This window comes from Coregonus lavaretus (assembly GCF_964263955.1).
Source record: "Coregonus lavaretus genome assembly, chromosome: 39".
Classification (NCBI taxonomy): domain Eukaryota; kingdom Metazoa; phylum Chordata; class Actinopteri; order Salmoniformes; family Salmonidae; genus Coregonus; species Coregonus lavaretus.
Window position 1 is genome coordinate 9955602 of NC_140026.1, and position 67421 is coordinate 10023022.

Sequence of the window (67421 nt, forward strand, 5' to 3'; positions counted from 1 at the left end):
ATTTAAAGTTTGTTATAACTAACTAACATCCACCAAATATATTGTAGATTTATAGTCTTTTATAATTAACACCCACTAAATATAGTGTAGATTTAAAGTATTTTATAACTGACGCCCACTAAATATAGTGTAGATTTATAGTCTGTTATAACTAACACCCACTAAATATAGTGTAGATTTAAAGTTTGTTATAACTAACACATTCTAAATATAGTGTAGATGTATAGTCTATTATAACTAACACCCACTAAATATAGTATAGATTTAAAGTCTGTTATAACTAAAACCCACTAAATATAGTGTAGATTTATAGTCTGTTATAACTAACACACTCTAAATATAGTGTAGATGTATAGTCTATTATAACTAACGCCCACTAAATATAGTGTAGATTTAAAGTCTGTTATAACTAACACCCACTAAATATAGTGTAGATTTATAGTCTGTTATAACTAACAAACACTAAATATAGTGTAGATTTAAAGTCTGTTATGACTAAAACCCACTAAATATAGTGTAGATTTAAAGTATGTTATAACTAACACCCACTAAATATAGTGTAGATGTATAGTCTGTTATAACTAACACCCACTAAATATAGTGTAGATTCAGTCTGTTATAGCTAACACCCACTAAATATAGTGTAGATTCAAAGTCTGTTATAGCTAACATCCACTAAATATAGTGTAGATTTAAAGTCTGTTATAACTAATACCCACTAAATATAGTGTAGATTTATAATCTGTTATAACTAACACCCACTAAATATAGTGTAGATTTAAAGTCTGTTATAACTAACACCCACAAAATATTGTGTAGATTTAAAGTCTGTTATAACTAACACCCACTAAATATAGTGTAGATTTATAATCTGTTATAACTAACACCCACTAAATATAGTGTAGATTTAAAGTATTTTATAACTAACACCCCCTAAATATAGTGTAGATTTAAAGTCTGTTATAACTAACACCTACTAAATATAGTGTAGATTTAAAGTTTGTTATAACTAACACATTCTAAATATAGTGTAGATGTATAGTCTATTATAACTAACACCCACTAAATATAGTATAGATTTAAAGTCTGTTATAACTAAAACCCACTAAATATAGTGTAGATTTATAGTCTGTTATAACTAACACACTCTAAATATAGTGTAGATGTATAGTCTATTATAACTAACGCCCACTAAATATAGTGTAGATTTAAAGTCTGTTATAACTAACACCCACTAAATATAGTGTAGATGTATAGTCTGTTATAACTAACAAACACTAAATATAGTGTAGATTTAAAGTCTGTTATGACTAAAACCCACTAAATGTAGTGTAGATTTAAAGTATGTTATAACTAACACCCACTAAATATAGTGTAGATGTATAGTCTGTTATAACTAACACCCACTAAATATAGTGTAGATTCAGTCTGTTATAGCTAACACCCACTAAATATAGTGTAGATTCAAAGTCTGTTATAGCTAACATCCACTAAATATAGTGTAGATTTAAAGTCTGTTATAACTAATACCCACTAAATATAGTGTAGATTTATAATCTGTTATAACTAACACCCACTATATATAGTGTAGATTTAAAGTCTGTTATAACTAACACCCACAAAATAGTGTGTAGATTTAAAGCCTGTTATAACTAACGCCCACTAAATATAGTGTAGATTTATAGTCTGTTATAACTAACACCCACTAAATATAGTGTAGATTTATAGTCTGTTATAACTAACACCCCCTAAATATAGTGTAGATTTAAAGTCTGTTATAACTAACACCTACTAAATATAGTGTAGATTTAAAGTCTGTTATAACTAACACCTACTAAATATAGTGTAGATTTATAGTCTGTTATAACTAACACCCCCTAAATATAGTGTAGATTTAAAGTCTGTTATAACTAACACCTACTAAATATAGTGTAGATTTAAAGTGTGGTATAACTAACACCCACTAAATATAGCGTAGATTTAAAGTATGTTATAACTAATGTCCACAAAATATATTGTAGATTTATAGTCTGTTATAATTAACACCCACTAAATATAGTAAAGATTTAAAGTGTGGTATAACTAACACCCACTAAATATAGTGTAGATTTAAAGTCTGTTATAACTAACGTCCACAAAATATATTGTAGATTTATAGTCTGTTATAATTAACACCCACTAAATATAGTAAAGATTTAAAGTATTTTATAACTAACGCCCACTAAATATAGTGTCGATTTTAAGTCTGTTATAACTAACACCCACTAAATATAGTGTAGATTTAAAGTATGGTATAACTAACACCCACTAAATATAGTGTAGATTCAGTCTGTTATAGCTAACACCCACTAAATATAGTGTAGATTTATAGTCTGTTATAACTAACACCCCCTAAATATAGTGTAGATTTAAAGTCTGTTATAACTAACACCTACCTACTAAATAATGTGTATATTTAAAGTCTGTTATAACTAACACCTACTAAATATAGTGTAGATTTAAAGTGTGGTATAACTAACACCCACTAAATATAGTGTAGATTTAAAGTCTGTTATAACTAACACCTACTAAATATAGTGTAGATTTAAAATGTGGTATAACTAACACCCACTAAATATAGTGTAGATTTAAAGTCTGTTATAACTAACGTCCACAAAATATATTGTAGATTTATAGTCTGTTATAATTAACACCCACTAAATATAGTAAAGATTTAAAGTATTTTATAACTAAAGCCCACTAAATATAGTGTCGATTTTAAGTCTGTTATAACTAACACCCACTAAATATAGTGTAGATTTAAAGTATGGTATAACTAACACCCACTAAATATAGTGTAGATTCAGTCTGTTATAGCTAACACCCACTAAATATAGTGTAGATGTATAGTCTGTTATAACTAACACCCACTAAATATAGTGTAGATTTAAAGTATGGTATAACTAACACCCACTAAATATAGTGTAGATTCAGTCTGTTATAGCTAACACCCACTAAATATAGTGTAGATGTATAGTCTGTTATAACTAACACCCCCTAAATATAGTGTAGATTTAAAGTCTGTTATAACTAACACCTACTAAATATAGTGTAGATTTAAAGTATTTTATAACTAACGCCCACTAAATATAGTGTAGATTTAAAGTCTGTTATAACTAACACCCACTAAATATAGTGTAGATTTAAAGTCTGTTATAACTAACACCCACAAAATATTGTGTAGATTTAAAGTCTGTTATAACTAACGCCCACTAAATATAGTGTAGATTTATAGTCTGTTATAACTAACACCCACTAAATATAGTGTAGATTTATAGTCTGTTATAACTAACACCCCCTAAATATAGTGTAGATTTAAAGTTGTTATAACTAACACCTACTAAATATAGTGTAGATTTAAAGTCTGTTATAACTAACACCTGCTAAATATAGTGTAGATTTAAAGTGTGGTATAACTAACCCCCACTAAATATAGTGTAGATTTAAAGTCTGTTATAACTAACGTCCACTAAATATAGTGTAGATTTAAAGTCTGTTATAACTAATACCCACTAAATATAGTGTAGATTTATAATCTGTTATAACTAACACCCACTAAATATAGTGTAGATTTAAAGTCTGTTATAACTAACACCCACAAAATATTGTGTAGATTTAAAGTCTGTTATAACTAACACCCACTAAATATAGTGTAGATTTATAATCTGTTATAACTAACACCCACTAAATATAGTGTAGATTTAAAGTATTTTATAACTAACACCCCCTAAATATAGTGTAGATTTAAAGTCTGTTATAACTAACACCTACTAAATATAGTGTAGATTTAAAGTTTGTTATAACTAACACATTCTAAATATAGTGTAGATGTATAGTCTATTATAACTAACACCCACTAAATATAGTATAGATTTAAAGTCTGTTATAACTAAAACCCACTAAATATAGTGTAGATTTATAGTCTGTTATAACTAACACACTCTAAATATAGTGTAGATGTATAGTCTATTATAACTAACGCCCACTAAATATAGTGTAGATTTAAAGTCTGTTATAACTAACACCCACTAAATATAGTGTAGATGTATAGTCTGTTATAACTAACAAACACTAAATATAGTGTAGATTTAAAGTCTGTTATGACTAAAACCCACTAAATGTAGTGTAGATTTAAAGTATGTTATAACTAACACCCACTAAATATAGTGTAGATGTATAGTCTGTTATAACTAACACCCACTAAATATAGTGTAGATTCAGTCTGTTATAGCTAACACCCACTAAATATAGTGTAGATTCAAAGTCTGTTATAGCTAACATCCACTAAATATAGTGTAGATTTAAAGTCTGTTATAACTAATACCCACTAAATATAGTGTAGATTTATAATCTGTTATAACTAACACCCACTATATATAGTGTAGATTTAAAGTCTGTTATAACTAACACCCACAAAATAGTGTGTAGATTTAAAGCCTGTTATAACTAACGCCCACTAAATATAGTGTAGATTTATAGTCTGTTATAACTAACACCCACTAAATATAGTGTAGATTTATAGTCTGTTATAACTAACACCCCCTAAATATAGTGTAGATTTAAAGTCTGTTATAACTAACACCTACTAAATATAGTGTAGATTTAAAGTCTGTTATAACTAACACCTACTAAATATAGTGTAGATTTATAGTCTGTTATAACTAACACCCCCTAAATATAGTGTAGATTTAAAGTCTGTTATAACTAACACCTACTAAATATAGTGTAGATTTAAAGTGTGGTATAACTAACACCCACTAAATATAGCGTAGATTTAAAGTATGTTATAACTAATGTCCACAAAATATATTGTAGATTTATAGTCTGTTATAATTAACACCCACTAAATATAGTAAAGATTTAAAGTGTGGTATAACTAACACCCACTAAATATAGTGTAGATTTAAAGTCTGTTATAACTAACGTCCACAAAATATATTGTAGATTTATAGTCTGTTATAATTAACACCCACTAAATATAGTAAAGATTTAAAGTATTTTATAACTAACGCCCACTAAATATAGTGTCGATTTTAAGTCTGTTATAACTAACACCCACTAAATATAGTGTAGATTTAAAGTATGGTATAACTAACACCCACTAAATATAGTGTAGATTCAGTCTGTTATAGCTAACACCCACTAAATATAGTGTAGATTTATAGTCTGTTATAACTAACACCCCCTAAATATAGTGTAGATTTAAAGTCTGTTATAACTAACACCTACCTACTAAATAATGTGTATATTTAAAGTCTGTTATAACTAACACCTACTAAATATAGTGTAGATTTAAAGTGTGGTATAACTAACACCCACTAAATATAGTGTAGATTTAAAGTCTGTTATAACTAACACCTACTAAATATAGTGTAGATTTAAAATGTGGTATAACTAACACCCACTAAATATAGTGTAGATTTAAAGTCTGTTATAACTAACGTCCACAAAATATATTGTAGATTTATAGTCTGTTATAATTAACACCCACTAAATATAGTAAAGATTTAAAGTATTTTATAACTAAAGCCCACTAAATATAGTGTCGATTTTAAGTCTGTTATAACTAACACCCACTAAATATAGTGTAGATTTAAAGTATGGTATAACTAACACCCACTAAATATAGTGTAGATTCAGTCTGTTATAGCTAACACCCACTAAATATAGTGTAGATGTATAGTCTGTTATAACTAACACCCACTAAATATAGTGTAGATTTAAAGTATGGTATAACTAACACCCACTAAATATAGTGTAGATTCAGTCTGTTATAGCTAACACCCACTAAATATAGTGTAGATGTATAGTCTGTTATAACTAACACCCCCTAAATATAGTGTAGATTTAAAGTCTGTTATAACTAACACCTACTAAATATAGTGTAGATTTAAAGTATTTTATAACTAACGCCCACTAAATATAGTGTAGATTTAAAGTCTGTTATAACTAACACCCACTAAATATAGTGTAGATTTAAAGTCTGTTATAACTAACACCCACAAAATATTGTGTAGATTTAAAGTCTGTTATAACTAACGCCCACTAAATATAGTGTAGATTTATAGTCTGTTATAACTAACACCCACTAAATATAGTGTAGATTTATAGTCTGTTATAACTAACACCCCCTAAATATAGTGTAGATTTAAAGTTGTTATAACTAACACCTACTAAATATAGTGTAGATTTAAAGTCTGTTATAACTAACACCTGCTAAATATAGTGTAGATTTAAAGTGTGGTATAACTAACCCCCACTAAATATAGTGTAGATTTAAAGTCTGTTATAACTAACGTCCACAAAATATATTGTAGATTTATAGTCTGTTATAATTAACACCCACTAAATATAGTGTAGAGTTTAAGTCTGTTATATCTAACACCCACAAAATATAGTGTAGATTTATAGACTGTTATAACTAAAATCCACTAAATATAGTAAAGATTTAAAGTATTTTATAATTAACACCCACTAAATAAAGTGTAGATTTTAAGTCTGGTATAACTCACACCCACTAAATATAGTGTACATTTAAAGTTTGTTATAACTAACTAACATCCACCAAATATATTGTAGATTTATAGTCTTTTATAATTAACACCCACTAAATATAGTGTAGATTTAAAGTATTTTATAACTGACGCCCACTAAATATAGTGTAGATTTATAGTCTGTTATAACTAACACCCACTAAATATAGTGTAGATTTAAAGTTTGTTATAACTAACACATTCTAAATATAGTGTAGATGTATAGTCTATTATAACTAACACCCACTAAATATAGTATAGATTTAAAGTCTGTTATAACTAAAACCCACTAAATATAGTGTAGATTTATAGTCTTTTATAACTAACACACTCTAAATATAGTGTAGATGTATAGTCTATTATAACTAACGCCCACTAAATATAGTGTAGATTTAAAGTCTGTTATAACTAACACCCACTAAATATAGTGTAGATTTTAGTCTGTTATAACTAACAAACACTAAATATAGTGTAGATTTAAAGTCTGTTATGACTAAAACCCACTAAATATAGTGTAGATTTAAAGTATGTTACAACTAACACCCACTAAATATAGTGTAGATGTATAGTCTGTTATAACTAACACCCACTAAATATAGTGTAGATTCAGTCTGTTATAGCTAACACCCACTAAATATAGTGTAGATTCAAAGTCTGTTATAGCTAACATCCACTAAATATAGTGTAGATTTAAAGTCTGTTATAACTAATACCCACTAAATATAGTGTAGATTTATAATCTGTTATAACTAACACCCACTAAATATAGTGTAGATTTAAAGTCTGTTATAACTAACACCCACAAAATATTGTGTAGATTTAAAGTCTGTTATAACTAACACCCACTAAATATAGTGTAGATTTATAATCTGTTATAACTAACACCCACTAAATATAGTGTAGATTTAAAGTATTTTATAACTGACGCCCACTAAATATAGTGTAGATTTAAAGTCTGTTATAACTAACACCCACAAAATAGTGTGTAGATTTAAAGCCTGTTATAACTAACGCCCACTAAATATAGTGTAGATTTATAGTCTGTTATAACTAACACCCACTAAATATAGTGTAGATTTATAGTCTGTTATAACTAACACCCCCTAAATATAGTGTAGATTTAAAGTCTGTTATAACTAACACCTACTAAATATAGTGTAGATTTAAAGTCTGTTATAACTAACACCTACTAAATATAGTGTAGATTTATAGTCTGTTATAACTAACACCCCCTAAATATAGTGTAGATTTAAAGTCTGTTATAACTAACACCTACTAAATATAGTGTAGATTTAAAGTGTGGTATAACTAACACCCACTAAATATAGCGTAGATTTAAAGTATGTTATAACTAATGTCCACAAAATATATTGTAGATTTATAGTCTGTTATAATTAACACCCACTAAATATAGTAAAGATTTAAAGTGTGGTATAACTAACACCCACTAAATATAGTGTAGATTTAAAGTCTGTTATAACTAACGTCCACAAAATATATTGTAGATTTATAGTCTGTTATAATTAACACCCACTAAATATAGTAAAGATTTAAAGTATTTTATAACTAACGCCCACTAAATATAGTGTCGATTTTAAGTCTGTTATAACTAACACCCACTAAATATAGTGTAGATTTAAAGTATGGTATAACTAACACCCACTAAATATAGTGTAGATTCAGTCTGTTATAGCTAACACCCACTAAATATAGTGTAGATTTATAGTCTGTTATAACTAACACCCACTAAATATAGTGTAGATTTATAGTCTGTTATAACTAACACCCCCTAAATATAGTGTAGATTTAAAGTCTGTTATAACTAACACCTACCTACTAAATAATGTGTATATTTAAAGTCTGTTATAACTAACACCTACTAAATATAGTGTAGATTTAAAGTGTGGTATAACTAACACCCACTAAATATAGTGTAGATTTAAAGTCTGTTATAAATAACACCTACTAAATATAGTGTAGATTTAAAGTGTGGTATAACTAACACCCACTAAATATAGTGTAGATTTAAAGTCTGTTATAACTAACGTCCACAAAATATATTGTAGATTTATAGTCTGTTATAATTAACACCCACTAAATATAGTAAAGATTTAAAGTATTTTATAACTAAAGCCCACTAAATATAGTGTCGATTTTAAGTCTGTTATAACTAACACCCACTAAATATAGTGTAGATTTAAAGTATGGTATAACTAACACCCACTAAATATAGTGTAGATTCAGTCTGTTATAGCTAACACCCACTAAATATAGTGTAGATGTATAGTCTGTTATAACTAACACCCACTAAATATAGTGTAGATTTAAAGTATGGTATAACTAACACCCACTAAATATAGTGTAGATTCAGTCTGTTATAGCTAACACCCACTAAATATAGTGTAGATGTATAGTCTGTTATAACTAACACCCCGTAAATATAGTGTAGATTTAAAGTCTGTTATAACTAACACCTACTAAATATAGTGTAGATTTAAAGTCTGTTATAACTAACACCTACTAAATATAGTGTAGATTTAAAGTTTTGTACAACTAACACCCACTAAATATAGTGTAGATGTATAGTCTGTTATAACTAACACCCACTAAATATAGTGTAGATTTAAAGTATGGTATAACTAACACCCACTAAATATAGTGTAGATTCAGTCTGTTATAGCTAACACCCACTAAATATAGTGTAGATGTATAGTCTGTTATAACTAACACCCCCTAAATATAGTGTAGTTTTAAAGTCTGTTATAACTAACACCTACTAAATATAGTGTAGATTTAAAGTGTGGTATAACTAACACCCACTAAATATAGTGTAGATTTAAAGTCTGTTATAACTAACGTCCACAAAATATATTGTAGATTTATAGTCTGTTATAACTAACACCCACTAAATATAGTGTAGATTTAAAGTATGGTATAACTAACACCCACTAAATATAGTGTAGATTCAGTCTGTTATAGCTAACACCCACTAAATATAGTGTAGATTTATAGTCTGTTATAACTAACACCCCCTAAATATAGTGTAGATTTAAAGTCTGTTATAACTAACACCTACCTACTAAATAATGTGTATATTTAAAGTCTGTTATAACTAACACCTACTAAATATAGTGTAGATTTAAAGTGTGGTATAACTAACACCCACTAAATATAGTGTAGATTTAAAGTCTGTTATAACTAACACCTACTAAATATAGTGTAGATTTAAAATGTGGTATAACTAACACCCACTAAATATAGTGTAGATTTAAAGTCTGTTATAACTAACGTCCACAAAATATATTGTAGATTTATAGTCTGTTATAATTAACACCCACTAAATATAGTAAAGATTTAAAGTATTTTATAACTAAAGCCCACTAAATATAGTGTCGATTTTAAGTCTGTTATAACTAACACCCACTAAATATAGTGTAGATTTAAAGTATGGTATAACTAACACCCACTAAATATAGTGTAGATTCAGTCTGTTATAGCTAACACCCACTAAATATAGTGTAGATGTATAGTCTGTTATAACTAACACCCACTAAATATAGTGTAGATTTAAAGTATGGTATAACTAACACCCACTAAATATAGTGTAGATTCAGTCTGTTATAGCTAACACCCACTAAATATAGTGTAGATGTATAGTCTGTTATAACTAACACCCCCTAAATATAGTGTAGATTTAAAGTCTGTTATAACTAACACCTACTAAATATAGTGTAGATTTAAAGTCTGTTATAACTAACGCCCACTAAATATAGTGTAGATTTAAAGTCTGTTATAACTAACACCCACTAAATATAGTGTAGATTTAAAGTCTGTTATAACTAACACCCACAAAATATTGTGTAGATTTAAAGTCTGTTATAACTAACGCCCACTAAATATAGTGTAGATTTATAGTCTGTTATAACTAACACCCACTAAATATAGTGTAGATTTATAGTCTGTTATAACTAACACCCCCTAAATATAGTGTAGATTTAAAGTTGTTATAACTAACACCTACTAAATATAGTGTAGATTTAAAGTCTGTTATAACTAACACCTGCTAAATATAGTGTAGATTTAAAGTGTGGTATAACTAACCCCCACTAAATATAGTGTAGATTTAAAGTCTGTTATAACTAACGTCCACAAAATATATTGTAGATTTATAGTCTGTTATAATTAACACCCACTAAATATAGTGTAGAGTTTAAGTCTGTTATATCTAACACCCACAAAATATAGTGTAGATTTATAGACTGTTATAACTAAAATCCACTAAATATAGTAAAGATTTAAAGTATTTTATAATTAACACCCACTAAATAAAGTGTAGATTTTAAGTCTGGTATAACTCACACCCACTAAATATAGTGTACATTTAAAGTTTGTTATAACTAACTAACATCCACCAAATATATTGTAGATTTATAGTCTTTTATAATTAACACCCACTAAATATAGTGTAGATTTAAAGTATTTTATAACTGACGCCCACTAAATATAGTGTAGATTTATAGTCTGTTATAACTAACACCCACTAAATATAGTGTAGATTTAAAGTTTGTTATAACTAACACACTCTAAATATAGTGTAGATGTATAGTCTATTATAACTAACACCCACTAAATATAGTATAGATTTAAAGTCTGTTATAACTAAAACCCACTAAATATAGTGTAGATTTATAGTCTGTTATAACTAACACACTCTAAATATAGTGTAGATGTATAGTCTATTATAACTAACGCCCACTAAATATAGTGTAGATTTAAAGTCTGTTATAACTAACACCCACTAAATATAGTGTAGATTTTAGTCTGTTATAACTAACAAACACTAAATATAGTGTAGATTTAAAGTCTGTTATGACTAAAACCCACTAAATATAGTGTAGATTTAAAGTATGTTACAACTAACACCCACTAAATATAGTGTAGATGTATAGTCTGTTATAACTAACACCCACTAAATATAGTGTAGATTCAGTCTGTTATAGCTAACACCCACTAAATATAGTGTAGATTCAAAGTCTGTTATAGCTAACATCCACTAAATATAGTGTAGATTTAAAGTCTGTTATAACTAATACCCACTAAATATAGTGTAGATTTATAATCTGTTATAACTAACACCCACTAAATATAGTGTAGATTTAAAGTCTGTTATAACTAACACCCACAAAATATTGTGTAGATTTAAAGTCTGTTATAACTAACACCCACTAAATATAGTGTAGATTTATAATCTGTTATAACTAACACCCACTAAATATAGTGTAGATTTAAAGTATTTTATAACTGACGCCCACTAAATATAGTGTAGATTTAAAGTCTGTTATAACTAACACCCACAAAATAGTGTGTAGATTTAAAGCCTGTTATAACTAACGCCCACTAAATATAGTGTAGATTTATAGTCTGTTATAACTAACACCCACTAAATATAGTGTAGATTTATAGTCTGTTATAACTAACACCCCCTAAATATAGTGTAGATTTAAAGTCTGTTATAACTAACACCTACTAAATATAGTGTAGATTTAAAGTCTGTTATAACTAACACCTACTAAATATAGTGTAGATTTATAGTCTGTTATAACTAACACCCCCTAAATATAGTGTAGATTTAAAGTCTGTTATAACTAACACCTACTAAATATAGTGTAGATTTAAAGTGTGGTATAACTAACACCCACTAAATATAGCGTAGATTTAAAGTATGTTATAACTAATGTCCACAAAATATATTGTAGATTTATAGTCTGTTATAATTAACACCCACTAAATATAGTAAAGATTTAAAGTGTGGTATAACTAACACCCACTAAATATAGTGTAGATTTAAAGTCTGTTATAACTAACGTCCACAAAATATATTGTAGATTTATAGTCTGTTATAATTAACACCCACTAAATATAGTAAAGATTTAAAGTATTTTATAACTAACGCCCACTAAATATAGTGTCGATTTTAAGTCTGTTATAACTAACACCCACTAAATATAGTGTAGATTTAAAGTATGGTATAACTAACACCCACTAAATATAGTGTAGATTCAGTCTGTTATAGCTAACACCCACTAAATATAGTGTAGATTTATAGTCTGTTATAACTAACACCCACTAAATATAGTGTAGATTTATAGTCTGTTATAACTAACACCCCCTAAATATAGTGTAGATTTAAAGTCTGTTATAACTAACACCTACCTACTAAATAATGTGTATATTTAAAGTCTGTTATAACTAACACCTACTAAATATAGTGTAGATTTAAAGTGTGGTATAACTAACACCCACTAAATATAGTGTAGATTTAAAGTCTGTTATAACTAACACCTACTAAATATAGTGTAGATTTAAAGTGTGGTATAACTAACACCCACTAAATATAGTGTAGATTTAAAGTCTGTTATAACTAACGTCCACAAAATATATTGTAGATTTATAGTCTGTTATAATTAACACCCACTAAATATAGTAAAGATTTAAAGTATTTTATAACTAACGCCCACTAAATATAGTGTCGATTTTAAGTCTGTTATAACTAACACCCACTAAATATAGTGTAGATTTAAAGTATGGTATAACTAACACCCACTAAATATAGTGTAGATTCAGTCTGTTATAGCTAACACCCACTAAATATAGTGTAGATTTATAGTCTGTTATAACTAACACCCCCTAAATATAGTGTAGATTTAAAGTCTGTTATAACTAACACCTACCTACTAAATAATGTGTATATTTAAAGTCTGTTATAACTAACACCTACTAAATATAGTGTAGATTTAAAGTGTGGTATAACTAACACCCACTAAATATAGTGTAGATTTAAAGTCTGTTATAACTAACACCTACTAAATATAGTGTAGATTTAAAATGTGGTATAACTAACACCCACTAAATATAGTGTAGATTTAAAGTCTGTTATAACTAACGTCCACAAAATATATTGTAGATTTATAGTCTGTTATAATTAACACCCACTAAATATAGTAAAGATTTAAAGTATTTTATAACTAAAGCCCACTAAATATAGTGTCGATTTTAAGTCTGTTATAACTAACACCCACTAAATATAGTGTAGATTTAAAGTATGGTATAACTAACACCCACTAAATATAGTGTAGATTCAGTCTGTTATAGCTAACACCCACTAAATATAGTGTAGATGTATAGTCTGTTATAACTAACACCCACTAAATATAGTGTAGATTTAAAGTATGGTATAACTAACACCCACTAAATATAGTGTAGATTCAGTCTGTTATAGCTAACACCCACTAAATATAGTGTAGATGTATAGTCTGTTATAACTAACACCCCCTAAATATAGTGTAGATTTAAAGTCTGTTATAACTAACACCTACTAAATATAGTGTAGATTTAAAGTATTTTATAACTAACGCCCACTAAATATAGTGTAGATTTAAAGTCTGTTATAACTAACACCCACTAAATATAGTGTAGATTTAAAGTCTGTTATAACTAACACCCACAAAATATTGTGTAGATTTAAAGTCTGTTATAACTAACGCCCACTAAATATAGTGTAGATTTATAGTCTGTTATAACTAACACCCACTAAATATAGTGTAGATTTATAGTCTGTTATAACTAACACCCCCTAAATATAGTGTAGATTTAAAGTTGTTATAACTAACACCTACTAAATATAGTGTAGATTTAAAGTCTGTTATAACTAACACCTGCTAAATATAGTGTAGATTTAAAGTGTGGTATAACTAACCCCCACTAAATATAGTGTAGATTTAAAGTCTGTTATAACTAACGTCCACAAAATATATTGTAGATTTATAGTCTGTTATAATTAACACCCACTAAATATAGTGTAGAGTTTAAGTCTGTTATATCTAACACCCACAAAATATAGTGTAGATTTATAGACTGTTATAACTAAAATCCACTAAATATAGTAAAGATTTAAAGTATTTTATAATTAACACCCACTAAATAAAGTGTAGATTTTAAGTCTGGTATAACTCACACCCACTAAATATAGTGTACATTTAAAGTTTGTTATAACTAACTAACATCCACCAAATATATTGTAGATTTATAGTCTTTTATAATTAACACCCACTAAATATAGTGTAGATTTAAAGTATTTTATAACTGACGCCCACTAAATATAGTGTAGATTTATAGTCTGTTATAACTAACACCCACTAAATATAGTGTAGATTTAAAGTTTGTTATAACTAACACATTCTAAATATAGTGTAGATGTATAGTCTATTATAACTAACACCCACTAAATATAGTATAGATTTAAAGTCTGTTATAACTAAAACCCACTAAATATAGTGTAGATTTATAGTCTTTTATAACTAACACACTCTAAATATAGTGTAGATGTATAGTCTATTATAACTAACGCCCACTAAATATAGTGTAGATTTAAAGTCTGTTATAACTAACACCCACTAAATATAGTGTAGATTTTAGTCTGTTATAACTAACAAACACTAAATATAGTGTAGATTTAAAGTCTGTTATGACTAAAACCCACTAAATATAGTGTAGATTTAAAGTATGTTACAACTAACACCCACTAAATATAGTGTAGATGTATAGTCTGTTATAACTAACACCCACTAAATATAGTGTAGATTCAGTCTGTTATAGCTAACACCCACTAAATATAGTGTAGATTCAAAGTCTGTTATAGCTAACATCCACTAAATATAGTGTAGATTTAAAGTCTGTTATAACTAATACCCACTAAATATAGTGTAGATTTATAATCTGTTATAACTAACACCCACTAAATATAGTGTAGATTTAAAGTCTGTTATAACTAACACCCACAAAATATTGTGTAGATTTAAAGTCTGTTATAACTAACACCCACTAAATATAGTGTAGATTTATAATCTGTTATAACTAACACCCACTAAATATAGTGTAGATTTAAAGTATTTTATAACTGACGCCCACTAAATATAGTGTAGATTTAAAGTCTGTTATAACTAACACCCACAAAATAGTGTGTAGATTTAAAGCCTGTTATAACTAACGCCCACTAAATATAGTGTAGATTTATAGTCTGTTATAACTAACACCCACTAAATATAGTGTAGATTTATAGTCTGTTATAACTAACACCCCCTAAATATAGTGTAGATTTAAAGTCTGTTATAACTAACACCTACTAAATATAGTGTAGATTTAAAGTCTGTTATAACTAACACCTACTAAATATAGTGTAGATTTATAGTCTGTTATAACTAACACCCCCTAAATATAGTGTAGATTTAAAGTCTGTTATAACTAACACCTACTAAATATAGTGTAGATTTAAAGTGTGGTATAACTAACACCCACTAAATATAGCGTAGATTTAAAGTATGTTATAACTAATGTCCACAAAATATATTGTAGATTTATAGTCTGTTATAATTAACACCCACTAAATATAGTAAAGATTTAAAGTGTGGTATAACTAACACCCACTAAATATAGTGTAGATTTAAAGTCTGTTATAACTAACGTCCACAAAATATATTGTAGATTTATAGTCTGTTATAATTAACACCCACTAAATATAGTAAAGATTTAAAGTATTTTATAACTAACGCCCACTAAATATAGTGTCGATTTTAAGTCTGTTATAACTAACACCCACTAAATATAGTGTAGATTTAAAGTATGGTATAACTAACACCCACTAAATATAGTGTAGATTCAGTCTGTTATAGCTAACACCCACTAAATATAGTGTAGATTTATAGTCTGTTATAACTAACACCCACTAAATATAGTGTAGATTTATAGTCTGTTATAACTAACACCCCCTAAATATAGTGTAGATTTAAAGTCTGTTATAACTAACACCTACCTACTAAATAATGTGTATATTTAAAGTCTGTTATAACTAACACCTACTAAATATAGTGTAGATTTAAAGTGTGGTATAACTAACACCCACTAAATATAGTGTAGATTTAAAGTCTGTTATAAATAACACCTACTAAATATAGTGTAGATTTAAAGTGTGGTATAACTAACACCCACTAAATATAGTGTAGATTTAAAGTCTGTTATAACTAACGTCCACAAAATATATTGTAGATTTATAGTCTGTTATAATTAACACCCACTAAATATAGTAAAGATTTAAAGTATTTTATAACTAAAGCCCACTAAATATAGTGTCGATTTTAAGTCTGTTATAACTAACACCCACTAAATATAGTGTAGATTTAAAGTATGGTATAACTAACACCCACTAAATATAGTGTAGATTCAGTCTGTTATAGCTAACACCCACTAAATATAGTGTAGATGTATAGTCTGTTATAACTAACACCCACTAAATATAGTGTAGATTTAAAGTATGGTATAACTAACACCCACTAAATATAGTGTAGATTCAGTCTGTTATAGCTAACACCCACTAAATATAGTGTAGATGTATAGTCTGTTATAACTAACACCCCCTAAATATAGTGTAGATTTAAAGTCTGTTATAACTAACACCTACTAAATATAGTGTAGATTTAAAGTCTGTTATAACTAACACCTACTAAATATAGTGTAGATTTAAAGTTTTGTACAACTAACACCCACTAAATATAGTGTAGATGTATAGTCTGTTATAACTAACACCCACTAAATATAGTGTAGATTTAAAGTATGGTATAACTAACACCCACTAAATATAGTGTAGATTCAGTCTGTTATAGCTAACACCCACTAAATATAGTGTAGATGTATAGTCTGTTATAACTAACACCCCCTAAATATAGTGTAGTTTTAAAGTCTGTTATAACTAACACCTACTAAATATAGTGTAGATTTAAAGTGTGGTATAACTAACACCCACTAAATATAGTGTAGATTTAAAGTCTGTTATAACTAACGTCCACAAAATATATTGTAGATTTATAGTCTGTTATAACTAACACCCACTAAATATAGTGTAGATTTAAAGTATGGTATAACTAACACCCACTAAATATAGTGTAGATTCAGTCTGTTATAGCTAACACCCACTAAATATAGTGTAGATTTATAGTCTGTTATAACTAACACCCCCTAAATATAGTGTAGATTTAAAGTCTGTTATAACTAACACCTACCTACTAAATAATGTGTATATTTAAAGTCTGTTATAACTAACACCTACTAAATATAGTGTAGATTTAAAGTGTGGTATAACTAACACCCACTAAATATAGTGTAGATTTAAAGTCTGTTATAACTAACGTCCACAAAATATATTGTAGATTTATAGTCTGTTATAATTAACACCCACTAAATATAGTAAAGATTTAAAGTATTTTATAACTAACGCCCACTAAATATAGTGTCGATTTTAAGTCTGTTATAACTAACACCCACTAAATATAGTGTAGATTTAAAGTATGGTATAACTAACACCCACTAAATATAGTGTAGATTCAGTCTGTTATAGCTAACACCCACTAAATATAGTGTAGATTTATAGTCTGTTATAACTAACACCCCCTAAATATAGTGTAGATTTAAAGTCTGTTATAACTAACACCTACCTACTAAATAATGTGTATATTTAAAGTCTGTTATAACTAACACCTACTAAATATAGTGTAGATTTAAAGTGTGGTATAACTAACACCCACTAAATATAGTGTAGATTTAAAGTCTGTTATAACTAACACCTACTAAATATAGTGTAGATTTAAAATGTGGTATAACTAACACCCACTAAATATAGTGTAGATTTAAAGTCTGTTATAACTAACGTCCACAAAATATATTGTAGATTTATAGTCTGTTATAATTAACACCCACTAAATATAGTAAAGATTTAAAGTATTTTATAACTAAAGCCCACTAAATATAGTGTCGATTTTAAGTCTGTTATAACTAACACCCACTAAATATAGTGTAGATTTAAAGTATGGTATAACTAACACCCACTAAATATAGTGTAGATTCAGTCTGTTATAGCTAACACCCACTAAATATAGTGTAGATGTATAGTCTGTTATAACTAACACCCACTAAATATAGTGTAGATTTAAAGTATGGTATAACTAACACCCACTAAATATAGTGTAGATTCAGTCTGTTATAGCTAACACCCACTAAATATAGTGTAGATGTATAGTCTGTTATAACTAACACCCCCTAAATATAGTGTAGATTTAAAGTCTGTTATAACTAACACCTACTAAATATAGTGTAGATTTAAAGTATTTTATAACTAACGCCCACTAAATATAGTGTAGATTTAAAGTCTGTTATAACTAACACCCACTAAATATAGTGTAGATTTAAAGTCTGTTATAACTAACACCCACAAAATATTGTGTAGATTTAAAGTCTGTTATAACTAACGCCCACTAAATATAGTGTAGATTTATAGTCTGTTATAACTAACACCCACTAAATATAGTGTAGATTTATAGTCTGTTATAACTAACACCCCCTAAATATAGTGTAGATTTAAAGTTGTTATAACTAACACCTACTAAATATAGTGTAGATTTAAAGTCTGTTATAACTAACACCTGCTAAATATAGTGTAGATTTAAAGTGTGGTATAACTAACCCCCACTAAATATAGTGTAGATTTAAAGTCTGTTATAACTAACGTCCACAAAATATATTGTAGATTTATAGTCTGTTATAATTAACACCCACTAAATATAGTGTAGAGTTTAAGTCTGTTATATCTAACACCCACAAAATATAGTGTAGATTTATAGACTGTTATAACTAAAATCCACTAAATATAGTAAAGATTTAAAGTATTTTATAATTAACACCCACTAAATAAAGTGTAGATTTTAAGTCTGGTATAACTCACACCCACTAAATATAGTGTACATTTAAAGTTTGTTATAACTAACTAACATCCACCAAATATATTGTAGATTTATAGTCTTTTATAATTAACACCCACTAAATATAGTGTAGATTTAAAGTATTTTATAACTGACGCCCACTAAATATAGTGTAGATTTATAGTCTGTTATAACTAACACCCACTAAATATAGTGTAGATTTAAAGTTTGTTATAACTAACACATTCTAAATATAGTGTAGATGTATAGTCTATTATAACTAACACCCACTAAATATAGTATAGATTTAAAGTCTGTTATAACTAAAACCCACTAAATATAGTGTAGATTTATAGTCTTTTATAACTAACACACTCTAAATATAGTGTAGATGTATAGTCTATTATAACTAACGCCCACTAAATATAGTGTAGATTTAAAGTCTGTTATAACTAACACCCACTAAATATAGTGTAGATTTTAGTCTGTTATAACTAACAAACACTAAATATAGTGTAGATTTAAAGTCTGTTATGACTAAAACCCACTAAATATAGTGTAGATTTAAAGTATGTTACAACTAACACCCACTAAATATAGTGTAGATGTATAGTCTGTTATAACTAACACCCACTAAATATAGTGTAGATTCAGTCTGTTATAGCTAACACCCACTAAATATAGTGTAGATTCAAAGTCTGTTATAGCTAACATCCACTAAATATAGTGTAGATTTAAAGTCTGTTATAACTAATACCCACTAAATATAGTGTAGATTTATAATCTGTTATAACTAACACCCACTAAATATAGTGTAGATTTAAAGTCTGTTATAACTAACACCCACAAAATATTGTGTAGATTTAAAGTCTGTTATAACTAACACCCACTAAATATAGTGTAGATTTATAATCTGTTATAACTAACACCCACTAAATATAGTGTAGATTTAAAGTATTTTATAACTGACGCCCACTAAATATAGTGTAGATTTAAAGTCTGTTATAACTAACACCCACAAAATAGTGTGTAGATTTAAAGCCTGTTATAACTAACGCCCACTAAATATAGTGTAGATTTATAGTCTGTTATAACTAACACCCACTAAATATAGTGTAGATTTATAGTCTGTTATAACTAACACCCCCTAAATATAGTGTAGATTTAAAGTCTGTTATAACTAACACCTACTAAATATAGTGTAGATTTAAAGTCTGTTATAACTAACACCTACTAAATATAGTGTAGATTTATAGTCTGTTATAACTAACACCCCCTAAATATAGTGTAGATTTAAAGTCTGTTATAACTAACACCTACTAAATATAGTGTAGATTTAAAGTGTGGTATAACTAACACCCACTAAATATAGCGTAGATTTAAAGTATGTTATAACTAATGTCCACAAAATATATTGTAGATTTATAGTCTGTTATAATTAACACCCACTAAATATAGTAAAGATTTAAAGTGTGGTATAACTAACACCCACTAAATATAGTGTAGATTTAAAGTCTGTTATAACTAACGTCCACAAAATATATTGTAGATTTATAGTCTGTTATAATTAACACCCACTAAATATAGTAAAGATTTAAAGTATTTTATAACTAACGCCCACTAAATATAGTGTCGATTTTAAGTCTGTTATAACTAACACCCACTAAATATAGTGTAGATTTAAAGTATGGTATAACTAACACCCACTAAATATAGTGTAGATTCAGTCTGTTATAGCTAACACCCACTAAATATAGTGTAGATTTATAGTCTGTTATAACTAACACCCACTAAATATAGTGTAGATTTATAGTCTGTTATAACTAACACCCCCTAAATATAGTGTAGATTTAAAGTCTGTTATAACTAACACCTACCTACTAAATAATGTGTATATTTAAAGTCTGTTATAACTAACACCTACTAAATATAGTGTAGATTTAAAGTGTGGTATAACTAACACCCACTAAATATAGTGTAGATTTAAAGTCTGTTATAAATAACACCTACTAAATATAGTGTAGATTTAAAGTGTGGTATAACTAACACCCACTAAATATAGTGTAGATTTAAAGTCTGTTATAACTAACGTCCACAAAATATATTGTAGATTTATAGTCTGTTATAATTAACACCCACTAAATATAGTAAAGATTTAAAGTATTTTATAACTAAAGCCCACTAAATATAGTGTCGATTTTAAGTCTGTTATAACTAACACCCACTAAATATAGTGTAGATTTAAAGTATGGTATAACTAACACCCACTAAATATAGTGTAGATTCAGTCTGTTATAGCTAACACCCACTAAATATAGTGTAGATGTATAGTCTGTTATAACTAACACCCACTAAATATAGTGTAGATTTAAAGTATGGTATAACTAACACCCACTAAATATAGTGTAGATTCAGTCTGTTATAGCTAACACCCACTAAATATAGTGTAGATGTATAGTCTGTTATAACTAACACCCCCTAAATATAGTGTAGATTTAAAGTCTGTTATAACTAACACCTACTAAATATAGTGTAGATTTAAAGTCTGTTATAACTAACACCTACTAAATATAGTGTAGATTTAAAGTTTTGTACAACTAACACCCACTAAATATAGTGTAGATGTATAGTCTGTTATAACTAACACCCACTAAATATAGTGTAGATTTAAAGTATGGTATAACTAACACCCACTAAATATAGTGTAGATTCAGTCTGTTATAGCTAACACCCACTAAATATAGTGTAGATGTATAGTCTGTTATAACTAACACCCCCTAAATATAGTGTAGTTTTAAAGTCTGTTATAACTAACACCTACTAAATATAGTGTAGATTTAAAGTGTGGTATAACTAACACCCACTAAATATAGTGTAGATTTAAAGTCTGTTATAACTAACGTCCACAAAATATATTGTAGATTTATAGTCTGTTATAACTAACACCCACTAAATATAGTGTAGATTTAAAGTATGGTATAACTAACACCCACTAAATATAGTGTAGATTCAGTCTGTTATAGCTAACACCCACTAAATATAGTGTAGATTTATAGTCTGTTATAACTAACACCCCCTAAATATAGTGTAGATTTAAAGTCTGTTATAACTAACACCTACCTACTAAATAATGTGTATATTTAAAGTCTGTTATAACTAACACCTACTAAATATAGTGTAGATTTAAAGTGTGGTATAACTAACACCCACTAAATATAGTGTAGATTTAAAGTCTGTTATAACTAACACCTACTAAATATAGTGTAGATTTAAAATGTGGTATAACTAACACCCACTAAATATAGTGTAGATTTAAAGTCTGTTATAACTAACGTCCACAAAATATATTGTAGATTTATAGTCTGTTATAATTAACACCCACTAAATATAGTAAAGATTTAAAGTATTTTATAACTAAAGCCCACTAAATATAGTGTCGATTTTAAGTCTGTTATAACTAACACCCACTAAATATAGTGTAGATTTAAAGTATGGTATAACTAACACCCACTAAATATAGTGTAGATTCAGTCTGTTATAGCTAACACCCACTAAATATAGTGTAGATGTATAGTCTGTTATAACTAACACCCACTAAATATAGTGTAGATTTAAAGTATGGTATAACTAACACCCACTAAATATAGTGTAGATTCAGTCTGTTATAGCTAACACCCACTAAATATAGTGTAGATGTATAGTCTGTTATAACTAACACCCCCTAAATATAGTGTAGATTTAAAGTCTGTTATAACTAACACCTACTAAATATAGTGTAGATTTAAAGTCTGTTATAACTAACGCCCACTAAATATAGTGTAGATTTAAAGTCTGTTATAACTAACACCCACTAAATATAGTGTAGATTTAAAGTCTGTTATAACTAACACCCACAAAATATTGTGTAGATTTAAAGTCTGTTATAACTAACGCCCACTAAATATAGTGTAGATTTATAGTCTGTTATAACTAACACCCACTAAATATAGTGTAGATTTATAGTCTGTTATAACTAACACCCCCTAAATATAGTGTAGATTTAAAGTTGTTATAACTAACACCTACTAAATATAGTGTAGATTTAAAGTCTGTTATAACTAACACCTGCTAAATATAGTGTAGATTTAAAGTGTGGTATAACTAACCCCCACTAAATATAGTGTAGATTTAAAGTCTGTTATAACTAACGTCCACAAAATATATTGTAGATTTATAGTCTGTTATAATTAACACCCACTAAATATAGTGTAGAGTTTAAGTCTGTTATATCTAACACCCACAAAATATAGTGTAGATTTATAGACTGTTATAACTAAAATCCACTAAATATAGTAAAGATTTAAAGTATTTTATAATTAACACCCACTAAATAAAGTGTAGATTTTAAGTCTGGTATAACTCACACCCACTAAATATAGTGTACATTTAAAGTTTGTTATAACTAACTAACATCCACCAAATATATTGTAGATTTATAGTCTTTTATAATTAACACCCACTAAATATAGTGTAGATTTAAAGTATTTTATAACTGACGCCCACTAAATATAGTGTAGATTTATAGTCTGTTATAACTAACACCCACTAAATATAGTGTAGATTTAAAGTTTGTTATAACTAACACACTCTAAATATAGTGTAGATGTATAGTCTATTATAACTAACACCCACTAAATATAGTATAGATTTAAAGTCTGTTATAACTAAAACCCACTAAATATAGTGTAGATTTATAGTCTGTTATAACTAACACACTCTAAATATAGTGTAGATGTATAGTCTATTATAACTAACGCCCACTAAATATAGTGTAGATTTAAAGTCTGTTATAACTAACACCCACTAAATATAGTGTAGATTTTAGTCTGTTATAACTAACAAACACTAAATATAGTGTAGATTTAAAGTCTGTTATGACTAAAACCCACTAAATATAGTGTAGATTTAAAGTATGTTACAACTAACACCCACTAAATATAGTGTAGATGTATAGTCTGTTATAACTAACACCCACTAAATATAGTGTAGATTCAGTCTGTTATAGCTAACACCCACTAAATATAGTGTAGATTCAAAGTCTGTTATAGCTAACATCCACTAAATATAGTGTAGATTTAAAGTCTGTTATAACTAATACCCACTAAATATAGTGTAGATTTATAATCTGTTATAACTAACACCCACTAAATATAGTGTAGATTTAAAGTCTGTTATAACTAACACCCACAAAATATTGTGTAGATTTAAAGTCTGTTATAACTAACACCCACTAAATATAGTGTAGATTTATAATCTGTTATAACTAACACCCACTAAATATAGTGTAGATTTAAAGTATTTTATAACTGACGCCCACTAAATATAGTGTAGATTTAAAGTCTGTTATAACTAACACCCACAAAATAGTGTGTAGATTTAAAGCCTGTTATAACTAACGCCCACTAAATATAGTGTAGATTTATAGTCTGTTATAACTAACACCCACTAAATATAGTGTAGATTTATAGTCTGTTATAACTAACACCCCCTAAATATAGTGTAGATTTAAAGTCTGTTATAACTAACACCTACTAAATATAGTGTAGATTTAAAGTCTGTTATAACTAACACCTACTAAATATAGTGTAGATTTATAGTCTGTTATAACTAACACCCCCTAAATATAGTGTAGATTTAAAGTCTGTTATAACTAACACCTACTAAATATAGTGTAGATTTAAAGTGTGGTATAACTAACACCCACTAAATATAGCGTAGATTTAAAGTATGTTATAACTAATGTCCACAAAATATATTGTAGATTTATAGTCTGTTATAATTAACACCCACTAAATATAGTAAAGATTTAAAGTGTGGTATAACTAACACCCACTAAATATAGTGTAGATTTAAAGTCTGTTATAACTAACGTCCACAAAATATATTGTAGATTTATAGTCTGTTATAATTAACACCCACTAAATATAGTAAAGATTTAAAGTATTTTATAACTAACGCCCACTAAATATAGTGTCGATTTTAAGTCTGTTATAACTAACACCCACTAAATATAGTGTAGATTTAAAGTATGGTATAACTAACACCCACTAAATATAGTGTAGATTCAGTCTGTTATAGCTAACACCCACTAAATATAGTGTAGATTTATAGTCTGTTATAACTAACACCCACTAAATATAGTGTAGATTTATAGTCTGTTATAACTAACACCCCCTAAATATAGTGTAGATTTAAAGTCTGTTATAACTAACACCTACCTACTAAATAATGTGTATATTTAAAGTCTGTTATAACTAACACCTACTAAATATAGTGTAGATTTAAAGTGTGGTATAACTAACACCCACTAAATATAGTGTAGATTTAAAGTCTGTTATAACTAACACCTACTAAATATAGTGTAGATTTAAAGTGTGGTATAACTAACACCCACTAAATATAGTGTAGATTTAAAGTCTGTTATAACTAACGTCCACAAAATATATTGTAGATTTATAGTCTGTTATAATTAACACCCACTAAATATAGTAAAGATTTAAAGTATTTTATAACTAAAGCCCACTAAATATAGTGTCGATTTTAAGTCTGTTATAACTAACACCCACTAAATATAGTGTAGATTTAAAGTATGGTATAACTAACACCCACTAAATATAGTGTAGATTCAGTCTGTTATAGCTAACACCCACTAAATATAGTGTAGATGTATAGTCTGTTATAACTAACACCCACTAAATATAGTGTAGATTTAAAGTATGGTATAACTAACACCCACTAAATATAGTGTAGATTCAGTCTGTTATAGCTAACACCCACTAAATATAGTGTAGATGTATAGTCTGTTATAACTAACACCCCCTAAATATAGTGTAGATTTAAAGTCTGTTATAACTAACACCTACTAAATATAGTGTAGATTTAAAGTCTGTTATAACTAACACCTACTAAATATAGTGTAGATTTAAAGTTTTGTACAACTAACACCCACTAAATATAGTGTAGATGTATAGTCTGTTATAACTAACACCCACTAAATATAGTGTAGATTTAAAGTATGGTATAACTAACACCCACTAAATATAGTGTAGATTCAGTCTGTTATAGCTAACACCCACTAAATATAGTGTAGATGTATAGTCTGTTATAACTAACACCCCCTAAATATAGTGTAGTTTTAAAGTCTGTTATAACTAACACCTACTAAATATAGTGTAGATTTAAAGTGTGGTATAACTAACACCCACTAAATATAGTGTAGATTTAAAGTCTGTTATAACTAACGTCCACAAAATATATTGTAGATTTATAGTCTGTTATAACTAACACCCACTAAATATAGTAAAGATTTAAAGTATTTTATAACTAACGCCCACTAAATATAGTGTCGATTTTAAGTCTGTTATAACTAACACCCACTAAATATAGTGTAGATTTAAAGTGTGGTATAACTAACACCCACTAAATATAGTGTAGATTCAGTCTGTTATAGCTAACACCCACTAAATACAGTGGGGAAAAAAATTATTTAGTCAGCCACCAATTGTGCAAGTTCTCCCACTTAAAAAGATGAGAGAGGCCTGTAATTTTCATCATAGGAACACGTCAACTATGACAGACAAAATGAGAAAATAAAATCCAGAAAATCACATTGTAGGATTTTTTATGAATTTATTTGCAAATTATGGTGGAAAATAAGTATTTGGTCAATAACAAAAGTTTCTCAATACTTCTCAAAGTTTCTGTCATATACCCTTTGTTGGCAATGACACAGGTCAAACGTTTTCTGTAATTCTTCACAAGGTTTTCACACACTGTTGCTGGTATTTTGGCCCATTCCTCCATGCAGATCTCCTCTAGAGCAGTGATGTTTTGGGGCTGTCGCTGGGCAACACAGACTTTCAACTCCCTCCAAATAATGTCTATGGGGTTGAGATCTGGAGACTGGCTAGGCTAATCCAGGACCTTGATATGCTTCTTACGAAGCCACTCCTTCGTTGCCCGGGCGGTGTGTTTGGGATCATTGTCATGCTGAAAGACCCAGCCACGTTTCATCTTCAATGCCCTTGCTGATGGAAGGAGGTTTTCACTCAAAATCTCACGATACATGGCCCCATTCATTCTTTCCTTTACACGGATCAGTCGACCTGGTCCCTTTGCAGAAAAACAGCCCCAAAGCATGATGTTTCCACCCCCATGCTTCACAGTAGGTATGGTGTTCTTTGGATGCAACTCAGCATTCTTTGTCCTCCAAACACGACGAGTTGAGTTTTGGTTTCATCTGACCATATGACATTCTCCCAATCTTCTTCTGGATCATCCAAATGCACTCTAGCAAACTTCAGATGGGCCTGGACATGTACTGGCTTAAGCAGGGGGACACGTCTGGCAATGCAGGATTTGAGTCCCTGGCGGCGTAGTGTGTTACTGATGGTAGGCTTTGTTACTTTAATCCCAGCTCTCTGCAGGTCATTCACTAGGTCCCCCTGTGTGGTTCTAGGATTTTTGCTCACCGCTCTTGTGATCATTTTGACCCCACGGGGTGAGATCTTGCGTGGAGCCCCAGATCGAGGGAGATTATCAGTGGTATTGTATGTCTTCCATTTCCTAATAATTGCTCCCACAGTTGGTTTCTTCAAACCAAGCTGCTTACCTATTGCAGATTCAGTCTTCCCAGCCTGGTGCAGGTCTACAATGTTGTTTCTGGTGTCCTTTGACAGCTCTTTGGTCTTGGCCATAGTGGATTTGGAGTGTGACTGTTTGAGGTTGTGGACAGGTGTCTTTTATACTGATAACAAGTTCAAACAGGTGCCATTAATACAGGTAACGAGTGGAGGACAGAGGAGCCTCTTAAAGAAGAAGTTACAGGTCTGTGACAGCCAGGAATCTTTCTTGTTTGTAGGTGACCAAAGACTTATTTTCCACCATAATTTGCAAATAAATTCATAAAAAATCCTACAATGTAATTTTCTGGATTTTTTTTCTCAATTTGTCTGTCATAGTTGACGTGTACCTATGATGAAAATTACAGGCCTCTCTCATCTTTTTAAGTGGGAGAACTTGCACAATTGGTGGCTGACTAAATACTTTTTTCCCCACTGTATAGTGTAGATTCAGTGTAGATTCAAAGTCTGTTATAGCTAACATCCACTAAATATAGTGTAGATTTAAAGTCTGTTATAACTAATACCCACTAAATATAGTGTAGATTTATAATCTGTTATAACTAACACCCACTAAATATAGTGTAGATTTAAAGTATGTTATAACTAACACCCACAAAATATTGTGTAGATTTAAAGTCTGTTATAACTAACACCCACTAAATATAGTGTAGATTTCAAGTCTGTTATAACTAACAACCACTAAATATAGTGTAGATTTAAAGTCTGTTATAACTAACACCTACTAAATATAGTGTAGATTTAAAGTCTGTTATAACTAACACCTACTAAATATAGTGTAGATTTAAAGTGTGGTATAACTAACACCCACTAAATATAGTGTAGATTTAAAGTCTGTTATAACTAACGTCCACAAAATATATTGTAGATTTAAAGTCTGTTATAACTAACGTCCACAAAATATATTGTAGATTTATAGTCTGTTATAATTAACACCCACTAAATATAGTGTAGAGTTTAAGTCTGTTATATCTAACACCCACTAAATATATTGCAGATTTATAGTCTGTTATAACTAAAATCCACTAAATATAGTAAAGATTTAAAATATTTTATAATTAACACCCACTAAATAAAGTGTAGATTTTAAGTCTGGTATAACTAACACCCACTAAATATAGTGTAGATTTAAAGTTTGTTATAACTAACTAACATCCACCAAATATATTGTAGATTTATAGTCTTTTATAATTAACACCCACTAAATAAAGTGTAGATTTTAAGTCTGGTATAACTAACACCCACTAAATATAGTGTAGATTTATAGTCTGTTATAACTAACGCCCACCAAATATAGTGTAGATTTTAAGTCTGGTATAACTAACACCCACTAAATATAGTGTAGATTTATAGTCTGTTATAACTAACGCCCACTAAATATAGTATAGATTTAAAGTCTGTTACAACTAACACCCACTAAATATAGTGTAGATTTATAGTCTGTTATAACTAACAAACACTAAATATAGTGTAGATTTAAAGTCTGTTATGACTAAAACCCACTAAATATAGTGTAGATTTAAAGTATGTTATAACTAACACCCACTAAATATAGTGTAGATTTATAGTCTGTTATAACTAACACCCACTAAATATAGTGTAGATGTAAAGTCTGTTATAACTAACACCCACTAAATATAGCGTAGATTTAAAGTCTATTATAACTAACACCCACTAAATATAGTGTAGATTTAAAGTCTGTTACAACTAACACCCACTAAATATAGTGTAGATTTAAAGTCTGTTATAACTTTATTTATTTTTTTCATTTTTAGTCATTTAGCAGACGCTCTTATCCAGATCGACTTACATTTAGTGAGTGCATACATTTTTCATACTGGCCCCCCGTGGGAAATGAACCCACAACCCTGGCGTTGCAAGCGCCATGCTCTACCAACTGAGCTACAGGGGACATCCACTAAATATAGTGTAGATGTTAAGTATTTTATAACTAAACGCCCACTAAATATAGTGTAGATTTAAAGTCTGTTATAACTAACACCCACTAAATATAGTGTAGATTTAAAGTTTGTTATAACTAACGCCCACTAAATATAGTGTAGATTTAAAGTCTGTTATAACTAATAGCCACTAAATATAGTATATATTTATAATCTGTTATAACTAACACCCACTAAATATAGTGTAAATTTAAAGTATGTTATAACTAACACCCACAAAATATTGTGTAGATTTAAAGTCTGTTATAACTAACACCCACTAAATATAGTGTAGATTTAAAGTTTGTTATAACTAACGCCCACTAAATATAGTGTAGATTTAAAGTCTGTTATAACTAACACCCACTAAATATAGTGTAGATTTAAAGTCTGTTATAACTAACACCCACTAAATATAGTGTAGATTTAAAGTCTGTTATAACTAACACCCACTAAATATAGTGTAGATTTAAAGTCTGTTATAACTAATACCCACTAAATATAGTGTAGATTTATAATCTGTTATAACTAACACCCACTAAATATAGTGTAGATTTAAAGTATGTTATAACTAACACCCACAAAATATTGTGTAGATTTAAAGTCTGTTATAACTAACACCCACTAAATATAGTGTAGATTTAAAGTATTTTATAACTAACGCCCACTAAATATAGTGTAGATTTAAAGTCTGTTATAACTAACACCCACTAAATATAGTGTAGATTTAAAGTCTGTTATAACTAACACCCACTAAATATAGTGTAGATTTAAAGTCTGTTATAACTAACACCTACTAAATATAGTGTAGATTTAAAGTCTGTTATAACTAACACCTACTAAATATAGTGTAGATTTAAAGTGTGGTATAACTAACGTCCACAAAATATATTGTAGATTTAAAGTCTGTTATAACTAACGTCCACAAAATATATTGTAGATTTAAAGTCTGTTATAACTAACGTCCACAAAATATATTGTAGATTTATAGTCTGTTATAACTAATACCCACTAAATATAGTGTAGATTTATAATCTGTTATAACTAACACCCACTAAATATAGTGTAAATTTAAAGTATGTTATAACTAACACCCACAAAATATTGTGTAGATTTCAAGTCTGTTATAACTAACACCCACTAAATATAGTGTAGATTTAAAGTTTGTTATAACTAACGCCCACTAAATATAGTGTAGATTTAAAGTCTGTTATAACTAACACCCACTAAATATAGTGTAGATTTAAAGTCTGTTATAACTAACACCCACTAAATATAGTGTAGATTTAAAGTCTGTTATAACTAATACCCACTAAATATAGTGTAGATTTATAATCTGTTATAACTAACACCCACTAAATATAGTGTAGATTTAAAGTATGTTATAACTAACACCCACAAAATATTGTGTAGATTTAAAGTCTGTTATAACTAACACCCACTAAATATAGTGTAGATTTAAAGTTTGTTATAACTAACGCCCACTAAATATAGTGTAGATTTAAAGTCTGTTATAACTAACACCCACTAAATATAGTGTCGATTTAAAGTATTTTATAACTAGCACCCACTAAATATAGTGTAGATTTAAAGTCTGTTATAACTAACACCTACTAAATATAGTGTAGATTTAAAGTCTGTTATAACTAACACCTACTAAATATAGTGTAGATTTAAAGTGTGGTATAACTAACACCCACTAAATATAGTGTAGATTTAAAGTCTGTTATAACTAACGTCCACAAAATATATTGTAGATTTAAAGTCTGTTATAACTAACGTCCACTAAATATATTGCAGATTTATAGTCTGTTATAACTAAAATCCACTAAATATAGTAAAGATTTAAAATATTTTATAATTAACACCCACTAAATAAAGTGTAGATTTTAAGTCTGGTATTACTAACACCCACTAAATATAGTGTAGATTTAAAGTTTGTTATAACTAACTAACATCCACCAAATATATTGTAGATTTATAGTCTTTTATAATTAACACCCACTAAATAAAGTGTAGATTTTAAGTCTGGTATAACTAACACCCACTAAATATAGTGTAGATTTATAGTCTGTTATAACTAACAAACACTAAATATAGTGTAGATTTAAAGTCTGTTATGACTAAAACCCACTAAATATAGTGTAGATTTAAAGTATGTTATAACTAACACCCACTAAATATAGTGTAGATGTATAGTCTGTTATAACTAACACCCACTAAATATAGTGTAGATTTAAAGTCTGTTATAACTAACACCCACTAAATATAGTGTAGATTTAAAGTCTATTATAACTAACACCCACTAAATATAGTGTAGATTTAAAGTATGTTATAACTAACACCCACTAAATATAGTGTAGATTTAAAGTCTGTTATAACTTACATTTTTTAAACATTTTTTGTCATTTAGCAGATGCTCTTATCCAGATCGACTTACATTTAGTGAGTGCATACATTTTTCATACTGGCCCCCCGTGGGAAATGAACCCACAACCCTGGCGTTGCAAGCGCCATGCTCTACCAACTGAGCTACAGGGGACATCCAGTAAATATAGTGTAGATGTTAAGTATTTTATAACTAACTAACATTCACTAAATGTAGTTATAACAGACATTAACTATGTACAGACTCAGTGAACATAGCCTTGCTATTGAGAGGCCGCCATAGGCAGACCTGGTTCTCAAGAGAAGACAGGCTATGTGCACACTGCCCACAAAATGAGGTGGAAACTGAGTAGCACTTCCTAACCTCCTGCCAAATGTATGACCATATTAGAGACACATATTTCCCTCAGATTACACAGATCCACAAAGAATTCAAAAACAAATCCAATTTTGATAAAGGAGTTTATCTACTGGGTGAAATACCACAGTGTGCCATCACAGCAGCAAGATGTGTGACCTTTTTGCCACAAGAAAAGGGCAACTAGTGAAGAACAAACACCATTGTAAATACAACCCATATTTATGTTCATTTATTTTCCCTTTTACAACACTGTCTGTAGCCATAATATGACATTGTCTCTATTCCTTTGGAACTTTTGTGAGTGTAATGTTTATTGTTTATTTCTGATTGTTTATTTCACTTTCGTTTGCTATCTACTTCACTTGCTTTGGCAATGTTAACATACGTTTCCCATGCCAATAAAGCCCTTTGAATTGAAACTGAGAGAGAAAGAAAGAGAGAGAGGTTCTTCCTCTTCTGTAATGGTTTACCGTAATGTTTGACTCCCCTTGCAATAAGGAACCTCAACTAAGTATAGTGTAGAGATAGTTGTATGGTCTTCAGTGGGGACACACAAATGTCTTCAGTGGGGATTGAACACACACACACGTCTTCAGTGGGGTCTGGCTGTACGGGAGAAGGGCGAGGTTAGTTCTGTTCTGTAGGGATATAAATGGTTGATAATTGTATAGGACTGAAATACAGGGATGTTTACCAGCCGCAGACAGAGAGAGAGAGAGAGAGAAAGAGAGAGAGAGAGAACATCAGAGGGCAGGGTACTTTCATGTACTCTGTCATTCTGGTCCATGTTAACAACACACATTAAAACTTATTCACCCCTTCTCTCTTTCTGTTTCTCTCTCTCTCTACTTTTCCTCTCTCTCTCAACTTTGAACTAACAGTCCTTCATCCTGAGAGATTAATGATAACCTAATCCTCTATGATATTCCACATTGATCATAACAGTTTTTACATAGACTCCTGAGTGGCGCAGTGGTCTAAGGCACTGCATCGCAGTGCTAACTGTGCCACTAGAGATCCTGGTTCGAATCCAGGCTCTGTCGCAGCCGGCCGTGACCGGGAGACTCATGGGCGGCGCACATTGGCCCAGCGTCGTCCAGGGTAGGGGAGGGAAGGGCCGGCAGGGATGTAGCTCAGTTGATAGAGCATGGCGTTTGCAACGCCAGGGTTGTGGGTTCGATTCCCACGGGGGGCCAGTATAAAAAAAAAATATGTATTCACTAACTGTAAGTCGCTCTGGATAAGAGCGTCTGCTAAATGACTAAAATGTACATATTTTTGAATCTTATGATGTGAGTGGTTATAAACAAAACAATACAATTTAAGGGGTAGAAATTGCCCTTAGCCTTAGGTACAGAATTAGGATCAGCTTACCCTTCCCAAACCTTGACCATAAACATCGGGGTGGGAGATCTCAAAACAGACCTTGGGTAAGTTTTTAGGGACCCAGTTAATACTCCAGCTATAACAGAGCAGCACTGTTGCCATTCGATTCTTAAGAGCAGTGTTTCCTGTCTTACTACGCCACCTGCTGGTGATTTTATTCAACTATATCCTCTAAAACATTTCCTTCTGGCGGCCCCATGTGGCCTATTGAGGTATTGCAGGTTACTCTCAACAGGCCTCTTCCCTACCTTCCTCCCTTCTCCCACACATCCTCTATTGCATCCACCTGAATCACTTCTCCCCGGCCTTTTCTCAATTGCATACTCCTCGCGTCCTCTCTCCTCGCCTCCTTCTCAAAACCCATTGGAAGAGGAGGTCAAGGGAGGGACCTCTGGCTTTCTCATCCAACGAGTTTCGAGAAGGAAGCGAGGAGAGAGGACGCGAGGAGTATGCAATTGAGATTCTCCCCCCGTATGCCCCAGTGTCCCCACCTGTTGATCAGTGTGAATGCCTATACACAGGTGAAAGGAAAGACTACAGGGGATAGAAGAGTGTGGCTGTTGGGGTTCTTCTCTCTTTTTCACAATTTTCACCACAGTATGACACTAGTGGAAATGGCAGTGCCTTCAGGGCGTTGGGCCACCACGAGCCGCCAGAACCGCTTCCATGAGCCTTGGCATAGATTCTTGGAAGTGTCTGGAACTCTATTGGAGGGATGTGACACCATTCTTCCACGAGAAATTCGGGGACCACTCCAGAATCTCTCATGACTGTTAAATTGGGATGAGGTCCGGTGACTGAGATGGCCATTGCACATCGAGAAACATCAGCAAGTTGAGCAGTCTTTGTCACTGAAGCTCCTGGCAAATGTGCCCCAACGATCACCCCTCTTTCAAAGTCACTGAGATCTCTTCTTCTAGACATGGTAGCCAAAATAATGGACAACTGGGCCTGCTAGCACTTTTATACATGACTCTAAGCATGATGGGATGTTAATTCCACACCTGTGTGGCAGCACCTGCTTTCAGTATACTTTGTATCCCTCCATTTACTCAAGTGTTTCCTTTATTTTGGCAGTTTCCTGTATATATTTATAACAATATGCCATTTAGCAGAGGCTTTTATCCAAAGAGACTTACAGTCATGCATGCATAGATTTTACGTATGGGTGTCCCCGGGAGAGGAACCCACTACCCTGACGCAAGCACCATGCTCTACCAACTGAGACATACATGTTAATGACATCATCACTACTTTTAATGAGAGACACAGATTGTTTCTGTCATAAGGAAGTTCATTCTCAAAGACCTGAGTCAGGTCCAGTCACAGGGAACGGGTCCAGTCACAGGGAACGGGTCCAGTCACAGGGAACGGGTCCAGTCATAGGGAACGGGTCCAGTCATAGGGAACGGGTCCAGTCATAGTGAACAGGTCCTGTCTTCCACAAAACCAAGTAAGAAAAAAAACCTCTAATAAAGGTTTCTAGAGAGATGACTAGTTACATTTTGCATTTGGTGGTGCGTGGGTTATACAGTATATAGCTTACATCAACAAGGTACTGTATTATACATGCCCTCAGTGGAGGCCGCTGGTTACCCATCTACCGTATGTATGGGTTGAATATTTCTGTTGCGCTCCTATACCACATATTAGGGGGCAGCCGGCGAGAAAAACAAAACGCGAGCCGAATCCTAGCTCGCAACAGTGACGTAAGCGGCAAGGCCAGTCCAACGCGACCCGCGCAGGGCCCGACCATTGGTGGAGCGCAGGATAGCGGTGCGGTAGATAGACTGCCGCTACGCTATTGGGGGAGGGAAGAAAAACTGTATTGTACCGTTAAAAAAAAAGACACCAGAAAACAACAATATCAAGGTGGAAATAGAGAGCGGGAGACGCGGCTGCTCGAACATATTTACCTGTCAAAATACTTCGGGTAAGAAAATGTATTTTATATTCTGTTTTTTGACGTTATCAAACCGAGTGGCTTCCGCGGTTGGTGGTGTTGCCAAGTTTTCCATTGTCTCCAGAATCGATACAACAATCGCGAAGAGCACCGAAACAATTGTAGCATTTTAGCTCATTTGGGTGTGCTTGAATGTAACTAGTTGTCAATGTTGGTGATATCACATTATGCACCGCTTTTCCCCACGGTAAACAACTTTATCTTGCCGGTATATGATAACGTTGATACCTTTGGACCAAGGAGCAGAGCAAGTTGTGTTTGTGTGCTTTATATGTGAAGAAATCTTGTTGCAACATCGTGACAGAGTATTCAAACCTCAAACGAGACTATTTGTCAGTTTTAATCACAATAAGGGTTTAAACATGAATAATATGTTTGGTTACATCATTAGTTATTACTATGCTATTGTTATATAATTAGGCCAAGGTACTACCAATATAGTATTTTTTCTAAGTCTATTCCTGTGTGTGTGATCGTGAATTCAAAGTTAGAGGTTTGTCTTTCATTCATTCCAATGTGTGACTGACTGGGATTTGAACTCAGGTCGCCAGCGTGCCAAGACTGAGTTGGCCCCCTGAGCTAAAGCCTTGGTACAAAGATTCAGGGTCTATTCGGGGTCTGCTGTCAAGCACATTTTTTGTAATAATGTTGTCTCCCTCTCCTGTCTCTTTCTCTCTCTCTCCACCTCTCCTCCTGTCTCTTTCCCTCCCTCTCTGCCCTCTCTCCCCTGTCTCTCATTCTCTCCCTCCCCTCCTCTCTCACCGTAGATGTCAGCATGGCTCAGATGTTTACTATATCAGACAGCGAATCAGAGCCCTCAGAGGATGTAGGAGAAACAGAAACTGACCAATCGGCAGCCGGAAAGGGGATGACTGGCGGCCCACTAGGCCACGCCCTCACCGTGCCTGAGATGAGAATGGCAGGTATGATGCCCCCAGAGAACTCTGGGAAATAGCCACTATCGGTCTTACCAGGGTCGTGTTCATTAGGCACCAAGCGGAAGAAAACGCACTGAAACATGGACGGACTAGCTGGATTTTTCCAATAAGAAACGCTCCTTTTTGTTTTCTGTTGCAAAATATTTTCCGCTGCGTTCCCTAATGAATACCACCCTGATAGTCAGCCACCTTAGCCTGTCATAATGAACCCCAATAACATCTACTGTCTTGTTGCTATGGCTGTCATAATGAACCCCAGCACTGTTTTAGGAGTCCAATGCGATAGACTAGCGTCCTGTCCAGGGGGTGTACTGTACATCAAGCAGCCTCACTACAGAAACAGGAGATAGACTAGTGTCCTGTCCAGGGGGTGTACTGTACATCAAGCAGCCTCACTACAGAAACAGGAGATAGACTAGTGTCCTGTCCAGGGGGTGTACTGTACATCAAGCAGCCTCACTACAGAAACAGGAGATAGACTAGTGTCCTGTCCAGGGGGTGTACTGTACATCAAGCTGTCTCACTACAGAAACAGGAGATAGACTAGCGTCCTGTCCAGGGGGTGTACTGGTACATCAAGCTGTCTCACTACAGAAACAGGAGATAGACTAGTGTCCTGTCCAGGGGGTGTACTGGTACATCAAGCTGCCTCACTACAGAAACAGGAGATAGACTAGTGTCCTGTCCAGGGGGTGTACTGGTACATCAAGCTGCCTCACTACAGAAACAGGAGATAGACTAGTGTCCTGTCCAGGGGGTGTACTGGTACATCAAGCTGCCTCACTACAGAAACAGGAGATAGACTAGTGTCCTGTCCAGGGGGTGTACTTGTACATCAAGCTGCCTCACTACAGAAACAGGAGATAGACTAGTGTCCTGTCCAGGGGGTGTACTTGTACATCAAGCTGCCTCACTACAGAAACAGGAGATAGACTAGTGTCCTGTCCAGGGGGTGTACTTGTACATCAAGCTGCCTCACTACAGAAACAGGAGATAGACTAGTGTCCTGTCCAGGGGGTGTACTTGTACATCAAGCTGCCTCACTACAGAAACAGGAGATAGACTAGTGTCCTGTCCAGGGGGTGTACTGTACATCAAGCTGCCTCACTACAGAAACAGGAGATAGACTAGTGTCCTGTCCAGGGGGTGTACTGTACATCAAGCTGCCTCACTACAGAAACAGGAGATAGACTAGTGTCCTGTCCAGGGGGTGTACTTGTACATCAAGCTGCCTCACTACAGAAACAGGAGATAGACTAGTGTCCTGTCCAGGGGGTGTACTTGTACATCAAGCTGCCTCACTACAGAAACAGGAGATAGACTAGTGTCCTGTCCAGGGGGTGTACTTGTACATCAAGCTGTCTCACTACAGAAACAGGAGATAGACTAGTGTCCTGTCCAGGGGGTGTACTTGTACATCAAGCTGCCTCACTACAGAAACAGGAGATAGACTAGTGTCCTGTCCAGGGGGTGTACTTGTACATCAAGCTGTCTCACTACAGAAACAGGAGATAGACTAGTGTCCTGTCCAGGGGGTGTACTTGTACATCAAGCTGCCTCACTACAGAAACAGGAGATAGACTAGTGTCCTGTCCAGGGGGTGTACTTGTACATCAAGCTGTCTCACTACAGAAACAGGAGATAGACTAGTGTCCTGTCCAGGGGGTGTACTTGTACATCAAGCTGCCTCACTACAGAAACAGGAGATAGACTAGTGTCCTGTCCAGGGGGTGTACTTGTACATCAAGCTGCCTCACTACAGAAACAGGAGATAGACTAGTGTCCTGTCCAGGGGGTGTACTGTACATCAAGCTGCCTCACTACAGAAACAGGAGATAGACTAGTGTCCTGTCCAGGGGGTGTACTGTACATCAAGCTGCCTCACTACAGAAACAGGAGATAGACTAGTGTCCTGTCCAGGGGGTGTACTTGTACATCAAGCTGCCTCACTACAGAAACAGGAGATAGACTAGCGTCCTGTCCAGGGGGTGTACTTGTACATCAAGCTGCCTCACTACAGAAACAGGAGATAGACTAGTGTCCTGTCCAGGGGGTGTACTGGTACATCAAGCTGCCTCACTACAGAAACAGGAGATAGACTAGTGTCCTGTCCAGGGGGTGTACTTGTACATCAAGCTGCCTCACTACAGAAACAGGAGATAGACTAGTGTCCTGTCCAGGGGGTGTACTGTACATCAAGCTGTCTCACTACAGAAACAGGAGATAGACTAGTGTCCTGTCCAGGGGGTGTACTTGTACATCAAGCTGCCTCACTACAGAAACAGGAGATAGACTAGTGTCCTGTCCAGGGGGTGTACTGTACATCAAGCTGCCTCACTACAGAAACAGGAGATAGGCTCCTGCCCTATGGGCCGTTCTGGCTCGGACAGACAAGGCCTACATACTTCTCACCCCACTCTCCCTCTTCTCTCTCTCCTATAGGAGAGGGTCGATTGAGGATGAACTCAGAGTCCCAGGCCCAGGAGCTCCAGGGTAGTGGGCCAGGGGTGGACGGCGTGCCCACAGACGGAGCATCTTTCCGGGTTCGCTCCCAGTCGGCCCCCCCTGCCCTCTGGGCGGCCAAGAAATATGGACGGCAGCTCCGACGCATGAGTGACGAGTTTGATACATGGCTGGATAAAGGGGTGAGACATGGGGCTGTGGGAGGGGTGAGACATGGGGCTGTGGGAGGGAGGAGGAGGGGTGAGACATGGGGCTGTGGGAGGAGGGGTGAGACATGGGGCTGTGGGAGGGGTGAGACATGGGGCTGTGGGAGGGGGGAGGAGGGGTGAGACATGGGGCTGTGGGAGGGGGGAGGAGGGGTGAGACATGGGGCTGTGGGAGGGGGGAGGAGGGGTGAGACATGGGGCTGTGGGAGAGAGGAGGGGGGAGGAGGGGGGAGACATGGGGCTGTGGGAGAGAGGAGGGGGAAGGAGGGGTGAGACATGGGGCTGTGGGAGAGAGGAGGGGTGAGACATGGGGCTGTGGGAGGGAGGAGGAGGGGTGAGACATGGGGCTGTGGGAGGGAGGAGGAGGGGTGAGACATGGGGCTGTGGGAGAGAGGAGGGGGAAGGAGGGTGAGACATGGGGCTGTGGGAGAGAGGAGGGGTGAGACATGGGGCTGTGGGAGAGAGGAGGGGTGAGACATGGGGCTGTGGGAGAGAGGAGGGGGGAGGAGGGGTGAGACATGGGGCTGTGGGAGAGAGGAGGTGTGAGACATGGGGCTGTGGGAGAGAGGAGGGGGGAGGAGGGGTGAGACATGGGGCTGTGGGAGAGAGGAGGGGTGAGACATGGGGCTGTGGGAGAGAGGAGGGGGGAGACATGGGGCTGTGGGAGGGGGGAGGAGGGGTGAGACATGAGGCTGTGGGAGAGAGGAGGGGGGAGGAGGGGTGAGACATGGGGCTGTGGGAGAGAGGAGGGGTGAGACATGGGGCTGTGGGAGAGAGGAGGGGTGAGACATGGGGCTGTGGGAGAGAGGAGGGGGGAGGAGGGGTGAGACATGGGGCTGTGGGAGAGAGGAGGGGTGAGACATGGGGCTGTGGGAGAGAGGAGGGGGGAGGAGGGGTGAGACATGGGGCTGTGGGAGAGAGGAGGGGGAAGGAGGGGTGAGACATGGGGCTGTGGGAGAGAGGAGGGGTGAGACATGGGGCTGTGGGAGAGAGGAGGGGGGAGATATGGGGCTGTGGGAGAGAGGAGGGGGAAGGAGGGGTGAGACATGGGGCTGTGGGAGGGAGGAGGGGTGAGACATGGGGCTGTGGGAGAGAGGAGGGGGAAGGAGGGGTGAGAGGACGAGTTGTGGGAGGGTAGAGGGGAGATGAGATGCTTCAATCTTGTATCAAAAACACTTAACCTGTTTTCCTTCCTTTCTTTCTCTCCCTCTATCGCATGACCCCTGACCTCTATAGGAGATGAGGCGGGTGAAGAGTGCGGGAGCAGCCAAACAGATGACAAAGTCCCCCAGCTGGTGGGCCTACCTGTTCAGCCACCAAGAGACAGAGACTGAACACACCTCTACCATCCCACCACGATCATCTGAGTAGAGAGGAGGGAGGGAGACAGACAGAGAGGGAGGGGGTGGAGGGAGAGGAAGGAGAGAGGGGTGGGCCTACCTCTTCTCTCACCAAGAGAAAGAACACACCCGTAATCGTACCGCTATTGAACCACGGTCATCTGAGTAGAGAGAGGAGGATGGAGAGAGCGAGAGAGGGGGACAGAAGATGGATTGAAAAAGAAAGGGAGAGATGGGCCTACCTGTTTTCTCACCTGCTACTGAACCACAATCAGCAAAGTGTAGAGAGAGATGGAGGGAGAGTGACAGAGAGAGAGGGATGGAGGGAGAGGAAGGAGAGTCACAGAGAGAGGGATGAGGGAGAGGAAGGAGAGTCACAGAGAGAGAGAGGAATGAGGGAGAGGAGAGTCACAGAGAGAGAGATGGATGAGGGAGAGGAAGGAGAGTCACAGAGAGAGGGATGAGGGAGAGGAAGGAGTCACAGAGAGAGAGGGATGAGGGAGAGGAAGGAGAGAGAGAGGGATGTAGGGAGAGGAAGGAGAGTCACAGAGAGAGAGAGGGATGAGGGAGAGGAAGGAGAGTCACAGAGAGAGGGATGAGGGAGAGGAAGGAGAGAGAGAGGGATGTAGGGAGAGGAAGGAGTCACAGAGAGAGAGGGATGAGGGAGAGGAAGGAGAGTCACAGAGAGAGAGGGATGAGGGAGAGGAAGGAGAGTCACAGAGAGAGAGGGATGAGGGAGAGGAAGGAGAGTCACAGAGAGAGAGGGATGAGGGAGAGGAAGGAGAGTCACAGAGAGAGGGATGAGGGAGAGGAAGGAGAGTCACAGAGAGAGAGGGATGAGGGAGAGGAAGGAGAGTCACAGAGAGAGAGGGATGAGAGAGAGGAAGGAGAGAGAGAGGGATGTAGGGAGAGGAAGGAGAGTCACAGAGAGAGAGGGATGAGGGAGAGGAAGGCGAGAGAGGGATGTAGGGAGAGGAAGGAGAGTCACAGAGAGAGAGATGAGGGAGAGGAAGGAGAGAGAGGAAGGAGTGGAGACAGCCACAGAGCCATTACCAGAGTAACAAGGTAGAGGGTGGAGAGGTAGAAAGAGACAGACAGACAGATAAAGGAGAGAATAAAAGGGGATGAGACCAAACGAGAACAACTAGCATCCACCCAAGGCCCAAACGGGTCATTAGGTAATCATTTTTACTGTTTCTCCCATTAACGCTATGCAACACAGAGGGAGAGAGAGAGAGGCCAGACAACATGCACTGAGACGCAGAACAAAACAAAATGGCAGTCTGGTTCCTCTCACTCTTACCTAGTGAGAAATAAACTCTTCTCCATCTCAATGAATCTCTCCTTGTTTCCCCGTATCCTATTTCCTCCTTTCCCTCGGACCTTCTTCTCCAATGCATTTTTAGAAGGACATGAGGAGCGGTGGTGTAAGGAATCAAGGAAAGATGAATTGGGAATGAGTCTTACCGTATGTTGTGTATCCCAAATGGCACCCTATTCCCTATAGGCTCTGGTCAAAAGTAGTGCACTAAATAGGGAATAGGGTGCTATTTTGGGATACACACCGTGTGGTAGTTAGCAACCACAATCACTGCCATCTTACAATGATGGCTGCACTCCGACAACTAGCCCATTTCAAAATAAATGTCTCAAATATAAAGAACCATCTTGTTTAAATGACAATCTTTGATAGTAGTGCTAATAATGTTTTGTATAAAAACAAGAACTGCAGAGGAACAGTTTATCAGGACGATAGAATTTAATTAAATACGACTTATAACTTTCAGAGCAAAACCAATGAGGATTAAAGCCTTGGGTCTTTAAACTGTAAATACTGTTAATATTTTAATGAATGAAACTAATGGACAATGACTATGTAAACTGCTGAACAACAAAATGTGACTTTTATTAATGACACTATTGATACTATGGTTGCGTCATAAATAGCACCCTATTCCCTATATAGTGCACTAATTTTGACCAGGGCCTGTATAGGGAATAGGGTGCTATTTGAGACAAGTCCCCTCTGTAAGCCTGTATCTTTTTTCTACTTAGAGGTGTTACTGCAAGGTCTCCTGTTGCAGCCCAAATCAACCCCCCCCAACCTAGTCCCTACACTTCCAGGCGGTCCCAATTCATTCCCAACCCCTTCCCCCTCTGGATAGGTATAAGCAGTGCAGTGGTTGAGCTTTCACCATTGCTTCCACCTCTGTAAACACTTGAGCTTTCAGATCAGTCAGTCAGTCTTTACAGTGCACTACCTTTGACCAGGGGGTTTAGGGGTTGATTTGGGATTCAGCAGTAGATTAATGTTTGACTTGAATGATGATCTGCCTTTCTTTCCGAGTCTTTCTGTGACTGGGCCACGGCTGCCAGCACTACTGCCTACCTACTGCCTTAGGCACTGGGCTCAGTCACACGGTAGAGAAGCACAAACACGCCGGGTATGTTCTGCATCACAACGTTGCAAAACAATAGACTCTCTAGAACGGTATGTAGAGGAATGCTTATCAGCAGACGGCTTGTCACACACTACTAGCGCCTGAGGCGCACGGGCTGCATTCTAGATCACAACGTTGCTAAACTAATCTCTAGTACTGTAGATAAGAATGCTTATAAATAAATAAAACGTTGGTAAGTAACTGTGCAACATCTGTGTCCTTTCACCATTTCACAGACGTTTCCTTACAAGGCTTTTTTTCATTCTGCCTTTTAAACCTGTATTTTGTTTTGACCCTTTTTTTTTACCGGGTTTGCAACTGTTTGCGCAGGGTTTTGTGATGTTGTGGTGTTGAACGTACCCTGTTGAAACCAGACCGGGCTGTAGTTTAGATAGCATCTGTGCAACTGGAAGCTTGCCTTGCAGTCATCTCTGGCCCTTCGTCCCAAACAGCACCCTATTCCTGCACTATGTAGGGAATAGGATGCCGTTTGGGACGCTAGGGAATAGGATGCCCGTTTGGGACTCAACCTCTGGTATTACTTGAAACTTGATGTGTGGAATGAGGGAATCTTGAACACTTTTACTTCGCTCTCTTTTTTTTTTTTTTTTTTATACAAAATGACTTTTGTAAATGTAATTTTCTTTTTGTGACCACTTGGTGTACTATGGGCATACGTAAACAAATAAAACAAAATACTTTTATTAACCATCATTTACTTAGTGCTAGGTGTTTTTTTTTATTTGTATTGTGCATTTTTATAAAAAAAATGTATATACACACTGACTTATTAAATAAAAAAATTGCCACTTGATATGAGGTCAATTTTTACAGTGAAAATATCAAATTAATTCAGATTTTAAGTTAGTAAGAAAATCATTTGTAACATAAATATCACATGAACACAACAACAGCGTTGCTCTTGGCATCATGATCGTAATCTTCATCAGAGGTCTCTGTCGCATCATAAATCAACACTTAGTTCAAGAATCTTATTGGGAGACTCTCCAAAGTTCTGTTGACACGTGATTTCTTATCAAGGTTTGCTTCATAACAGAATCCAGTCAGTTAAGTATGTACCTTCAGGCTAACTTCAAGGAATTCAAACCCCAGCTATCTTTGGGCTACAGACCCATCTCCTCCTCCTTCTCTGCTGGGTTTCCCCTCCTACCTCTCAGGCTACCTGTGAAGGGTCCCAACAGTATTTCTGTCCGCAGTCCATCCCCCCCAGCCTCTCCATATCTTCAGCAGTCAGCTCAAAGTCAAACACACGCCCGTTCTCTGCTACCCTGGTGGGGTGAGATGACTTGGGTAGGACGGGGACTCCCTGCTGCACCGCCCACCTGAGCAGGACCTGCCACAAACACAGGATGAAAGACGAAGCCAGGGGAAGATGTGGGATAAAACAGGGAGGAAGAGGAGAGAAGGAAAGCCATTAAATTACTTAAATCAGTGTGTACTTAAGAGTGTACTGTCACTTCCAGAACACTCCACCCACTCTCACAGACACAGTACCTGTGCAGGGGTCCGGCCATATCCCAGTGCAACCTGGACCACTAAAGGGTCCTGGAGGAGAGAGCCAGTCCCCAGGGAGGAGTAAGCCTGGAAACAGACACCCTTCTCCCCACACAGACGCCTCATCTCCCCCTGGGACAGACGGGGGTGGAACTCTACCTGGACGGAGAGATGACGTAAGATTATTCAATAAGATTTCAGATTTATAATAAGAACGGTCATTTATCCAAAGTCGTTTAGCAGACACTCTCATCCAGAGTGACTTACGGTCAGTCAGTGCATTCAACTAAGGTGGGTAAGACAACCACAAATCACAGTCATATCAAGTAAAACTTTCCTCAAGAAAGCAGCGATCAGAGAAATAAGTGCCAGTAAGAAAATATAGTGCTAGAGCCAGAAGAACAAGCACAACAGTAAGCTGAGTCTCATGTCTGACCTGTAGTACAGCAGGGTGTTAGTTTGTTTTTGTTTACCTGTAGTAAGGCAGGGTGTTAGTTTGTTTTTGTTTACCTGTAGTACGGCAGGGTGTTAGTTTGTTTTTGTTTACCTGTAGTACGGCAGGGTGTTAGTTTGTTTTTGTTTACCTGTAGTACGGCAGGGTGTTAGTTTGTTTTTGTTTACCTGTAGTACGGCTGGGTGTTAGTTTGTTTTTGTTTACCTGTAGTACGGCAGGGTGTTAGTTTGTTTTTGTTTACCTGTAGTACGGCAGGGTGTTTGTTTTTGTTTACCTGTAGTAAGGCAGGGTGTTAGTTTGTTTTTGTTTACCTGTAGTACGGCAGGGTGTTAGTTTGTTTTTGTTTACCTGTAGTACGGCAGGGTGTTAGTTTGTTTTTGTTTACCTGTAGTAAGGCAGGGTGTTAGTTTGTTTTTGTTTACCTGTAGTACGGCAGGGTGTTAGTTTGTTTTTGTTTACCTGTAGTACGGCAGGGTGTTAGTTTGTTTTTGTTTACCTGTAGTACGGCAGGGTGTTAGTTTGTTTTTGTTTACCTGTAGTACGGCAGGGTGTTAGTTTGTTTTTGTTTACCTGTAGTACGGCAGGGTGTTAGTTTGTTTTTGTTTACCTGTAGTACGGCAGGGTGTTAGTTTGTTTTTGTTTACCTGTAGTACGGCAGGGTGTTAGTTTGTTTTTGTTTACCTGTAGTACGGCAGGGTGTTAGTTTGTTTTTGTTTACCTGTAGTAAGGCAGGGTGTTAGTTTGTTTTTGTTTACCTGTAGTACGGCAGGGTGTTAGTTTGTTTTTGTTTACCTGTAGTACGGCAGGGTGTTAGTTTGTTTTTGTTTACCTGTAGTACGGCAGGGTGTTAGTTTGTTTTTGTTTACCTGTAGTAAGGCAGGGTGTTAGTTTGTTTTTGTTTACCTGTAGTACGGCAGGGTGTTAGTTTGTTTTTGTTTACCTGTAGTACGGCAGGGTGTTAGTTTGTTTTTGTTTACCTGTAGTACGGCAGGGTGTTAGTTTGTTTTTGTTTACCTGTAGTACGGCAGGGTGTTAGTTTGTTTTTGTTTACCTGTAGTACGGCAGGGTGTTAGTTTGTTTTTGTTTACCTGTAGTAAGGCAGGGTGTTAGTTTGTTTTTGTTTACCTGTAGTAATGCAGGGTGTGTTTTTGTTTACCTGTAATACAGCGGGAGTTAGTTTGTTTTTGTTTACCTGTAAAACAGCGGGTGTTAGTTTGTTTTTGTTTACCTGTAGTACGGCAGGGTGTATTTTTGTTTACCTGTAATACAGCGGGAGTTAGTTTGTTTTTGTTTACCTGTAATACAGCGGGTGTTAGTTTGTTTTTGTTTACCTGTAGTACGGCAGGGTGTATTTTTGTTTACCTGTAGTACGGCAGGGTGTTTGTTTTTGTTTACCTGTAATACAGCGGGAGTTAGTTTGTTTTTGTTTACCTGTAATACAGCGGGAGTTAGTTTGTTTTTGTTTACCTGTAATACAGCGGGAGTTAATTTGTTTTTGTTTACCTGTAATACAGCGGGAGTTAGTTTGTTTTTGTTTACCTGTAATACAGCGGGAGTTAGTTTGTTTTTGTTTAACTGTAATACAGCGGGAGTTAGTTTGTTTTTGTTTACCTGTAATACAGCAGGAGTTAGTTTGTTTTTGTTTACCTGTAATACAGCGGGAGTTAGTTTGTTTTTGTTTACCTGTAATACAGCGGGAGTTAGTTTGTTTTTGTTTACCTGTAATACAGCGGGAGTTAGTTTGTTTTTGTTTACCTGTAATACAGCGGGAGTTAGTTTGTTTTTGTTTACCTGTAATACAGCGGGAGTTAGTTTGTTTTTGTTTACCTGTAATACAGCGGGAGTTAGTTTGTTTTTGTTTACCTGTAATACAGCGGGAGTTAGTTTGTTTTTGTTTACCTGTAGTACGGCAGGGTGTTTGTTTTTGTTTACCTGTAATACAGCGGGAGTTAGTTTGTTTTTGTTTACCTGTAGTACGGCAGGGTGTTTGTTTTTGTTTACCTGTAGTACAGCGGGTGTTAGTTTGTTTTTGTTTACCTGTAGTACGGCAGGGTGTTAGTTTGTTTTTGTTTACCTGTAGTACGGCAGGATGTTAGTTTGTTTTTGTTTACCTGTAGTACGGCAGGATGTTAGTTTGTTTTTGTTTACCTGTAGTACGGCGGGGGTGACACAACACCCCTCCAGTAGCTCCTTCATATGTCCTGGGGTGTAGTTGGACACCCCTATGGCCTTCAGCTTCCCCTGGCCCTGGGCGTGGAGCTCCTCTAACTCTGCCCAGCTCTGAGCTCTATTCTCTGGGTTCCTCTTGTCTCCCACCCCCAGCCCCTGGGTCCCTGGCCAGTGGATCAAGTATAGATCTATATAGTCTAGATCCAGCAGTTCTAGACTCCTCAAAGCTCCTTCCCTGTGGAACAGAGTTTGAAAATGCAAACAATATGACTGGTCAGAGTCATATTTGTACATACTTGGTCAGCATTTTGGGCACTGGCCAGCCGGGCTAGTATACCACAACTTCTACAGGCCCAGATGACATTCTACTAGCCAAAGGGCCAAGGCTATACTAGGGCCGGGCGGTATACTGTATTTTACTATATACCACTATTGATGCACGGACCAGTTTGGGTTTTTACTTTACCTTCTAGAACGTTATTTGAATGCTTGGTTTATTAAATGTGATATGTCGTGTGTAACGTCCATTTCTCTAGTTTACACGCTACTTCAGTCATCCCTCTCCGCTCTCTCTCTCTCCATGCCACTTTTCACCTAGCCCCCGCCCCCCGTCACGCGAGGAGGGCATTTGTTGTTGCTTGACCACGAGACACTTGCGTTCAGTCTGCATGGTCAATGCAGCACATGCAACAATGTTGATGACAACGATGCTGTTTTAACTTTCATTCTTAATATAAATCCATTAGCGTTCTATAGCTACACTAAAGAGCAATACGCGAAGCATGAATATCTTGGCTACATGAAGAAACATTTAATGTAGCCAAAGATTATAGGGTCCCCTAGGAAACACTGACCATCACTTTGGTTCCTACCCTGTCACAATAACCCCTCCCTGGCATTTTAATTTGTTGTCATGTCAAACAACACTGTATTCAAAGTCCCCACTGTTATTTATATTCTAACTATAGAATTATGATAAACATTCTATTTCCATGATTCCAACAGTTCACCCAAGTGTTTTGATCTAAAATCGCAAGTAAAATCAAGTCGCAACATTTGGTTAAAAATAAGGCCTAGTTTTTTTGCCCATATTGTCCAGCCCTACGTAGCAGTGTGGAAATGATCTCAAATGAGGAAATACTGAAATTAATGGAAACGCAGGAAATTATTTTAGGTTGAATTGAACAGTATAAAACAATCAGAATGGAGAGAGACCCATTGAAATCACTTAGAATGTATGTGTTGCCACCGTAGGGTCACGCACTACTCATGAAGCAAATATTGAACTTTTATTATTCAAAAACATAAAATACCGTAAAAACGTAGAAAAATACAGTGATATGATATTTGGGCCATATCGCGCAGCCCTATGCTATACCATGCAACATTTGAGAAGACAACATTTCGGGCTAATTTGGCACATTTCCTACTAGCTTTAATTTCCATCCCTGTACCTGGCTCTGGCTCCCTGGTGCTTTGGGCCCAGCTTGCTGGTGATGAAGACGTCCGCTCGGGAGAGGCCGTGTTTGGGCAGGAGGTGTCGCAGTGCTCGACCCAGGTCAGCCTCGTTCCGGTAGACTGAGGCCGTGTCAAATGAGCGGTAGCCGGTGGAGAGCGCGGCGTTGACGGCCTGGAGGGCATCATCAAGGCCGCGGAGCCGGTAGGTACCCAGACCCAGGAGAGGCATCCTGGCCCCGGTGTTGAGCAGAACAGATGGGGTGGGGGAGGATGAGAGGATGGGAGGAATGGAGAGGGTGGGGGTGGAGGAGAGGATGGGAGGAATGGAGAGGGTGAGGGGGGAGGGCTGAGGATCAGACTCAGACATCTAGGGGTCTTGAAGGTACTTGAACACTGAGGAAAAGAAGAGAGAGAGGGAGAGATGAATAACAAAATGGAGGGGGGTGAGGTGGACTGTGTGTCAACTGCCATCAGCGGGATAGAAGGCACTTGAACACTAGACTGGTGGGTGGGGTGGGTGAAACATAACCAAAACGGTGACAATTACCATGCTATTACTTGGCAACAGCACACTCAAGTATCAAAACAATGGCTGAGTATCTTCTCAAGGCTACATATCAGAGATTGTGTGTTGCATGTTTACACTAATCATCACAATGAAAAAGTTCGGATACTTATCTGGTTAGCTAACGTTAGCGATGCATGACAATAACGCAACAAGCAATTTCTACCTTGACTTAGTACGGCATGCAAATAAAGAATATACACCAGTTTAACTGACATACGAGTAATTGTAAATACCTCTTAATAGATTTGTTGATAAAATAGTACAAACATGTTTGTAAATTGTCTGTAGCAGCGAAATCCTTTCCATGTGGATCATGCACGTGACTTTCGGTGGAACTTCCTGTTCGCCGTCACCATAGAGACACTAGCGAGGAAACCGCTGACTGGATGAAGTGTTGGCCAATCAGAGAGGAGAAAGATGCTTGGAGGCGGGAACTTGTCCCTCACGGCAACGCGAGCCTGAGCGAGCAGATCGTGTGACCGGTTTCGTTGCCGGGACTGTCTTGGTTTTGAAAATTGTGGGTGCCAAGATTCGGTGAATTACGGTATGTTTGTGTTTACGGTATAGTAAACAGGTTGTATGTTTCAGTTGTCAGGAGTTTGTCAGCTTCACAACATCAACAGCTAGGTAACCTTATTAGATTAGCTAGCTAGAAGGAGAGGTAGCCGTTCTGTGAGTGGTTTATGTAACGTTAGCTAGTTAGCTAATAATAACAAAGTCAAATTTGTGAAATAACGTTGGTGTTGTTTAGCTAGCTAACAGTAGCTATCTAACGTTAACTATTTCAAACGAAGTTTCTCGTATGAATTAATCCATTCATTAATTATTTTCTCAGTTCCTACCAAGATCATCTAATCTGACTTGTCCAACTAGTAGTGAGCGGTGGACCTAGCCCTTGATCATCACTCTCAGTTCCATTACATTACAGCGAGGGTTCCCAAACTTTTTTGGCCCACGACTCCATTTTGTGAGAAAAAAAAAGTAATTAACAGCCAATGTTTACTTTTTTGGGGGGGGGGCTATGGCAGTCAATTGAAAAACATTCTAACATTATTTCTGATTGTCTTCTCAACTCACCATCACATACTTTTAATGTGGGTCTATGACAGTCAATTGCAAATTACTCTGACATCAGTGGAGGCTGCTGAGGGGAGGACGGCTCATAATAATGGCTGGAACAGCGCAAATGGAATGGCATCAAACACCTGGGAACCATGTGTTTAATCTATTTGATACCATTCCACCTATTAAGATCCAGCCATTACCACGAGCCTGTCCTCCCCAATTAAGGTGCTACCAACCTCCTGTGTCTGACATAACGTATCATATGTCACTACCACTAATGAGATGGGTGTACTTGATGCATATGGCCTCGGAGATTCTCAAAGTCAGGGGGCGTGGTCGAGAGAGCGCACCTCATCTGTGCTGTCACGTCCAACCTTCTTCTTCTATGGTATATTGGCGATCGCACAATTTAAGGTGCATCCCGCCACCTAATGTGCAGGATGGTAAGAGGATTCCCCAAAATTGAACAAAATACAAAAATATATATACAGTGCATTTGGAAAGTATTCAGACCCCTTGACTTTTTCCATATTTTGTTACGTTACAGCCTTATTCTAAAATTGATAAAATAGTTTTTTTCCCTCATCATTCTACACACAATACCCCATAATGAAAAACTGAAAACAGGTTTTTAGAAATGTTTGCAAATGTATTACAAATAAAAAACAGAAATACCTTATTTACATAAGTATTCAGTCACTTTGCTATGAGACTCGAAATTGAGCTCAGGTGCATCCTGTTTCCATTGATCATCCTTGAGATGTTTCTACAACTTGATTGTAGTCCACCTGTGGTAAATTCAATTGATTGGACTTGATTTGGAAAGGCACACAACTGTCTATATAAGGTCCCACAGTTGACAGTGCATGTCAGAGCAAAAACCAAGCCATGAGGTTGAAGGAATTGTCCATAGAGATCCGAGACAGGATTGTGTCGAGGCACAGCTCTGGGGAAGGTTACCAAAACATTTCATTGAAGGTCCCCAAGAACACAGTGGCCTTCTTCATTCTTAAATGGAAGAAGTTTGGAACCACCAAGACTCTTCCTAGAGCTGGCCGCCCGGCTAAACTGAGTAAATGGGGGAGAAGGGTCTTGGTTAGTGAGGTGACCAAGAACCTGATGGTCACTCTGACAGAGCTCTAGAGTTCCTCTGTGGAGATAGGAGAACCTTCCAGAAGGACAACCATCTCTGCAGCACTCCACCAATCAGGCCTTTATGGAAGAGTGACCAGACGGAAGCCACTCCTCAGTAAAAGGTACATGACAGCCCACTTGGAGTTTGCCAAAAGGCACCTAAAGACTCTCAGACCATGAGAAACAAGATTCTCTCATCTGATGAAACCAAGATTGAACTCTTTCGCCTGAATGTCAAGTGTCACATCTGGAGGAAACCTGGCACCATCCCTACGGTGAAGCATGGTGGTGGCAGCATCATACTGTGGGTATGTCTTTCAGCGGCAGGGACTGGGAGACTAGTCAGGATCGAGGCAATGATGAACGGAGCAAAGTACAGAGAGATCCTTGATGAAAACCTGCTCCAGAGCACTCAGGACCACAGACTGGGGCGAATGTTCACCTTCCAACAGGAAAATGACCCTAAGCACACAGCCAAGACAACGCAGGAGTGGCTTTTGGACAAGTCTCTGAGTGGCCCAGCCAGAGCCAGGACTTGAACCCGATCTAACATCTCTGGAGAGACCTGAAAATAGCTGTGCAGCGACGCTCCCCATCCGACCTGACAGAGCTTGAGAGGATCTGCATAGAAGAATGGGAGAAACTCCCCAAATACAGGTGTGCCAAGCTTGTATCGTCATACCCAAGAAGACTCTGCTGTAATCACTGCCAAACGTGCTTCAACAAAGTAAAGAGTCTGAATACTTACACTATCGTTCAAAAGTTTGGGGTCACTTAGAAATGTCCTTGTTTTCGAAAGAAAAGCAATTTTCTTGTCCATTTAAAATAACATCAAATTGATCAGAAATACAGTGTAGACATTGTTAATGTTGTAAATGGCTATTGTAGCTGGAAACGGCTGATTTTTAATGGAATATCTACATCGGCGTACAGAGGCCCATTATCAGCAACCATCAGTCCTGTGTTCCAATGGCACGTTGTGTTTGCTAATCCAAGTTTATCATTTTAAAAGGCTAATTGATCATTAGAAAACCCTTTTGCAATTATGTTAGCACAGCTGAAAACTGTTGTGCTGATTAAAGAAGCAATAAAACTGGTCTTCTTGAGACTAGTTGAGTATCTGGAAACAAATAACTTTCTTCTGAAACTCATCAGTCTATTCTTGTTCTGAGAAATGAAGGCTATTCCATGCGAGGAATTGCCAAAAAACTGAAGATCTTGTACAACGCTGTGTACTACTCCCTTCACAGAACAGCGCAAACTGGCTCTAACCAGAATAGAAAGAGGAGTGGGAGGCCCCGGTGCACAACTGAGCAAGAAGACAAATACATTAGAGTGTCTAGTATGAGAAACAGATGCCTCACAGGTCCTCAACTGGCAACTTCATGAAATAGTACCCGCAAAACACCAGTCTCAACGTCAACAGTGAAGAGGCGACTCTGGGATGCTGACCTTCTAGGCAGAGTTGCAAAGAAAAAGCGATATCTCAGACTGGCCAATAAAAAGAAAAGATTAAGATGGGCAAAAGAACACAGACACTGGACAGAGGAAGATTGGGAAAAAGTGTTATGGACACATGAATCGAAGTTTGAGGTGTTCGGATCACAAAGAAGAACATTTGTGAGACGCAGACCAAATGAAAATATGCTGGAGGAGTGCTTGATGCCACCTGTCAAGCATGGTGGAGGCAATGTGATGGTCTGGGGGTGCTTTGGTGGTGGTAAAGTGGGATATTTGTACAGGGCTAAAGGGATCTTGAAGAAGGAAGGCTATCACTCCATTTTGCAACGCCATGCCATACCCTGTGGACGGCGCTTGATTGGAGCCAATTTCCTCTTACAACAGGACAATGACCCAAAGCACAGCTCCAAACTATGCAATAACTATTTAGGGAAGAAGCAGTCAGCTGGTATTCTGTCCATAATGGAGTGGCCAGCACAGTCACCGGATCTCAACCCTATTGAGCTGTTGTGGGAGCAGCTTGACCGTATGGTATGTAAGAAGTGCCCATCAAGCCAATCCAACTTGTGGGAGGTGCTTCAGGAAGCATGGAGTGAAATCTCTTCAGATTACCTCAACAAATTGACAACTAGAATGCCAAAGGTCTGCAAGGCTGTAATTGCTGCAAATTGAGGATTCTTTGACGAAAGCAAAGTTTGAAGGACACAATTATTATTTCAATTAAAAATCATTCTTTCTAACCTTGTCCATATTACCATATTACTTCAACTACCTCAACTAGCCGGTGCCCCCGCACATTGACTCTGCACCGGTACCCCCCTGTATATATACCCTCCCTACTGTCATTTTATTTTACTTCTGCTCTTTTTTTCTCAACACATACTTTTTTTGTTAAAAATAAATGCACTGTTGGTTAAGGGCTGTAAGTAAGCATTTCACTGTAATGTCTGCACCTGTTGTATTCGGCGCATGTGGCCAATAACATTTGATTTGATTTTGTCAATGACAACATTTCCTATGCATTTTGCTATATTTCCTATTCAAACTCATTTCATGTATGTTTTCATGGAAAACAAGGACATTTCTAAGTGACCCCAAACTTTTGAACAGTGGTGTATGTAAATGTGATATTTCAGTTTTTTTATTTGTAATAAATTAGCAAAAATGTATAAAACCTTGTTTTTGCTTTGTCATTATTGGTTATTGTGTGTAGATTGATGAGGAAAAAATACAATTTAAACAATTTTAGGGGGGAAAAAATATGGAAAAAGTCAAGGGGTCTGAATACTTTCCGAAGGCACTGTGTGTGTGTGTGTGTGTTTTTATATATATAAAGTACCAGTCAAAAGTTTGGACACACCTACTCATTCAAGGGTTTTTCTTTATTTTTACTATTTTTTACATTGTAAAGTAATATTGAAGACATCAAAACTATGAAATAACACATGGAATCATGTAGTAACCAAAAAAGTGTTAAATAAATCAAAATATATGTTATATTTGAGATTCTTCAAATAGCCACCCTTTGCCTTGATGAAGGCTTTGCACACTCTTGGCATTCTCTCAACCAGCTTCACCTGGAACGCTTTTCCAACAGTCTTGAAGGAGTTCCCACATATGCTGAGCACTGGCTGCTTTTCCTTCACTCTTCCCGTCAGACTCATCCCAAACCAATTGGGTTGAGGTCGGAGGATTGTGGAGGCCAGGCCATCTGACTGATAGTGTATATAATTTATATAACAAACTACCAAAAAAAAAAAACAAGAAATCGAACAACTTTTCTGTTAAAAAATAAAACAGATCTGATCCCTACACAGGCTCAAGGAAACCTGGGAGGGCGGGTCTTCCGGCGCCAGTACCCCTTGCAAGTCTTCAGATGTAAAATCCTTAAGTCCCAAAAACTGCCGCAGCCACAATAATGTCCAGTTTCTTAGACTTCTTTGAGACTTGTGCCGTACAGTTTATAACTGTGGCAATGAACGCCACAAAATGCACCTTTTTTAACACACAGGGTATCTTTTGACTGGCAGCAAACATTCACTACAGGCTGTGGTGCGTCCACTACCATGTCTTCACTAGCATCACTTGTTTTCTCAATTATTTTATTCTCCTCCACATAGGAGATTCGATTGACTGCTCAATCTCCTTCACCCTTACAGGGCACTCCAGGAACTCGGGATCATGATCCCCACCACAATTGCAACACCGTCGTCCTTCTACACACCGTTCTTCAATATACTCTGTCTGCACACACTTGAAACATGGCCAAATCCTTTACAATTCTTACACTGCAATGGTTTGGAGACGAAAGCTCTTACAGCGTGTCTTACATAACCAAGCTTCACATGCGTAGCTATTTGCTCTTTATCAAAAAAACAACAGGACCAACAGACTTTCTTATTTCTCTCCATTCACCCAGCAGGTCAGACGCCGGGCCCCGACCACACCAGGAATTCTCTTCAGGTATTCAACCTGAACATCCGTCGTCACCCCTGAGATGACTCCTTTTGACAGTTGCTCTACTCCGAAGTTCAAAACACAAAACTTCTGTTGTTTTGAATTCTTTTTGAGGCTCACTGCAATCTTCCTCTGTTCTTCAGAAATACAATGAATCAAAATAAGACCACCCCTGGTCACTCTGACTGACTCCACTTTTCCCAGCACATACTTCACAATTTTCAACACCTCAAACGGGTTTCCCACATATGCATCCTTACTCAACAAACGCATCCCAACAAGAAGCGATTCATTATCATTCATACACGAATCCTCCACTCCAATTTTAGACAACATCCTTTTTGTTCCAGTTTTTGCCACTACTGTTGTCCATTCAGAACTTTCGCCTTCCCCAACTTTGCTCGACGCGCTGCTTGATTCGAACTCAGCATCCACTTCCGCCATCTTTTTCCTGAACCGTAGTCTTCCCCGGAATCGAACTGCGAGCCTTCCCTACAACCTGCAGTAGAGAACGCAATAGTGCGCCCCTCACATCCAACCTGAATCGATATTTGGTTTTAAGCACTGAATCCAGCTTTGCACAGATATGAGCTGGCGAAGGGTACCATGAATTCTATGGTGCTTTCAAGACCCGTGGCGGACGGTGACGTTTAAGATGATGAGGACGATACATTTTTTATGAGCATGGCCTTATTTCTATTACAGCATATTGGATGACTGTCATTCATATTCCATTCACCCAGTTCAATGTAACATCGATACGTTTAGGCTTCTACAGGATACTGAAATGTTCCCTATACCCATCATGAGGTTGCTACAACCTAGCCTATGAATGAAAGTTTACAGCGTAGGTGCACACAGGTCGAGAGAACAGACAGTAACACATTCAATACCGCCTTGCACACTCTTGCCTCTTGCCTGCAACTAGCTGATCTATGATGTAATCATTAGTCCAAACAGTTGCAAACAAGAGTTTCTATTGGACAAATTCAGGTATGTTTATCCCTGTTTCGTTCCGTTTGCTTCCGTTTAAGAAACATTTTCCAACAGAATCGGGGGAATGAATACGCCCCTGATCACACATAAACACAGTTCACTTTCATAGCATCCACATACAAACAGCATGACCACTTGCTCATTGTATAATTCTTTCTCGCATCTACGCGCTCTCCTCTAAACGTTTCCCTTCGTTTGTGGACTTCAGTGCACAACAAATCAGCTGTCTGTGACCAAACCTTCATATCATATCCACTAACCGCTACACACAGCCTACATCGTTGTCACCATATTAGCTAATGTCATAGTCAGCATAGCTACTAACACAAACATGTTAGTAAACCCGCATTAATAAACCTGCTACAATCATGCAGTACAGTGGTGCTACGCTACAGAGTCAGCAAGCAGTTTAGCAGTTACACCGGCGGGCCCGGGTGGCAATAAATTAATAAAACCAAAAGCTTACCTTGACTTGGAAGAGTTCCAGTGCTGGATAGCCATAGCCAGCTAGCTAACATAGCATTCCTCTCTGTTTGAGCTGGGTGTTTGAGTAGGCTAAACTAGCTAGCTGCATTAGCTGAATGTGAAAAAAATACAATGAAATATAGCTAGCTCTCTTTCTCTCGCTCTTGCTTCTCCTTCATTTTTGAAGAAATTCATTTGTTCAAAACTGTTCAACTATGGAGTCAACTACTCACCACATTTTATGCACTGCAGTGCTAGCTAGCTGTAGCTTAAGATTTCAGGACTAGATGCATTCCCTGGTCCTTTGATTGGGTGGACAACATGTCAGTTCATGCTGCAAGAGTTCTGATAGGTTGGAGGACGTCCTCCGGAAGTTGTCATAATTACTGTGTAAGTCTATGGAAGGGGGTGAGAACCATGAGCCTCCTAGGTTTTGTATTGAAGTCAATGTACTCAGAGGAGGACGGAAACTAGCTGTCCTCCGGCTACACCATGGTGCTACCCTACAGAGTGCTGTTGAGGCTACTGTAGACCTTCATTGCAAATCAGTGTGTTTTAATCAATTATTTGGTGACGTGAATATATTTAGTATAGTTTTATCTAAACGCGGCATAATGCTCAGAGGGAGACGGCAGGGTATTCCTTTTGAGTCAGGAACCAAAACTCCTCCGTAGTGACCCGTGAATGCGTTGTCTGCAGCATTCGGTCACATGACAGCTCGATCAGCTGTTCGATTTCACTTACCGGCATGTCAACAGAGCCAGGATCACAGTCAAATGGATTGGGAAGTAGGTCCCAAAGTGCTCTTCCAAGCGTTGGAGGTGAGCAGTCATCACTCGTGTGGGACACGTACTGATGCTGTTTTCTGTTAGAAACATGCATAGCCGAGGGAAGGGGGCATGGTTCGCTTTTGAAAGACTCTCTCCAATAAGAATTCTTTCCTCTAAATCCACTGATTCAGTCACTCATCTGAATAATGTTTTTGTATTTCCCTTGCATGCTTGCGTTCAGTTCGTTCAGTTTCTCAAATATGTCTGTTACATAGGCAAGGAGACACATTTTCTTTTCATTACACAGAAAGTCAACCAAGTCAGTTTCTTTTACATCCATTATGAATGACAACAGTTCCTCTCTCAATGCGAAAAATCTTTCCAACACTCCCCCCTCGATAACCACCAAGTCTCGGCGTGTGAAATAGAACATTGTCATGCTCTGATCCCATTTCCCCACATGGTTTTCCAAGTGGATGGTTTGATGTACTTTATCTCAGAGTTCTGTGCTCAGCTCTTTTGCCGCCAGTTGCTCTCTGTGTATCATAGAATGCGTCCATATGGCAGAGGGAGACACATTCATAACTAGAGTGCAGAGGCCTGCCCGCCATAGATGGAGCCCCATCTGTGCAAAAGCCCACCATTTGATCCCATGGAATCAGTTTTTCTGTCAATATAGCCCCACATGTATAGCTAACAAAAGTCAATGCATGGGCATCACAGCCCGCACAGCTAACGTCCATTTGGAGAGCATAAGCTGAGGAGTTTTGAGTCGTTCAGTCAGTTTCCTCTTGATTGCTAGCAATAGCATAAATTCTTAGTTTAACAGTATTATCTGACAAAGGTAGGTCCCGTGTAGCTCATTTGGTAGAGCATGGCGCTTGCAATGCCAGGGTTGTGGGTTCGATTCCCACGGGGGGCCAGTATGAAAATGTATGCACTCACTAACTGTAACTCGCTCTGGATAAGAGCGTCTGCTAAATGACTTAAAATGTAAATGTATTGATGTGATTTCTGTGCCTCTGCCTCCCAACACATTGTTTTCACCTTATCAATTGCAGCCAGTATTATCAAAGTCTCTGCAATAGTGTGCGGTTTCATAGCATAGTGGGCCTAGACATTCACTGTGGGAATGATTTTAAAGTGCAACGGTCAAGTGCGGCCTTTTCCAATGATCTAAGGGTGCTCTCTGGTTGAATTCTATCTTTTAGATTTGAATCATTTTCATTTAGATTTTTAAGGTGAACCGCATTACAATGATTTTGCGATACAAAGACGATATTATAATATAAAAATATTTTTTGGGTATATATTTTTTCTTTAGGATTTTGGAAATTCTCCCGTGACCCCGTTTTCATGTCAGGGACCCCTAGTTTGGGAACCGCTGCATTACACATAACAGTCATTGGAAGAAGGCATCTTCTGTTGGGGGGAGTTGTTAAGATCCCCGTCACTCGGCGTGAACATCAACACTCATCTCTTGCGGTACGGTTCTGGAAGCATAGGGACCTCATCTTTCATATCAGCGATAAATAAATTGATACTCACCTTGATACGGTTAGGGTTCCCACATGGCCATATTTCCATGTTACAGCGCTTGTTTACGGAAAACACATGAGCCCGTCGTGGGAGACGCTAATGGCAGAGAACTGTAGGCAGAAGGCAGAATGCCGCCTAGAGATTTGGAGCTAGGCCTTCCCAGTCCTTACCACATCATCTTCATTCATTCATTCGTTCATTCGTTCATCCTTTTCTCAGGTTGGACCATGCCAATCCAATCCTTCTCCTTTCCACTGCCTGAGACGAGGTTCTTCCAGGCTGGACAACATGTCTACAAGTTCAAGATCAGGGGAGGCAACAACTGCAGGTGTGTGTGTGTGTGTGTGTGTGTGTGTGTGTGTGTGTGTGTGTGTGTGTGTGTGTGTGTGTGACACCTAGGCTGATTAGTGGACTTTATATTTCCACAGTGAAGTGAAGGTGATAGGAGAAGAGTTTGTCAATCAGGAATTAGAGGTAAGTCACTTTGTCATTCATCTATCCATTCATTAATCAATTCTTCCATCCTTTCATCCATTAATTAATTAATATATTAATGAATTCATTCATTCATCCCTCCATCCATCCTTTTAATTTAGCTCATCCATGTTTCTCTCTCCCTGTAGAATGCCATCAGAGCGGTGCTAGCCAACCTGGACTGTCTCCAGCCCTTCACTACCACACATTTCACTGTATACCCCTGTATCCTTCCTCACACACACCAGTGTTTCCCCTAAATTAATTTAGCAGTTTTCGGGATTGTAAATCGTTTCCATTGTAAACTTCAACGACTAAAACCAGATATAAAGTATGTAGAAAAGATAATGGACCTAATATATTTTTAAGAATATCTTTTGAGAAATAGCAACCACCTAAATATAATCCAAAAAATGCCATGGCACGAGGCCCCCGTTTGTTATAGTGATTGAGTCACTCAAATAGCATAAGAACACAGCATAAGAACACAGCATAAGAACACAGCATAAGAACACAGCATAAGAACACAGCATAAGAACACAGCATAAGAACATAGCATAAGAACACAGCATAAGAACATAGCATAAGAACACAGCATAAGAACACAGCATAAGAACACAGCATAAGAACACAGCATAAGAACACAGCATAAGAACACAGCATAAGAACACAGCATAAGAACACAGCATAAGAACACAGCATAAGTCATGGCAAAATGTGTAGGATTGCGGGAAGTTAGCTTTAAAACGGCAACATTTTGTCACTGCAGCCAAGAGGAGGGCTTCTAAAACGTTCTGTGCCCCCGGACCCCCCTAGCAAAAGGACACCAACCCCCAACGCAAACTTTGCCACCCCTGCTGAAATAAATCCTAGGGGAAACACTACACACACACACACACACACACACTGGACTGTCTCCTCACACACTGATCTAAAAGAGCAACGGGCTGTTGCTCTATTTTACAGTCCACGATTTATTTACATTAGTTTGCGTTTTGTAATAGATGCAGAACTTATATGCAAACTTAGCGTTACCCTAGGCAATGCCAAGTTATCTCAATGACTTGGTAAATAAGTTGGCGTTAACTTGGCGTTGCCCAGGGTATCTCAGTAAATATTTGGTAAATACCAGATGACTGTCAGTGGTTGTTGTTGTTGTTGTTGTTGTTGTTGTTGTTCTTGACGTTGCTGACTGACCAGACAAGAGTAAGTGGAAGAGAGTGTCCAAGTTTAAATTTGAGAAGCTGTCGGGAGAGAAGCTGTCTGCTTACCCCTACCTAATCACTGTGTACCTCGAGAATAACACACACACTGGTGAGTACCTGTACTCACACACACACACACATACACACACACACACAGGTGAGTTTACATCTTACCTTTTCTTTTCTTTCAGTAATGTGTGTGGAAGAGTGCTGGACACCAGTGAGTACTATTCTCTGTTCTATGATCACTACACCATGAATTAGACAAGTTAAAGTGTTGTCAGTGAGTACTATTCTCTGTTCTATGATCACTACACCATGAATTAGACAAGTTAAAGTGTTGTCAGTGAGTACTTTTCTCTGTTCTATGATCACTACACCATGAATTAGACAAGTTAAAGTGTTGTCAGTGTTCAACTCTCAAGCTCGTGTAGGTTTGTGGCAGACCTGGGTTCAAATACTATTTGAAATAATTTCAATGATTTTATCTGTGCTGATTGAGCTTGCCTGGCATTCTAGGCAGGCTAAAGCAAAAGCTATTTAAAAGATTTCGAATAGTATTTGAACCCAGGTCTGGTTCATGGTGCAGGTGAGAGCAGCAGAACCTGTCCCTCTCCTTCGTCCCAGTCCTCCTGAGCCCCAGACCAAGCGCAGTAAGACAAGACCGCCACATGGGGGCACCCTAGCACAGCAGCAAAGAGACACAGACTGTCTCACCATGCAGGGACCACAGTCACAGATACGTCAGTGAGTGTGTGTGTGTGTGTGTGTCCTTTTGTCTTCCTTCCTGCCTGCTGCACTACCTCACACACACGCACACACACACACTCCAGTCACACACACACACACACACACTCCAGTCACACACACACCAGTCGTTCAGTTATGAAACAGTCAGACGGTGTGGCAAGAGAATGGGGCATCATCTCAATCAGCCTGTCAGTCAGAGCAGCGGGCCGACAATAATGATTTAGCTTCATACACAAATGCACACTCTCGCACACACACACACACAGACACGTTGACAAACGCTTTCTCATTCACACTCATATACAAATACACACACTCTCGCACACACACACACACAGACACGTTGACAAACGCTTTCTCATTCACACTCATATACAAATACACACACTCCACTCACTCGGACACACACACAACACACCGTTTGTTGAGGCAGAAGTAAGCAGGTTAAACGAGACACTGAGAATAGAAATCAGACGGCTAATTTAAACCCCTTTTAATGTCGATGTCCGCGGAAATCTAATTGGCATAATAAAGAAATCCCCATCAGAATCTGTCCGTTTAAGCTACAGATATCAGTTGGGCTCATGGGCTGCGTCTCAATCCACCACATCCGCCGATGTCGGCCTTCCGCATCTGCAGTGGAAGCTGGCAGAGCTACGGGCTGTGTTTGTCACACGATGAGACACCCCCCGAAAATCGGTCTTCTCAAGTAAACGTCTGTAGTGTTCGAACGGTTTGGCCTAAACACTGATATGACCCCTTCTATGGAAAGGTGAGACTCTCACGAATGTGTACATGTTTTGCTCAAGGTCAACCCTCACAAGACTCGTCTGAACGTAGCCCGGTACCCATTTAAAAACGTATAGAAGTAAAGGGAAAGAGGATGCCTAGTCAGTTGTACAGTTGAAGTCGGAAGTTTACGTACACTTAGGTTGGAGTCATTAAAACTAGTTTTTCAACCACTCCACAAATGTCTTGTTAACAAACTATAGTTTTGGCAAGTCGGTTAGGACATCTACTTTTTGCATGACACAAGTAATTTTTCCAACAATTGTTTACAGACAGATTATTTCACTTATAATTCACTGTATCACAATTCCAGTGGGTCAGACGTTTACGTACACTAAGTTGACTGTGCCTTTAAACAGCTTGGAAAATTCCAGAAAATGATGTCATGACTTTAGAAGCTTCTGATAGGCTAATTGACATCATTTTAGTCAATAGGAGGTGTACCTGTGGATGTATTTCAAGGCCTACCTTCAAACTCCGTGCCTCTTTGCTTGACATCATGGGAAAATCTAAAGAAAGCAGCCAAAACCTCAGAAAAAACATCTGTTCATCCTTGGGAGCAATTTCCGAACGCCTGAAGGTACCACGTTCATCTGTACAAACAATAGTACGCAAGTATAAACAAGTAACAAAGTATGAACGTACTTTGGTGCGAGAAGTGCAAATCAATCAATCCCAGAACAACAGCAAAGGACCTTGTGAAGATGCTGGAAGAAACAGATACAAAAGTATCTATATCCACAGTAAAACGAGTCCTATATCGACATAACCTGAAAGGCCGCTCAGCAAGGAAGAAGCCACATCTCCAAAACCGCCATAGAAAAAGCCAGATTACGGTTTGCAACTGCACATGGGGACAAAGATCGTACTTTTTGGAGAAATGCCCTCTGGCCTGATGAAACAAAAATAGAACTGTTTGGCCATAATGACCATCGTTATGTTTGGAGGAAAAAGGGGAGACTTGCAAGCCGAAGAACACCATCCCAACCGTGAAGCACGGGGGTGGCAGCATCATGCTGTGGGGGTGCTTTGCTGCAGGAGGGTCTGGTGCACTTCACAAAATAGATTGCATCATGAGGAAGGAAAATTATGTGGATATATTGAAGCAACATCTCAAGACATCAGTCAGGAAGTTAAAGCTTGGTCGCAAATGGATCTTCCAAATGGACAATGACCCCAAGCATACTTACAAAGTTGTGGCAAAATGGCTTAAGGACAACAAAGTCAAGGTATTGGAGTGGCCATCACAAAGCCCTGACCTCAATCTTATAGAAAATTTGTGGGCAGAACTGAAAAAAGCGTGTGTGAGCAAGGAGGCCTACAAACCTGACCCAGTTACACCAGCTCTGTCAGGAGGAATGGACCAAAATTCACCCAACTTATTGTGGGAAGCTTGTGGAAGGCTACCTGAAACGTTTGACCCAAGTTAAACAATTTAAAGGCAATGCTACCAAATACTAATTGAGTGTATGTAAACTTCTAACCCACTGGGAATGTCATGAAAGAAATAATAGCTGAAATAAATCATTCTCTCTATTATTATTCTGAAATTTCACATTCTTAAAATTAAGTGGTGATCCTAACTGACCTAAGACAGGGAATTTTTACTAGGATTAAATGTCAGGAATTGTGAAAAGCTGAGTTTAAATGTATTTGGCTAAGGTGTATGTAAACTTCAGACTTCAACTGTACAATTTAAGTTTAGTGCCTAAATATGGTTAAATTTTGTACAAATAATTTCCTGATCTTTCTTATATCTGTGATATTCCGTCCATTTGAATCTGTTATTCGGTGTGTTTCTATGGGCTAATAGCAGAAAAGGGGAAAAGGTGTCCTAAAATTCCAAATCAAAAATCTAAATTATTTAATTATTGACCATCTTAAAACAATTATAAATGTTAGCTTAGTAGAACCCTGGCTTATTATTTTTTTTAAATGTATTGAACCTTTATTTAACTAGAAATGTCAGTTAAGAACAAATTCTTATTTACAATGACGGCCTACCAAAAGGCAAAAGGCCTCCTGCGGGGACGGGGGCTGGGATTCAAAATAAAAAATATAGGACAAAAACACACATCAGAACAAGAGAGACGCCACAACACTACATAAAGAGAGACGCCACAACACTACATAAAGAGACACCACAACACTACATAAAGAGAGACGCCACAACACTACATAAAGAGAGACGCCACAACACTACATAAAGAGACACCACAACACTACATAAAGAGAGACGCCACAACACTACATAAAGAGAGACACCACAACACTACATAAAGAGAGACACCACAACACTACATAAAGAGAGACGCCACAACACTACATAAAGAGAGACGCCACAACACTACATAAAGAGAGACAACACTACATAAAGAGAGACGCCACAACACTACATAAAGAGAGACAACACTACATAAAGAGAGACGCCACAACACTACATCAAGAGAGACGCCACAACACTACATAAAGAGAGACGCCACAACACTACATAAAGAGAGACGCCACAACACTACATAAAGAGAGACACCACCACACTACATAAAGAGAGACACCACAACACTACATAAAGAGAGACACCACAACACTACATAAAGAGAGACACCACCACACTACATAAAGAGAGACACCACCACACTACATAAAGAGAGACGCCACAACACTACATAAAGAGAGATGCCACAACACTACATAAAGAGAGACGCCACAACACTACATAAAGAGAGACGCCACAACACTACATAAAGAGAGACGCCACAACACTACATAAAGAGAGACGCCACAACACTACATAAAGAGAGACGCCACAACACTACATAAAGAGAGACGCCACAACACTACATAAAGAGAGACGCCACAACACTACATTAAGAGAGACACCACAACACTACATTAAGAGAGACACCACAACACTACATAAAGAGAGACACCACAACACTACATAAAGAGAGACGCCACAACACTACATAAAGAGAGACGCCACAACACTACATAAAGAGAGACACCACAACACTACATAAAGAGAGACGCCACAACACTACATAAAGAGAGACGCCACAACACTACATAAAGAGAGACGCCACAACACTACATAAAGAGAGACGCCACAACACTACATTAAGAGAGACACCACAACACTACATAAAGAGAGACACCACAACACTACATAAAGAGAGACGCCACAACACTACATAAAGAGAGACACCACAACACTACATAAAGAGAGACACCACAACACTACATAAAGAGACACCACAACACTACATAAAGAGAGACACCACAACACTACATAAAGAGAGACGCCACAACACTACATAAAGAGAGACGCCACAACACTACATAAAGAGAGACGCCACAACACTACATAAAGAGAGACGCCACAACACTACATAGAGACACCACAACACTACATAAAGAGAGACGCCACAACACTACATAAAGAGAGACACCACAACACTACATAAAGAGAGACGCCACAACACTACATAAAGAGAGACGCCACAACACTACATAAAGAGAGACGCCACAACACTACATAAAGAGAGACGCCACAACACTACATAAAGAGAGACGCCACAACACTACATAAAGAGAGACACCACAACACTACATAAAGAGAGACACCACAACACTACATAAAGAGAGACACCACAACACTACATAAAGAGAGACACCACAACACTACATAAAGAGAGACACCACAACACTACATAAAGAGAGAGAGACACCACACCACTACATAAAGAGAGACACCACAACATTACATAAAGAGAGACACCACAACACTACATAAAGAGAGACACCACAACACTACATAAAGAGAGACACCACAACACTACATAAAGAGAGACGCCACAACACTACATAAAGAGAGACACCATAACACTACATAAAGAGAGACACCACAACACTACATAAAGAGAGACACCACAACACTACATAAAGAGAGACACCACAACACTACATAAAGAGAGACACCACAACACTACATAAAGAGAGACGCCACAACACTACATAAAGAGAGACGCCACAACACTACATAAAGAGAGACGCCACAACACTACATAAAGAGAGACGCCACAACACTACATAAAGAGAGACGCCACAACACTACATAAAGAGAGACGCCACAACACTACATAAAGAGAGACACCACAACACTACATAAAGAGAGACACCACAACACTACATAAAGAGAGACACCACAACACTACATAAAGAGAGACGCCACAACACTACATAAAGAGAGACGCCACAACACTACATAAAGAGAGACGCCACAACACTACATAAAGAGAGACGCCACAACACTACATAAAGAGAGACGCCACAACACTACATAAAGAGAGACGCCACAACACTACATAAAGAGAGACACCACAACACTACATAAAGAGAGACACCACAACACTACATAAAGAGAGACACCACAACACTACATAAAGAGAGAGAGACACCACACCACTACATAAAGAGAGACACCACAACATTACATAAAGAGAGACACCACAACACTACATAAAGAGAGACACCACAACACTACATAAAGAGAGACACCACAACACTACATAAAGAGAGACACCATAACACTACATAAAGAGAGACACCACAACACTACATAAAGAGAGACACCACAACACTACATAAAGAGAGACGCCACAACACTACAT

The 67421-nt window shown here is 36.8% G+C and overlaps 3 protein-coding genes across 4 annotated transcripts; 2 read left to right on the top strand and 1 right to left on the bottom strand.

Moving 5' to 3' along the window:
- Positions 1-35935: 35935 nt before the first annotated feature.
- On the top strand, positions 35936-42373 carry badb (BCL2 associated agonist of cell death b). Its single transcript, XM_084155981.1, has 4 exons — positions 35936-36064; positions 36862-37017; positions 39475-39677; positions 40938-42373. The coding sequence occupies exons 2-4, from the start codon at positions 36870-36872 to the stop codon at positions 41070-41072; spliced, it is 486 nt and encodes a 161-aa protein (XP_084012107.1). The 5' UTR covers positions 35936-36064; positions 36862-36869; the 3' UTR covers positions 41073-42373.
- A 1816-nt stretch (positions 42374-44189) lies between these two features.
- On the bottom strand, positions 44190-50002 carry LOC311112849 (aldo-keto reductase). 2 transcript variants are annotated; one of them, XM_084155979.1, is made up of 5 exons: positions 49880-50002; positions 49075-49471; positions 47600-47855; positions 44998-45156; positions 44190-44836 (listed from the first exon to the last, which is right to left on the bottom strand). In XM_084155979.1, the coding sequence occupies exons 2-5, from the start codon at positions 49443-49445 to the stop codon at positions 44657-44659; spliced, it is 966 nt and encodes a 321-aa protein (XP_084012105.1). In that variant the 5' UTR covers positions 49446-49471; positions 49880-50002; the 3' UTR covers positions 44190-44656. The 2 variants fall into 2 exon arrangements, with proteins under 2 accessions (XP_084012105.1, XP_084012106.1); XM_084155980.1 differs by having other exon boundaries at positions 49914-49997.
- Positions 50003-50117: 115 nt separating this feature from the next.
- On the top strand, positions 50118-60309 carry majin (membrane anchored junction protein). The gene is made up of 4 exons (XM_084155923.1): positions 50118-50190; positions 59753-59861; positions 59962-60007; positions 60157-60309. Exons 2-4 carry the CDS (start codon positions 59761-59763, stop codon positions 60265-60267), a joined length of 258 nt encoding a protein of 85 aa, XP_084012049.1. The 5' UTR covers positions 50118-50190; positions 59753-59760; the 3' UTR covers positions 60268-60309.
- The last annotated feature ends 7112 nt before the right edge of the window (positions 60310-67421 follow it).

Bases quoted from the DNA above. Each gene is read 5' to 3' on its own strand.
- badb (XM_084155981.1), top strand. From the start codon at position 36,870: ATGGCTCAGATGTTTACTATATCAGACAGCGAATCAGAGCCCTCAGAG. The intron at 37,018-39,474 runs GTATGATGCCCC...TCTCTCCTATAG, and splicing joins GCCTGAGATGAGAATGGCAG to GAGAGGGTCGATTGAGGATG. The intron at 39,678-40,937 runs GTGAGACATGGG...TGACCTCTATAG, and splicing joins ATACATGGCTGGATAAAGGG to GAGATGAGGCGGGTGAAGAG.
- LOC311112849 (XM_084155979.1), bottom strand. From the start codon at position 49,445: ATGTCTGAGTCTGATCCTCAGCCCTCCCCCCTCACCCTCTCCATTCCT. The intron at 47,856-49,074 runs GTACAGGGATGG...TCTGTTCCACAG, and splicing joins CACCAGGGAGCCAGAGCCAG to GGAAGGAGCTTTGAGGAGTC. The intron at 45,157-47,599 runs GTAAACAAAAAC...CTCTCCGTCCAG, and splicing joins TCACCCCCGCCGTACTACAG to GTAGAGTTCCACCCCCGTCT.
- majin (XM_084155923.1), top strand. From the start codon at position 59,761: ATGCCAATCCAATCCTTCTCCTTTCCACTGCCTGAGACGAGGTTCTTC. The intron at 59,862-59,961 runs GTGTGTGTGTGT...ATATTTCCACAG, and splicing joins AGGGGAGGCAACAACTGCAG to TGAAGTGAAGGTGATAGGAG. The intron at 60,008-60,156 runs GTAAGTCACTTT...CTCTCCCTGTAG, and splicing joins TTGTCAATCAGGAATTAGAG to AATGCCATCAGAGCGGTGCT.